Below are 72,089 nucleotides of genomic sequence, written 5' to 3' on the forward strand. Positions count from 1 at the left end.
AGGCCTTGCTGGGGGAATCCATGGATTCATCCTCTGGTTCAGAGCCGGTTATTTCACAAGTGATTATAAATCGATCTCGGGTATCTGCAACCGGTCTGTCCACTGATGGTAATGCTGCCCAAGCCTTGCATGAGGGAATCTGTGGATTCATCCTCTGGTTCTGAGCCAGTTATTTCACAAGTGATTATAAAACAATGTCCAGGTATCTGCAACCGGTCAGTCCAATGATGGTAAAGCTGCCCAGGACTTGCTGGGGGAATCAGTGTATTCATCCTCAGATTTAGAGCCGGTTATTTCACAAGCTATTATAAAACGATGTCCAGGTATCTGCATCCGGTCTGTCCACTGATGGGAAAGCTGCCCAGGCCTTGCTGGGGGAATCAGTGTATTCATCCTCAGGTTCTGAGCCGGTTATTTCACAAGTGATTATAAAACAATGTCCAGGTATCTGCAACTGGTCTGTCCGCTGATGGTAATGCTGTCCAGGACTTGCGTGAGGGAATCCATGGATTCATCCTCTGGTTCAGAGCCCGTTATTTCACAAGTGATTATAAATCGATGTCCTGGTATCTGCAACCGGTCTGTCCACTGATGGTAAAGCTGCCAAGGCCTTGCTGGGAGAATACGTGGATTCATCCTCTGGTTCAGAGCCGGTTATTTCACAAGTGATTATAAATCGATGTCCAGGTATCTGCAACCAGTCTGTCCACTGATGGTAAAGCTGCCCAGGCCTTGCTGGGGGAATCAGTGTATTCATCCTCAGGTTCAGAGCCGGTTATTTCACAAGTGATTATAAATCAATGTCCTGGTATCTGCAACTGGTCTGTCCGCTGATGGTAATGCTGTCCAGGACTTGCGTGAGGGAATCCGTGGATTCATCCTCTGGTTCAGAGCCCGTTATTTCACAAGTGATTATAAATCGATGTCCTTGTATCTGCAACCGGTCTGTCCACTGATTGTAATGCTGCCCAGGCCTTGCGTGAGGGAATCTGTGTATTAATCCTCCGCTTCTGAGCCAGTTATTTCATAAGTGATTATAAATCGATGTCCAGGTATCTGCAACCGGTCTGTCCACTGATGGTAATGCTGCCCAAGCCTTGCTGGGGGGAATCCGTGGATTCATCCTCTGACCCAGAGCCGGTTATTTCACAAGTGGTTATAAATCGATGTCCTGGTATCTGCAACCGGTCTGTCCGCTGATGGTAATGCTGCCCAAGCCTTGCATGAGGGAATCTGTGTATTCATCCTCTGGTTCTGAGCCAGTTATTTCACAAGTGATTATAAATCGATGTCAAGGTATCTGCAACTGGTCTGTCCACTGATGGTAAAGCTGCCCAGGCCTTGCTGGGGGAATCCATGGATTCATCCTCTGGTTCAGAGCCGGTTATTTCACAAGTGATTATAAATCGATCTCGGGTATCTGCAACCGGTCTGTCCACTGATGGTAATGCTGCCCAAGCCTTGCATGAGGGAATCTGTGGATTCATCCTCTGGTTCTGAGCCGGTTATTTCACAAGTGATTATAAAACAATGTCCAGGTATCTGCAACCGGTCAGTCCAATGATGGTAAAGCTGCCCAGGACTTGCTGGGGGAATCAGTGTATTCATCCTCAGATTTAGAGCCGGTTATTTCACAAGCTATTATAAAACGATGTCCAGGTATCTGCAACCAGTCTGTCCACTGACGGTAAAGCTGCCCAGGCCTTGCTGGGGGAATCAGTGTATTCATCCTCAGGTTCAGAGCCGGTTATTTCACAAGTGATTATAAATCAATGTCCTGGTATCTGCAACTGGTCTGTCCGCTGATGGTAATGCTGTCCAGGACTTGCGTGAGGGAATCCATGGATTCATCCTCTGGTTCAGAGCCCGTTATTTCACAAGTGATTATAAATCGATGTCCTGGTATCTGCAACCGGTCTGTCCACTGATTGTAATGCTGCCCAGGCCTTGCGTGAGGGAATCCGTGTAGTCATCCTCTGGTTCTGAGATGGTTATTTCACAAGTGATTATAAAACGATGTCCAGATATCTGCAACCGGTCTGTCCGCTGATGGTAAAGCTGCTGAGGCCTTGCTGGGAGAATCCGTGGATTCATCCTCTGGTTCAGAGCTGGTTATTTCACAAGTGGTTATAAATCGATGTCCAAGTATCTGCAACCAGTCTGTCCACTGATGGTAATGCTGCCCAAGCCTTGCATGAGGGAATCCGTGGATTCATCCTCTGGTTCTGAGCCGGTTATTTCCCAAGTGATTATAAAACGATGTCCAGGTATCTGCAACCGGTCTGTCCACTGATGGTAATGCTGCCCAAGCCTTGCATGAGGGAATCCGTGGATTCATCCTCTGGTTCTGAGCCGTTTATTTCACAAGTGATTATAAAACGATGTCCAGGTATCTGCATCCGGTCTGTCCACTGATGGTAAAGCTGCCCAGGCCTTGCTGGGGGAATCCGTGGATTCATCCTCTGGTTCAGAGCCGGTAATTTCACAAGTGATTATAAATCGATCTCCGGGTATCTGCAACCGGTCTGTCCACTGATGGTAATGCTGCCCAAGCCTTGCATGATGGAATCCGTGGATTCATCCTCTGGTTCTGAGTCAGTTATTTCACAAGTGATTATAAATCGATGTCAAGGTATCTGCAACTGGTCTGTCCACTGATGGTAAAGCTGCCCAGGCCTTGCTGGGGGAATCCGTGGATTCATCCTCTGGTTCAGAGCCGGTAATTTCACAAGTGATTATAAATCGATCTCCGGGTATCTGCAACCGGTCTGTCCACTGATGGTAATGCTGCCCAAGCCTTGCATGAGGGAATCCGTGGATTCATCCTCTGGTTCTGAGCCGGTTATTTCACAAGTGATTATAAAACGATGTCCAGGTATCTGCAACCGGTCAGTCCAATGATGGTAAAGCTGCCCAGGCCTTGCTGGGGGAATCAGTGTATTCATCCTCAGATTCAGAGACGGTTATTTCACAAGTGATTATAAATCAATGTCCTGGTATCTGCAACTGGTCTGTCCACTGATGGTAATGCTGTCCAGGACTTGCGTGAGGGAATCTGTGGATTCATCCTCTGGTTCAGAGCCGGTTATTTCACAAGTGATTATAAATCGATGTCCTGGTATCTGCAACCGGTCTGTCCACTGATTGTAATGCTGCTCAGGCCTTGCGTGAGGGAATCCGTGATTTAATCCTCTGCTTCTGAGCCAGTTATTTCACAAGTGATTATAAATCGATGTCCAGGTATCTGCAACCGGTCTGTCCACTGATGTTGAAGCTGCCGAGGCCTTGCTGGGAGTATCCGTGGATTCATCCTCTGGTTCAGAGCTGGTTATTTCACAAGTGATTATAAATCGATGTCCAGGTATCTGCAACCAGTCTGTCCACTGATGGTATAGCTGCCCAGGCCTTGCTGGGGAAATCCGTGGATTCATCCTCTGGTTCAGAGCCGGTTATTTCACAAGTGATTATAAATCAATGTCCTGGTATCTACAACCAGTCTGTCTACTGATGGTAAAGCTGCCCAGGCCTTGCTGGGGGAATCCATGGATTCATCACCTGGTTCTGAGCCAATTATTTCACAAGTGATTATAAATCGATGTCCGGGTATCTGCAACCGGTCTGTCCACTGATGGTAAAGCTGCCTAGGCCTTGCTGGGGAAATTCGTGGATTCATCCTCTGGTTCAGAGCCGGTTATTTCACAAGTGATTATAAATCGATCTAAAGGTATCTGCAACCGGTCTGTCCACTGATGGTAATGCTGCCCAAGCCTTGCATGAGGGAATCCGTGGATTCATCCTCTGGTTCTGAGCCGGTTATTTCACAAGTGATTATAAAACGATGTCCAGGTATCTGCAACCGGTCTGTCCACTGATGGTAAAGCTGCCCAGGCCTTGCTGGGGGAATCAGTGTATTCATACTCAGGTTCAGAGCCGGTTATTTCACAAGTGATTATAAATCGATGTCCTGGTATCTGCAACCGGTCTGTCCAGTGATGGTAATGCTGCCCAGGCCTTGTGTAAGGGAATCCATGCATTAATCCTCTGCTTCTGAGCCAGTTATTTCACAAGTGATTATAAATCGATGTCCAGGTATCTGCAACCGGTCTGTCAACTGATGGTAAAGCTTGCTGGGAGAATCTGTGGATTCATCCTCTGGTTCAGAGCCGGTTATTTCACAAGTGATTATAAATTGATGTCCAGGTATCTGCAACCAGTCTGTCCACTGATTGTAATGCTGCCCAAGCCTTGCATGAGGGAATCCGTGGATTCATCCTCTGGTTCAGAGCTGGTTATTTCACAAGTGATTATAAATCGATGTCCAGGTATCTGCAACCAGTCTGTCCACTGATGGTAATGCTGCCCAAGCCTTGCATGAGGGAATCCGTGGATTCATCCTCTGGTTCAGAGCCGGTTATTTCACAAGTGATTATAAATCGATGTCCAGGTATCTGCAACCAGTCTGTCCACTGATGGTAAAGCTGCCCAGGCCTTGCGTGGGAGAATCCATGGATTCATCCACTGGCTCCGAGCCGGTTATTTCACAAGTGATTATAATTCGATGTCCAGGTATCTGCAACCGGTCTGTCCAGTGATGGTAAAGCTGCCCAGGCCTTGCTGGGGGAATCAGTGTATTCATCCTCAGGTTCAGAGCCGGTTATTTCACAAGTGATTATAAATCAATGTCCTGGTATCTGCAACTGGTCTGTCCGCTGATGGTAATGCTGTCCAGGACTTGCGTGAGGGAATCCGTGGATTCATCCTCTGGTTCAGAGCCCGTTATTTCACAAGTGATTATAAAACGATGTCCAGGTATCTGCAACCGGTCTGTCCACTGATGGTAAAGCTGCCCAAGCCTTGCTGGGGGAATCCGTGGATTCATCCTCTGACCCAGAGCCGGTTATTTCACAAGTGGTTATAAATCGATGTCCTGGTATCTGCAACCAGTCTGTCCACTGATGGTAATGCTGCCCAAGCCTTGCATGAGGGAATCCGTGTATTCATCCTCTGGTTCTGAGCCAGTTATTTCACAAGTGATTATAAATCGATGTCAAGGTATCTGCAACCGGTCTGTCCACTGATAGTAAAGCTGCCCAGGCCTTGCTGGTGGAATCCGTGGATTCATCCTATGGTTCAGAGGTGGTTATTTCACAAGTGATTATAAATTGATCTACAGGTATCTGCAACCGGTCTGTCCACTGATGGTAATGCTGCCCAAGCCTTGCATGAGGGAATCCGTGGATTCATCCTCTGGTTCTGAGCCGGTTATTTCACAAGCGATTATAAAACGATGTCCAGGTATCTGCAACCGGTCTGTCCACTGATGGTAAAGCTGTCCAGGCCTTGCTGGGGGAATCCGTGGATTCATCCTCTGGTTCAGAGCCGGTTATTTCACAAGTGATTATATATCGATGTCCAGGTATCTGCAACCGGTCTGTCCACTGATGGTATAGCTGCCCAGGCCTTGCTCGGGAAATCCCTGGATTCATCCTCTGGTTCTGAGCCAGTTATTTCACAACTGATTATAAATCGATGTCCAGGTATCTGCAACCAGTCAGTCCACTGATGGTATAGCTGCACAGGCCTTGCTGGGGAAATCCGTGGATCAGAGCTGGTTATTTCACAAGTGATTATAAATCGATGTCCGGGTATCTGCAACCGGTCTGTCCACTGATGGTAAAGCTTCCTAGGCCTTGCTGGGGAAATTCGTGGATTCATCCTCTGGTTCAGAGCCGGTTATTTCACAAGTGATTATAAATCGATCTACAGGTATCTGCAACCGGTCTGTCCACTGATGGTAATGCTGCCCAAGCCTTGCATGAGGGAATCCGTGGATTCATCCTCTGGTTCTGAGCCGGTTATTTGACAAGTGATTATAAAACGATGTCCAGGTATCTGCAACCGGTCTGTCCACTGATGGTAAAGCTGCCGAGGCCTTGTTGGGAGAATCCGTGGATTCATCCTCTGGTTCAGAGCCGGTTATTTCACAAGTGATTATAAATCAATGTCCAGGTATCTGCAACCAGTCTGTCCACTGATGGTAATGCTGTCCAGGACTTGCGTGAGGGAATCCGAGGATTTATACTCTGGATCTGAGACAGTTATTTCACAAGTGATTATAAATCGATGTCCAGGTATCTGCAACCAGTCTGTCCACTGATGGTATAGCTGCCCAGGCCTTGCTGGGGAAATCTGTGGATTCCTCCTCTGGTTCTGAGCCAGTTATTTCACAAGTGATTATAAATCGATGTCCAGGTATCTACAGCCGGTCTGTCCACTGATGGTAAAGCTGCCCAGGCCTTGCGTGGGAGAATCCGTGGATTCATCCACTGGCTCAGAGCCGGTTATTTCACAAGTGAATAAAAATCGATGTCCAGGTATCTGCAACCGGTCTGTCCACAAATGGTAAAGCTGCACAGGCCTTGCTGGGGGAATCCGTGGATTCATCCTCTGGTTCAGAGCCGGTTATTTCACAAGTGATTATAAATCGATGTCCTGGTGTCTGCAACCCGTCTGTCCACTGATGGTAAAGCTTCCCTAGCCTTGCATGTGGGAATCGTGCATTCATCCTCGGAACAGAGCCTGTTATTTCACAAGTGATTATAAATCAATGTCCTGGTATCTGCAACTGGTCTATCCACTGATGGTAATGCTGTCCAGGACTTGTGTGAGGGAATCTGTGGACTCATCCTCTGGTTCAGAGCTGGTTATTCCACAAGTGATTATAAATCGATGTCCTGGTATCTGCAACCGGTCTGTCAACTGATGGTAATGCTGCCCAAGCCTTGCTGGGAGAATCCGTGGATTGATCCTCTGACCCAGAGCTGGTTATTTCACAAGTGGTATCAATCGATGTCCTGGTATCTGCAACCGGTCTGTCCACTGATCGTAATGCTGCCCAAGCCTTGCATGAGGGAATCCGTGTACTCATCCTCTGGTTCTGAGTCAGTTATTTCACAAGTGATTATAAATCGATGTCAAGGTATCTGCAACCGGTCTGTCCACTGATGGTAAAGATGCCCAGGCCTTGCTGGGGGATCAGTGGATTCATCCTCTGGTTCAGAGCCGGTTATTTAATAAATCGATCTCCGGGTATTTGCAACCGTTCTGTCCACCGATGGTAATGCTGCCCAAGCCTTGCATGAGGGAATCCGTGGATTCATCCTCTGGTTCTGAGCCCGTTATTTCACAAGTGATTATAAATCGATGTCCTGGTATCTGCAACCGGTCTGTCCATTGATGGTAAAGCTGCCTAGGCCTTGCTGGGGGAATCAGTGTATTCATCCTCAGGTTCAGAGCCCGTTATTTCACAAGTGATTATAAATCGATGTCCTGGTATCTGCAACCGGTCTGTCCACTGATGGTAATGCTGCCCAGGCCTTGCGTGAGCGTATCTGTGTATTAATCCTCTGCTTCTGAGCCAGTTATTTCACAAGTGATTATAAATCGATGTCCAGGTATCTGCAACCGGTCTGTCCACTGATGGTAAAGATGCCCAGGCCTTGCTGGGGGATCCGTGGATTCATCCTCTGGTTCAGAGCCGGTTATTTAATAAATCGATCTCCGGGTATTTGCAACCGTTCTGTCCATCGATGGTAATGCTGCCCAAACCTTGCATGAGGGAATCCGTGGATTTATCCTCTGGTTCTGAGCCCGTTATTTCACAAGCGATTATAAAACGATGTCCAGGTATCTGCAACCGATCTGTCCACTGATGGTAAAGCTGTCCAGGCCTTGCTGGGGGAATCAGTGTATTCTCCTAAGGTTCAGAGCCGGTTATTTCACAAGTGATTATAAATCAATGTCCTGGTATCTGCAACTGGTCTGTCCGATGATGGTAATGCTGTCCAGGACTTGCGTGAGGGAATCCGTGGATTCATCCTCTGGTTCAGAGCCCGTTATTTCACAAGTGATTATAAATCGATGTCCTGGTATCTGCAACCGGTCTGTCCACTGATTGTAATGCTGCCCAGGCCTTGCGTGAGGGTATCTGTGTATTAATCCTCTGCTTCTGAGCCAGTTATTTCACAAGTGATTATAAATCGATGTCCAGGTATCTGCAACCGGTCTGTCCACTGATGGTAAAGCTGGTGAGGCCTTGCTGGGAGAATCCATGGATTCATCCTCTGGTTCAGAGCTGTTTATTTCACAAGTGATTATAAATCGATGTCCAGGTATCTGCAACCAGTCTGTCCACTGATGATAATGCTGCCCAAGCCTTGCATGAGGGAATCCGTGGATTCATCCTCAGGTTCTGAGCCGGTTATTTCACAAGTGATTATAAAACGATGTCCAGGTATCTGCAACCGGTCTGTCCACTGATGGTAAAGCTGCCCAGGCCTTGCTGGGGGGAATCAGTGTATTCATCCTCATGTTCAAAGCCGGTTATTTCACAAGTGATTATAAATCGATGTCCGGGTATCTGCAACTAGTCTGTCCACTGATGGTAAAGCTGCCTAGGCCTTGCTGGTGAAATTCGTGGATTCATCCTCTGGTTCAGAGCCGGTTATTTCACAAGTGATTATAAATCGATGTCAAGGTATCTGCAACCGGTCTGTCCACTGATGGTAAAGATGCCCAGGCCTTGCTGGGGGATCCGTGGATTCATCCTCTGGTTCAGAGCCGGTTATTTAATAAATCGATCTCCGGGTATTTGCAACCGTTCTGTCCACCGATGGTAATGCTGCCCAAGCCTTGCATGAGGGAATCCCTGGATTCATCCTCTGGTTCTGAGCCCGTTATTTCACAAGTGATTATAAATCGATGCCCTGGTATCTGCAACCGGTCTGTTCACTGATTGTAATGCTGCCCAGGCCTTGCGTGAGGGTATCTGTGTATTAATCCTCTGCTTCTGAGCCAGTTATTTCACAAGTGATTATAAATCGATGTCCAGGTATCTGCAACCGGTCTGTCCACTGATGGTAAAGATGCCCAGGCCTTGCTGGGGGATCCGTGGATTCATCCTCTGGTTCAGAGCCGGTTATTTAATAAATCGATCTCCGGGTATTTGCAACGGTTCTGTCCATCGATGGTAATGCTGCCCAAGCCTTGCATGAGGGAATCCGTGGATTCATCCTCTGGTTCTGAGCCTGTTATTTCACAAGCGATTATAAAACGATGTCCAGGTATCTGCAACCGATCTGTCCACTGATGGTAAAGCTGCCCAGGCCTTGCTGGGGGAATCAGTGTATTCATCCTCAGGTTCAGAGCCGGTTATTTCACAAGTGATTATAAATCAATGTCCTGGTATCTGCAACTGGTCTGTCAGCTGATGGTAATGCTGTCCAGGACTTGCGTGAGGGAATCCGTGGATTCATCCTCTGGTTCAGAGCCCGTTATTTCACAAGTGATTATAAATCGATGTCCTGGTATCTGCAATCGGTCTGTCCACTGATTGTAATGCTGCCCAGGCCTTGCGTGAGGGTATCTGTGTATTAATCCTCTGCTTCTGAGCCAGTTATTTCACAAGTGATTATAAATCGATGTCCAGGTATCTGCAACCTGTCTGTCCACTGATGGTAAAGCTGCTGAGGCCTTGCTGGGAGAATCCGTGGATTCATCCTCTGGTTCAGAGCTGTTTATTTCACAAGTGATTATAAATCGATGTCCAGGTATCTGCAACCAGTCTGTCCACTGATGATAATGCTGCCCAAGCCTTGCATGAGGGAATCTGTGGATTCATCCTCTGGTTCTGAGCCGGTTATTTCACAAGTGATTATAAAACGATGTCCAGGTATCTGCAACCGGTCTGTCCACTGATGGTAAAGCTGCCCAGGCCTTGCTGGGGGAATCAGTGTATTCATCCTCAGGTTCAAAGCCGGTTATTTCACAAGTGATTATAAATCGATGTCCGGGTATCTGCAACTGGTCTGTCCACTGATGGTAAAGCTGCCTAGGCCTTGCTGGTGAAATCCGTGGATTCATCCTCTGGTTCAGAGCCGGTTATTTCACAAGTGATTATAAATCTATCTACAGGTATCTGCAACCGGTCTGTCTACTTATGGTAATGCTGCCCAGGCCTTGCATGAGGGAATCCGTGGATTCATCCTCTGGTTCTGAGCCGGTTATTTCACAAGTGATTATAAAACGATGTCCAGGTATCTGCATCCGGTCTGTCCACTGATGGGAAAGCTGCCCAGGCCTTGCTGGGGGTATCAGTGTATTCATCCTCAGGTTCAGAGCCGGTTATTTCACAAGTGATTATAAATCGATGTCCTGGTATCTGCCACCGGTCTGTCCACTGATGGTAATGCTGCCCAGGCCTTGTATGAGGGAATCTGTGTATTAATCATCTGCTTCTGAGCCAGTTATTTCACAAGTGATTATAAATGGATGTCCAGGTATCTGCAACCGGTCTGTCCACTGATGGTAAAGCTGCCAAGGCCTTGCTGGGAGAATACGTGGATTCATCCTCTGGTTCAGAGCCGGTTATTTCACAAGTGATTATAAATCGATGTCCAGGTATCTGCAACCAGTCTGTCCACTGATGGTAAAGCTGCCCAGGCCTTGCTGGGGGAATCAGTGTATTCATCCTCAGGTTCAGAGCCGGTTATTTCACAAGTGATTATAAATCAATGTCCTGGTATCTGCAACTGGTCTGTCCGCTGATGGTAATGCTGTCCAGGACTTGCGTGAGGGAATCCCTGGATTCATCCTCTGGTTCAGAGCCCGTTATTTCACAAGTGATTATAAATCGATGTCCTTGTATCTGCAACCGGTCTGTCCACTGATTGTAATGCTGCCCAGGCCTTGCGTGAGGGAATCTGTGTATTAATCCTCCGCTTCTGAGCCAGTTATTTCATAAGTGATTATAAATCGATGTCCAGGTATCTGCAACCGGTCTGTCCACTGATGGTAATGCTGCCCAAGCCTTGCTGGGGGGAATCCGTGGATTCATCCTCTGACCCAGAGCCGGTTATTTCACAAGTGGTTATAAATCGATGTCCTGGTATCTGCAACCGGTCTGTCCGCTGATGGTAATGCTGCCCAAGCCTTGCATGAGGGAATCTGTGTATTCATCCTCTGGTTCTGAGCCAGTTATTTCACAAGTGATTATAAATCGATGTCAAGGTATCTGCAACTGGTCTGTCCACTGATGGTAAAGCTGCCCAGGCCTTGCTGGGGGAATCCATGGATTCATCCTCTGGTTCAGAGCCGGTTATTTCACAAGTGATTATAAATCGATCTCGGGTATCTGCAACCGGTCTGTCCACTGATGGTAATGCTGCCCAAGCCTTGCATGAGGGAATCTGTGGATTCATCCTCTGGTTCTGAGCCGGTTATTTCACAAGTGATTATAAAACAATGTCCAGGTATCTGCAACCGGTCTGTCCACTGATGGTATAGCTGCCCAGGCCTTGCTGGGGAAATCCCTGGATTCATCCTCTGGTTCTGAGCCCGTTATTTCACAAGTGATTATAAATCGATGTCCTGGTATCTGCAACCGGTCTGTCCACTGATGGTAATGCTGCCCAGGCCTTGTATGAGGGAATCTGTGTATTAATCCTCAGCTTCTGAGCCAGTTATTTCACAAGTGATTATAAATCGATGTCCAGGTATCTGCAACCGGTTTGTCCACTGATGGTAAAGCTGCCGAGGCCTTGCTGGGAGAATCCGTGGATTCATCCTCTGGTTCAGAGCCGGTTATTTCACAAGTGATTATAAATCGATGTCCAGGTATCTGCAACCAGTCTGTCCACTGATGGTATAGCTGCCCAGGCCTTGCTGGGGAAATCCGTGGATTCATCCTCTGGTTCTGAGCCAGTTATTTCACAAGTGATTATAAATCGATGTCCAGGTATCTACAACCGCTCTGTCCACTGATGGTAAAGCTGCCCAGGCCTTGCATGCGAGAATCTGTGGATTCATCCACTGGCTCAGAGCCGGTTATTTCACAAGTGATTATAAATCGATGTCCAAGGTTCTGCAACCGGTCTGTCCACTGATGGTAAAGCTGCCCAGGCCTTGCTGGGGTAATCCGTGGATTCATCCTCTGGTTCAGAGCCGATTATTTCACAAGTGATTATAAATCGATGTCCTGGTGTCTGCAACCGGTCTGTCCACTGATGGTAAAGCTTCCCCAGCCTTGCGTGAGGGAATCCATGCATTCATCCTCTGGTACAGAGCCTGTTATTTCACAAGTGATTATAAATCAATGTCCTGGTATATGCAACTGGTCTGTCCACTGATGGTAATGCTGTCCAGGACTTGCGTGAGGGAATCTGTGGACTCATCCTCTGGTTCAGAGCTGGTTATTCCACAAGTGATTATAAATCGATCTACAGGTATCTGCAACCGGTCTGTCCACTGATGGTAATGCTGCCCAATCCTTGCATGAGGGAATACGTGGATTCTTCCTCTGGTTCTGAGCCGGTTATTTCACAAGTGATTATAAAACGATGTCCAGGTATCTGCAACCAGTCTGTCCACTGATGGTAAATCTGCCCAGGCCTTGCTGGGGGAATCAGTGTATTCATCCTCAGGTTCAGAGCCAGTTATTTCACAAGTGATTATAAATCGATGTCCTGCTTTCTGCAACCGGTCTGTCCACTGATGGTAATGCTGCCCAAGCCTTGCTGGGGGAATCCGTGGATTCATCCTCTGACCCAGAGCCGGTTATTTCACAAGTGGTTATAAATCGATGTCCTGGTATCTGCAACCAGTCTGTCCACTGATGGTAATGCTGCCCAAGCCTTGCATGAGGGAATCCGTGTATTCATCCTCTGGTTCTGAGCCAGTTATTTCACAAGTGATTATAAATCGATGTCAAGGTATCTGCAACCGGTCTGTCCACTGATAGTAAAGCTGCCCAGGCCTTGCTGGTGGAATCCGTGGATTCATCCTATGGTTCAGAGGTGGTTATTTCACAAGTGATTATAAATCGATCTACAGGTATCTGCAACCGGTCTGTCCACTGATGGTAATGCTGCCCAAGCCTTGCATGAGGGAATCCGTGGATTCATCCTCTGGTTCTGAGCCGGTTATTTCACAAGCGATTATAAAACGATGTCCAGGTATCTGCAACCGGTCTGTCCACTGATGGTAAAGCTGTCCAGGCCTTGCTGGGGGAATCCGTGGATTCATCCTCTGGTTCAGAGCCGGTTATTTCACAAGTGATTATATATCGATGTCCAGGTATCTGCAACCGGTCTGTCCACTGATGGTATAGCTGCCCAGGCCTTGCTGGGGAAATCCCTGGATTCATCCTCTGGTTCTGAGCCAGTTATTTCACAACTGATTATAAATTGATGTCCAGGTATCTGCAACCAGTCAGTCCACTGATGGTATAGCTGCCCAGGCCTTGCTGGGGAAATCCGTGGATCAGAGCTGGTTATTTCACAAGTGATTATAAATCGATGTCCATGTATCTGCAACCATTCTGTCCACTGATGGTAAAGCTGCCCAGGCCTTGCTGGGGGAATCCATGGATTCATCACCTGGTTCTGAGCCAATTATTTCACAAGTGATTATAAATCGATGTCCGGGTATCTGCAACCGGTCTGTCCACTGATGGTAAAGCTGCCTAGGCCTTGCATGAGGGAATCCGTGGATTCATCCTCTGGTTCTGAGCCGGTTATTTGACAAGTGATTATAAAACGATGTCCAGGTATCTGCAACCGGTCTGTCCACTGATGGTAAAGCTGCCGAGGCCTTGTTGGGAGAATCCGTGGATTCGTCCTCTGGTTCAGAGCCGGTTATTTCACAAGTGATTATAAATCAATGTCCAGGTATCTGCAACCAGTCTGTCCACTGATGGTAATGCTGTCCAGGACTTGCGTGAGGGAATCCGAGGATTTATACTCTGGATCTGAGACAGTTATTTCACAAGTGATTATAAATCGATGTCAAGGTATCTGCAACCAGTCAGTCCACTGATGGTATAGCAGCCCATGCCTTGCTGGGGAAATCCGTGGATTCATCCTCTGGTTCAGAGCCGATTATCTCACAAGTGATTATAAATCAATGTCCTGGTATCTACAACCATTCTGTCCACTGATGGTAAAGCTGCCCAGGCCTTGCTGGGGGAATCCATGGATTCATCACCTGGTTCTGAGCCAATTATTTCACAAGTGATTATAAATCGATGTCCGGGTATCTGCAACCGGTCTGTCCACTGATGGTAAAGCTGCCTAGGCCTTGCTGGGGAAATTCGTGGATTCATCCTCTGGTTCAGAGCCGGTTATTTCACAAGTGATTATAAATCGATCTACAGGTATCTGCAACCGGTCTGTCCACTGATGGTAATGCTGCCCAAGCCTTGCATGAGGGAATCCGTGGATTCATCCTCTGGTTCTGAGCCGGTTATTTGACAAGTGATTATAAAACGATGTCCAGGTATCTGCAACCGGTCTGTCCACTGATGGTAAAGCTGCCGAGGCCTTGCTGGGAGAATCCGTGGATTCATCCTCTGGTTCAGAGCCGGTTATTTCACAAGTGATTATAAATCAATGTCCAGGTATCTGCAACCAGTCTGTCCACTGATGGTATAGCTGCCCAGGCCTTACGTGGGAGAATCCGTGGATTCATCCACTGGCTCAGAGCCGGTTATTTCACAAGTGATTATAAATCAATGTCCAGGTATCTGCAACCAGTCCTCTGGTTCTGAGCCAGTTATTTCACAAGTGATTATAAATCGATGTCCAGGTATATACAACCGGTCTGTCCACTGATGATAAAGCTGCCCAGGCCTTACGTGGGAGAATCCGTGGATTCATCCACTGGCTCAGAGCCGGTTATTTCACAAGTGATTATAAATCGATGTCCAGGTATCTGCAACCAGTCTGTCCACTGATGGTATAGCTGCCCAGGCCTTGCTGGGGAAATCTGTGGATTCCTCCTCTGGTTCTGAGCCAGTTATTTCACAAGTGATTATAAATCGATGTCCAGGTATCTACAGCCGGTCTGTCCACTGATGGTAAAGCTGCCCAGGCCTTGCGTGGGAGAATCCGTGGATTCATCCACTGGCTCAGAGCCGGTTATTTCACAAGTGAATAAAAATCGATGTCCAGGTATCTGCAACCGGTCTGTCCACAAATGGTAAAGCTGCACAGGCCTTGCTGGGGGAATCCGTGGATTCATCCTCTGGTTCAGAGCCGGTTATTTCACAAGTGATTATAAATCGATGTCCTGGTGTCTGCAACCCGTCTGTCCACTGATGGTAAAGCTTCCCTAGCCTTGCATGGGGGAATCGTGCATTCATCCTCGGTACAGAGCCTGTTATTTCACAAGTGATTATAAATCAATGTCCTGGTATCTGCAACTGGTCTATCCACTGATGGTAATGCTGTCCAGGACTTGTGTGAGGGAATCTGTGGACTCATCCTCTGGTTCAGAGCTGGTTATTCCACAAGTGATTATAAATCGATGTCCTGGTATCTGCAACCGGTCTGTCAACTGATGGTAATGCTGCCCAAGCCTTGCTGGGAGAATCCGTGGATTGATCCTCTGACCCAGAGCTGGTTATTTCACAAGTGGTATCAATCGATGTCCTGGTATCTGCAACCGGTCTGTCCACTGATCGTAATGCTGCCCAAGCCTTGCATGAGGGAATCCGTGTACTCATCCTCTGGTTCTGAGCCAGTTATTTCACAAGTGATTATAAATCGATGTCAAGGTATCTGCAACCGGTCTGTCCACTGATGGTAAAGATGCCCAGGCCTTGCTGGGGGATCAGTGGATTCATCCTCTGGTTCAGAGCCGGTTATTTAATAAATCGATCTCCGGGTATTTGCAACCGTTCTGTCCACCGATGGTAATGCTGCCCAAGCCTTGCATGAGGGAATCCGTGGATTCATCCTCTGGTTCTGAGCCCGTTATTTCACAAGTGATTATAAATCGATGTCCTGGTATCTGCAACCGGTCTGTCCATTGATGGTAAAGCTGCCTAGGCCTTGCTGGGGGAATCAGTGTATTCATCCTCAGGTTCAGAGCCCGTTATTTCACAAGTGATTATAAATCGATGTCCTGGTATCTGCAACCGGTCTGTCCACTGATGGTAATGCTGCCCAGGCCTTGCGTGAGCGTATCTGTGTATTAATCCTCTGCTTCTGAGCCAGTTATTTCACAAGTGATTATAAATCGATGTCCAGGTATCTGCAACCGGTCTGTCCACTGATGGTAAAGATGCCCAGGCCTTGCTGGGGGATCCGTGGATTCATCCTCTGGTTCAGAGCCGGTTATTTAATAAATCGATCTCCGGGTATTTGCAACCGTTCTGTCCATCGATGGTAATGCTGCCCAAACCTTGCATGAGGGAATCCGTGGATTTATCCTCTGGTTCTGAGCCCGTTATTTCACAAGCGATTATAAAACGATGTCCAGGTATCTGCAACCGATCTGTCCACTGATGGTAAAGCTGTCCAGGCCTTGCTGGGGGAATCAGTGTATTCTCCTAAGGTTCAGAGCCGGTTATTTCACAAGTGATTATAAATCAATGTCCTGGTATCTGCAACTGGTCTGTCCGATGATGGTAATGCTGTCCAGGACTTGCGTGAGGGAATCCGTGGATTCATCCTCTGGTTCAGAGCCCGTTATTTCACAAGTGATTATAAATCGATGTCCTGGTATCTGCAACCGGTCTGTCCACTGATTGTAATGCTGCCCAGGCCTTGCGTGAGGGTATCTGTGTATTAATCCTCTGCTTCTGAGCCAGTTATTTCACAAGTGATTATAAATCGATGTCCAGGTATCTGCAACCGGTCTGTCCACTGATGGTAAAGCTGGTGAGGCCTTGCTGGGAGAATCCATGGATTCATCCTCTGGTTCAGAGCTGTTTATTTCACAAGTGATTATAAATCGATGTCCAGGTATCTGCAACCAGTCTGTCCACTGATGATAATGCTGCCCAAGCCTTGCATGAGGGAATCCGTGGATTCATCCTCAGGTTCTGAGCCGGTTATTTCACAAGTGATTATAAAACGATGTCCAGGTATCTGCAACCGGTCTGTCCACTGATGGTAAAGCTGCCCAGGCCTTGCTGGGGGGAATCAGTGTATTCATCCTCATGTTCAAAGCCGGTTATTTCACAAGTGATTATAAATCGATGTCCGGGTATCTGCAACTAGTCTGTCCACTGATGGTAAAGCTGCCTAGGCCTTGCTGGTGAAATTCGTGGATTCATCCTCTGGTTCAGAGCCGGTTATTTCACAAGTGATTATAAATCGATGTCAAGGTATCTGCAACCGGTCTGTCCACTGATGGTAAAGATGCCCAGGCCTTGCTGGGGGATCCGTGGATTCATCCTCTGGTTCAGAGCCGGTTATTTATTAAATCGATCTCCGGGTATTTGCAACCGTTCTGTCCACCGATGGTAATGCTGCCCAAGCCTTGCATGAGGGAATCCCTGGATTCATCCTCTGGTTCTGAGCCCGTTATTTCACAAGTGATTATAAATCGATGCCCTGGTATCTGCAACCGGTCTGTTCACTGATTGTAATGCTGCCCAGGCCTTGCGTGAGGGTATCTGTGTATTAATCCTCTGCTTCTGAGCCAGTTATTTCACAAGTGATTATAAATCGATGTCCAGGTATCTGCAACCGGTCTGTCCACTGATGGTAAAGATGCCCAGGCCTTGCTGGGGGATCCGTGGATTCATCCTCTGGTTCAGAGCCGGTTATTTAATAAATCGATCTCCGGGTATTTGCAACGGTTCTGTCCATCGATGGTAATGCTGCCCAAGCCTTGCATGAGGGAATCCGTGGATTCATCCTCTGGTTCTGAGCCTGTTATTTCACAAGCGATTATAAAACGATGTCCAGGTATCTGCAACTGGTCTGTCAGCTGATGGTAATGCTGTCCAGGACTTGCGTGAGGGAATCCGTGGATTCATCCTCTGGTTCAGAGCCCGTTATTTCACAAGTGATTATAAATCGATGTCCTGGTATCTGCAATCGGTCTGTCCACTGATTGTAATGCTGCCCAGGCCTTGCGTGAGGGTATCTGTGTATTAATCCTCTGCTTCTGAGCCAGTTATTTCACAAGTGATTATAAATCGATGTCCAGGTATCTGCAACCTGTCTGTCCACTGATGGTAAAGCTGCTGAGGCCTTGCTGGGAGAATCCGTGGATTCATCCTCTGGTTCAGAGCTGTTTATTTCACAAGTGATTATAAATCGATGTCCAGGTATCTGCAACCAGTCTGTCCACTGATGATAATGCTGCCCAAGCCTTGCATGAGGGAATCCGTGGATTCATCCTCTGGTTCTGAGCCGGTTATTTCACAAGTGATTATAAAACGATGTCCAGGTATCTGCAACCGGTCTGTCCACTGATGGTAAAGCTGCCCAGTACTTGCTGGGGGAATCAGTGTATTCATCCTCAGGTTCAAAGCCGGTTATTTCACAAGTGATTATAAATCGATGTCCGGGTATCTGCAACTGGTCTGTCCACTGATGGTAAAGCTGCCTAGGCCTTGCTGGTGAAATCCGTGGATTCATCCTCTGGTTCAGAGCCGGTTATTTCACAAGTGATTATAAATCTATCTACAGGTATCTGCAACCGGTCTGTCTACTTATGGTAATGCTGCCCAGGCCTTGCATGAGGGAATCCGTGGATTCATCCTCTGGTTCTGAGCCGGTTATTTCACAAGTGATTATAAAACGATGTCCAGGTATCTGCATCCGGTCTGTCCACTGATGGGAAAGCTGCCCAGGCCTTGCTGGGGGAATCAGTGTATTCATCCTCAGGTTCAGAGCCGGTTATTTCACAAGTGATTATAAATCGATGTCCTGGTATCTGCCACCGGTCTGTCCACTGATGGTAATGCTGCCCAGGCCTTGTATGAGGGAATCTGTGTATTAATCATCTGCTTCTGAGCCAGTTATTTCACAAGTGATTATAAATGGATGTCCAGGTATCTGCAACCGGTCTGTCCACTGATGGTAAAGCTGCCAAGGCCTTGCTGGGAGAATACGTGGATTCATCCTCTGGTTCAGAGCCGGTTATTTCACAAGTGATTATAAATCGATGTCCAGGTATCTGCAACCAGTCTGTCCACTGATGGTAAAGCTGCCCAGGCCTTGCTGGGGGAATCAGTGTATTCATCCTCAGGTTCAGAGCCGGTTATTTCACAAGTGATTATAAATCAATGTCCTGGTATCTGCAACTGGTCTGTCCGCTGATGGTAATGCTGTCCAGGACTTGCGTGAGGGAATCCCTGGATTCATCCTCTGGTTCAGAGCCCGTTATTTCACAAGTGATTATAAATCGATGTCCTTGTATCTGCAACCGGTCTGTCCACTGATTGTAATGCTGCCCAGGCCTTGCGTGAGGGAATCTGTGTATTAATCCTCCGCTTCTGAGCCAGTTATTTCATAAGTGATTATAAATCGATGTCCAGGTATCTGCAACCGGTCTGTCCACTGATGGTAATGCTGCCCAAGCCTTGCTGGGGGGAATCCGTGGATTCATCCTCTGACCCAGAGCCGGTTATTTCACAAGTGGTTATAAATCGATGTCCTGGTATCTGCAACCGGTCTGTCCGCTGATGGTAATGCTGCCCAAGCCTTGCATGAGGGAATCTGTGTATTCATCCTCTGGTTCTGAGCCAGTTATTTCACAAGTGATTATAAATCGATGTCAAGGTATCTGCAACTGGTCTGTCCACTGATGGTAAAGCTGCCCAGGCCTTGCTGGGGGAATCCATGGATTCATCCTCTGGTTCAGAGCCGGTTATTTCACAAGTGATTATAAATCGATCTCGGGTATCTGCAACCGGTCTGTCCACTGATGGTAATGCTGCCCAAGCCTTGCATGAGGGAATCTGTGGATTCATCCTCTGGTTCTGAGCCAGTTATTTCACAAGTGATTATAAAACAATGTCCAGGTATCTGCAACCGGTCAGTCCAATGATGGTAAAGCTGCCCAGGACTTGCTGGGGGAATCAGTGTATTCATCCTCAGATTTAGAGCCGGTTATTTCACAAGCTATTATAAAACGATGTCCAGGTATCTGCATCCGGTCTGTCCACTGATGGGAAAGCTGCCCAGGCCTTGCTGGGGGAATCAGTGTATTCATCCTCAGGTTCAGAGCCGGTTATTTCACAAGTGATTATAAATCGATGTCCTGGTATCTGCCACCGGTCTGTCCACTGATGGTAATGCTGCCCAGGCCTTGTATGAGGGAATCTGTGTATTAATCATCTGCTTCTGAGCCAGTTATTTCACAAGTGATTATAAAACAATGTCCAGGTATCTGCAACCGGTCAGTCCAATGATGGTAAAGCTGCCCAGGACTTGCTGGGGGAATCAGTGTATTCATCCTCAGATTTAGAGCCGGTTATTTCACAAGCTATTATAAAACGATGTCCAGGTATCTGCATCCGGTCTGTCCACTGATGGGAAAGCTGCCCAGGCCTTGCTGGGGGAATCAGTGTATTCATCCTCAGGTTCAGAGCCGGTTATTTCACAAGTGATTATAAAACGATGTCCAGGTATCTGCAACCAGTCTGTCCACTGACGGTAAAGCTGCCCAGGCCTTGCTGGGGGAATCAGTGTATTCATCCTCAGGTTCAGAGCCGGTTATTTCACAAGTGATTATAAATCAATGTCCTGGTATCTGCAACTGGTCTGTCCGCTGATGGTAATGCTGTCCAGGACTTGCGTGAGGGAATCCATGGATTCATCCTCTGGTTCAGAGCCCGTTATTTCACAAGTGATTATAAATCGATGTCCTGGTATCTGCAACCGGTCTGTCCACTGATTGTAATGCTGCCCAGGCCTTGCGTGAGGGAATCCGTGTAGTCATCCTCTGGTTCTGAGCCGGTTATTTCACAAGTGATTATAAAACGATGTCCAGATATCTGCAACCGGTCTGTCCGCTGATGGTAAAGCTGCTGAGGCCTTGCTGGGAGAATCCGTGGATTCATCCTCTGGTTCAGAGCTGGTTATTTCACAAGTGGTTATAAATCGATGTCCAGGTATCTGCAACCAGTCTGTCCACTGATGGTAATGCTGCCCAAGCCTTGCATGAGGGAATCCGTGGATTCATCCTCTGGTTCTGAGCCGGTTATTTCCCAAGTGATTATAAAACGATGTCCAGGTATCTGCAACCGGTCTGTCCACTGATGGTAAAGCTGCCCAGGCCTTGCTGGGGGAATCAGTGCATTCATCCTCTGGTTCAGAGCCAGTTATTTCACAAGTGATTATAAATCGATGTCCAGGTATCTGCAACCGGTCTGTCCACTGATGGTAAAGCTGCCCAGGCCTTTCTGGGGGAATCTGTGGATTCATCCGCTGGTTCAGAGCCGGTTATTTCACAAGTGATTATAAATCGATGTCAAGGTATCTGCAACTGGTCTGTCCACTGATGGTAAAGCTGCCCAGGCCTTGCTGGGGGAATCCGTGGATTCATCCTCTGGTTCAGAGCCGGTAATTTCACAAGTGATTATAAATCGATCTCCGGGTATCTGCAACCGGTCTGTCCACTGATGGTAATGCTGCCCAAGCCTTGCATGATGGAATCCGTGGATTCATCCTCTGGTTCTGAGTCAGTTATTTCACAAGTGATTATAAATCGATGTCAAGGTATCTGCAACTGGTCTGTCCACTGATGGTAAAGCTGCCCAGGCCTTGCTGGGGGAATCCGTGGATTCATCCTCTGGTTCAGAGCCGGTAATTTCACAAGTGATTATAAATCGATCTCCGGGTATCTGCAACCGGTCTGTCCACTGATGGTAATGCTGCTCAAGCCTTGCATGAGGGAATCCGTGGATTCATCCTCTGGTTCTGAGCCGGTTATTTCACAAGTGATTATAAAACGATGTCCAGGTATCTGCAACCGGTCAGTCCAATGATGGTAAAGCTGCCCAGGCCTTGCTGGGGGAATCAGTGTATTCATCCTCAGATTCAGAGACGGTTATTTCACAAGTGATTATAAATCAATGTCCTGGTATCTGCAACTGGTCTGTCCACTGATGGTAATGCTGTCCAGGACTTGCGTGAGGGAATCTGTGGATTCATCCTCTGGTTCAGAGCCGGTTATTTCACAAGTGATTATAAATCGATGTCCTGGTATCTGCAACCGGTCTGTCCACTGATTGTAATGCTGCTCAGGCCTTGCGTGAGGGAATCCGTGATTTAATCCTCTGCTTCTGAGCCAGTTATTTCACAAGTGATTATAAATCGATGTCCAGGTATCTGCAACCGGTCTGTCCACTGATGGTGAAGCTGCCGAGGCCTTGCTGGGAGTATCCGTGGATTCATCCTCTGGTTCAGAGCTGGTTATTTCACAAGTGATTATAAATCGATGTCCAGGTATCTGCAACCAGTCTGTCCACTGATGGTATAGCTGCCCAGGCCTTGCTGGGGAAATCCGTGGATTCATCCTCTGGTTCAGAGCCGGTTATTTCACAAGTGATTATAAATCAATGTCCTGGTATCTACAACCAGTCTGTCTACTGATGGTAAAGCTGCCCAGGCCTTGCTGGGGGAATCCATGGATTCATCACCTGGTTCTGAGCCAATTATTTCACAAGTGATTATAAATCGATGTCCGGGTATCTGCAACCGGTCTGTCCACTGATGGTAAAGCTGCCTAGGCCTTGCTGGGGAAATTCGTGGATTCATCCTCTGGTTCAGAGCCGGTTATTTCACAAGTGATTATAAATCGATCTAAAGGTATCTGCAACCGGTCTGTCCACTGATGGTAATGCTGCCCAAGCCTTGCATGAGGGAATCCGTGGATTCATCCTCTGGTTCTGAGCCGGTTATTTCACAAGTGATTATAAAACGATGTCCAGGTATCTGCAACCGGTCTGTCCACTGATGGTAAAGCTGCCCAGGCCTTGCTGGGGGAATCAGTGTATTCATACTCAGGTTCAGAGCCGGTTATTTCACAAGTGATTATAAATCGATGTCCTGGTATCTGCAACCGGTCTGTCCAGTGATGGTAATGCTGCCCAGGCCTTGTGTGAGGGAATCCATGCATTAATCCTCTGCTTCTGAGCCAGTTATTTCACAAGTGATTATAAATCGATGTCCAGGTATCTGCAACCGGTCTGTCAACTGATGGTAAAGCTTGCTGGGAGAATCTGTGGATTCATCCTCTGGTTCAGAGCCGGTTATTTCACAAGTGATTATAAATTGATGTCCAGGTATCTGCAACCAGTCTGTCCACTGATTGTAATGCTGCCCAAGCCTTGCATGAGGGAATCCGTGGATTCATCCTCTGGTTCAGAGCTGGTTATTTCACAAGTGATTATAAATCGATGTCCAGGTATCTGCAACCAGTCTGTCCACTGATGGTAATGCTGCCCAAGCCTTGCATGAGGGAATCCGTGGATTCATCCTCTGGTTCAGAGCCGGTTATTTCACAAGTGATTATAAATCGATGTCCAGGTATCTGCAACCAGTCTGTCCACTGATGGTAAAGCTGCCCAGGCCTTGCGTGGGAGAATCCATGGATTCATCCACTGGCTCCGAGACGGTTATTTCACAAGTGATTATAATTCGATGTCCAGGTATCTGCAACCGGTCTGTCCAGTGATGGTAAAGCTGCCCAGGCCTTGCAGGGGGAATCAGTGTATTCATCCTCAGGTTCAGAGCCGGTTATTTCACAAGTGATTATAAATCAATGTCCTGGTATCTGCAACTGGTCTGTCCGCTGATGGTAATGCTGTCCAGGACTTGCGTGAGGGAATCCGTGGATTCATCCTCTGGTTCAGAGCCCGTTATTTCACAAGTGATTATAAATCGATGTCCTTGTATCTGCAACCGGTCTGTCCACTGATTGTAATGCTGCCCAGGCCTTGCGTGAGGGAATCTGTGTATTAATCCTCCGCTTCTGAGCCAGTTATTTCACAAGTGATTATAAATCGATGTCCAGGTATCTGCAACCAGTCTGTCCACTGATGGTAAAGCTGCCCAGGCCTTGCTGGGGGAATCAGTGTATTCATCCTCAGGTTCAAAGCCGGTTATTTCACAAGTGATTATAAATCGATGTTCGGGTATCTGCAACCGGTCTGTCCACTGATGGTAAAGCTGCCTAGGCCTTGCTGGGGAAATTCGTGGATTCATCCTCTGGTTCAGAGCCGGTTATTTCACAAGTGATTATAAATCGATCTACAGGTATCTGCAACCGGTCTGTCCACTGATGGTAATGCTGCCCAAGCCTTGCATGAGGGAATCCGTGGATTCATCCTCTGGTTCTGAGCCGGTTATTTCACAAGTGATTATAAAACGATGTCCAGGTATCTGCATCCGGTCTGTCCACTGATGGGAAAGCTGCCCAGGCCTTGCTGGGGGAATCAGTGTATTCATCCTCAGGTTCAGAGCCGGTTATTCCACAAGTGATTATAAATCGATGTCCTGGTATCTGCCACTGGTCTGTCCACTGATGGTAATGCTGCCCAGGCCTTGTATGAGGGAATCTGTGTATTAATCCTCTGCTTCTGAGCCAGTTATTTCACAAGTGATTATAAATGGATGTCCAGGTATCTGCAACCGGTCTGTCCACTGATGGTAAAGCTGCCGAGGCCTTGCTGGGAGAATCCGTGGATTCATCCTCTGGTTCAGAGCCGGTTATTTCACAAGTGATTATAAATCGATGTCCATGTATCTGCAACCAGTCTGTCCACTTATGGTATAGCTGCCCAGGCCTTGCTGGGAAAATCTGTGGATTCATCCTCTGGTTCTGAGCCAGTTATTTCACAAGTGATTATAAATCGATGTCCAGGTATCTACAACCGGTCTGTCCACTGATGGTAAAGCTGCCCAGGCCTTGTGTGGGAGAATCCGTGGATTCATCCACTGGCTCCGAGCCGGTTATTTCACAAGTGATTATAATTCGATGTCCAGGTATCTGCAACCGGTCTGTCCACTGATGGTAAAGCTGCCCAGGCCTTGCTGGGGGAATCAGTGTATTCATCCTCAGGTTCAGAGCCGGTTATTTCACAAGTGATTATAAATCAATGTCCTGGTATCTGCAACTGGTCTGTCCGCTGATGGTAATGCTGTCCAGGACTTGCGTGAGGGAATCCGTGGATTCATCCTCTGGTTCAGAGCCCGTTATTTCACAAGTGATTATAAATCGATGTCCTTGTATCTGCAACCGGTCTGTCCACTGATTGTAATGCTGCCCAGGCCTTGCGTGAGGGAATCTGTGTATTAATCCTCCGCTTCTGAGCCAGTTATTTCACAAGTGATTATAAATCGATGTCCAGGTATCTGCAACCGGTCTGTCCAATGATGGTAAAGCTGCTGAGGCCTTGCTGGGAGAATCCGTGGATTCATCCTCTGGTTCAGAGCTGGTTATTTCACAAGTGATTATAAATCGAGGTCAAGGTATCTGCAACTGGTCTGTCCACTGATGGTAAAGCTGCCCAGGCCTTGCTGGGGGAATCCGTGGATTCATCCTCTGGTTCAGAGCCGGTAATTTCACAAGTGATTATAAATCGATCTCCGGGTATCTGCAACCGGTCTGTCCACTGATGGTAATGCTGCCCAAGCCTTGCATGAGGGAATCCGTGGATTCATGCTCTGGTTCTGAGCCGGTTATTTCACAAGTGATTATAAAACGATGTCCAGGTATCTGCAACCGGTCAGTCCAATGATGGTAAAGCTGCCCAGGCCTTGCTGGGGGAATCAGTGCATTTATCCTCAGATTCAGAGACGGTTATTTCACAAGTGATTATAAATCAATGTCCTGGTATCTGCAACTGGTCTGTCCACTGATGGTAATGCTGTCCAGGACTTGCGTGAGGGAATCCGTGGATTCATCCTCTGGTTCAGAGCCGGTTATTTCACAAGTGATTATAAATCGATGTCCTGGTATCTGCAACCGGTCTGTCCACTGATTGTAATGCTGCTCAGGCCTTGCGTGAGGGAATCCGTGATTTAATCCTCTGCTTCTGAGCCAGTTATTTCACAAGTGATTATAAATCGATGTCCAGGTATCTGCAACCGGTCTGTCCACTGATGGTGAAGCTGCCGAGGCCTTGCTGGGAGTATCCGTGGATTCATCCTCTGGTTCAGAGCTGGTTATTTCACAAGTGATTATAAATCGATGTCCAGGTATCTGCAACCAGTCTGTCCACTGATGGTATAGCTGCCCAGGCCTTGATGGGGAAATCCGTGGATTCATCCTCTGGTTCAGAGCCGGTTATTTCACAAGTGATTATAAATCAATGTCCTGGTATCTACAACCAGTCTGTCTACTGATGGTAAAGCTGCCCAGGCCTTGCTGGGGGAATCCATGGATTCATCACCTGGTTCTGAGCCAATTATTTCACAAGTGATTATAAATCGATGTCCGGGTATCTGCAACCGGTCTGTCCACTGATGGTAAAGCTGCCTAGGCCTTGCTGGGGAAATTCGTGGATTCATCCTCTGGTTCAGAGCCGGTTATTTCACAAGTGATTATAAATCGATCTAAAGGTATCTGCAACCGGTCTGTCCACTGATGGTAATGCTGCCCAAGCCTTGCATGAGGGAATCCGTGGATTCATCCTCTGGTTCTGAGCCGGTTATTTCACAAGTGATTATAAAACGATGTCCAGGTATCTGCAACCGGTCTGTCCACTGATGGTAAAGCTGCCCAGGCCTTGCTGGGGGAATCAGTGTATTCATACTCAGGTTCAGAGCCGGTTATTTCACAAGTGATTATAAATCGATGTCCTGGTATCTGCAACCGGTCTGTCCAGTGATGGTAATGCTGCCCAGGCCTTGTGTGAGGGAATCCATGCATTAATCCTCTGCTTCTGAGCCAGTTATTTCACAAGTGATTATAAATCGATGTCCAGGTATCTGCAACCGGTCTGTCAACTGATGGTAAAGCTTGCTGGCAGAATCTGTGGATTCATCCTCTGGTTCAGAGCCGGTTATTTCACAAGTGATTATAAATTGATGTCCAGGTATCTGCAACCAGTCTGTCCACTGATTGTAATGCTGCCCAAGCCTTGCATGAGGGAATCCGTGGATTCATCCTCTGGTTCAGAGCTGGTTATTTCACAAGTGATTATAAATCGATGTCCAGGTATCTGCAACCAGTCTGTCCACTGATGGTAATGCTGCCCAAGCCTTGCATGAGGGAATCCGTGGATTCATCCTCTGGTTCAGAGCCGGTTATTTCACAAGTGATTATAAATCGATGTCCAGGTATCTGCAACCAGTCTGTCCACTGATGGTAAAGCTGCCCAGGCCTTGCGTGGGAGAATCCATGGATTCATCCACTGGCTCCGAGCCGGTTATTTCACAAGTGATTATAATTCGATGTCCAGGTATCTGCAACCGGTCTGTCCAGTGATGGTAAAGCTGCCCAGGCCTTGCTGGGGGAATCAGTGTATTCATCCTCAGGTTCAGAGCCGGTTATTTCACAAGTCATTATAAATCAATGTCCTGGTATCTGCAACTGGTCTGTCCGCTGATGGTAATGCTGTCCAGGACTTGCGTGAGGGAATCCGTGGATTCATCCTCTGGTTCAGAGCCCGTTATTTCACAAGTGATTATAAATCGATGTCCTTGTATCTGCAACCGGTCTGTCCTCTGATTGTAATGCTGCCCAGGCCTTGCGTGAGGGAATCTGTGTATTAATCCTCCGCTTCTGAGCCAGTTATTTCACAAGTGATTATAAATCGATGTCCAGGTATCTGCAACCAGTCTGTCCACTGATGGTAAAGCTGCCCAGGCCTTGCTGGGGGAATCAGTGTATTCATCCTCAGGTTCAAAGCCGGTTATTTCACAAGTGATTATAAATCGATGTTCGGGTATCTGCAACCGGTCTGTCCACTGATGGTAAAGCTGCCTAGGCCTTGCTGGGGAAATTCGTGGATTCATCCTCTGGTTCAGAGCCGGTTATTTCACAAGTGATTATAAATCGATCTACAGGTATCTGCAACCGGTCTGTCCACTGATGGTAATGCTGCCCAAGCCTTGCATGAGGGAATCCGTGGATTCATCCTCTGGTTCTGAGCCGGTTATTTCACAAGTGATTATAAAACGATGTCCAGGTATCTGCATCCGGTCTGTCCACTGATGGGAAAGCTGCCCAGGCCTTGCTGGGGGAATCAGTGTATTCATCCTCAGGTTCAGAGCCGGTTATTCCACAAGTGATTATAAATCGATGTCCTGGTATCTGCCACTGGTCTGTCCACTGATGGTAATGCTGCCCAGGCCTTGTATGAGGGAATCTGTGTATTAATCCTCTGCTTCTGAGCCAGTTATTTCACAAGTGATTATAAATGGATGTCCAGGTATCTGCAACCGGTCTGTCCACTGATGGTAAAGCTGCCGAGGCCTTGCTGGGAGAATCCGTGGATTCATCCTCTGGTTCAGAGCCGGTTATTTCACAAGTGATTATAAATCGATGTCCATGTATCTGCAACCAGTCTGTCCACTGATTCTATAGCTGCCCAGGCCTTGCTGGGAAAATCTGTGGATTCATCCTCTGGTTCTGAGCCAGTTATTTCACAAGTGATTATAAATCGATGTCCAGGTATCTACAACCGGTCTGTCCACTGATGGTAAAGCTGCCCAGGCCTTGTGTGGGAGAATCCGTGGATTCATCCACTGGCTCCGAGCCGGTTATTTCACAAGTGATTATAATTCGATGTCCAGGTATCTGCAACCGGTCTGTCCACTGATGGTAAAGCTGCCCAGGCCTTGCTGGGGGAATCAGTGTATTCATCCTCAGGTTCAGAGCCGGTTATTTCACAAGGGATTATAAATCAATGTCCTGGTATCTGCAACTGGTCTGTCCGCTGATGGTAATGCTGTCCAGGACTTGCGTGAGGGAATCCGTGGATTCATCCTCTGGTTCAGAGCCCGTTATTTCACAAGTGATTATAAATCGATGTCCTTGTATCTGCAACCGGTCTGTCCACTGATTGTAATGCTGCCCAGGCCTTGCGTGAGGGAATCTGTGTATTAATCCTCTGCTTCTGAGCCAGTTATTTCACAAGTGATTATAAATGGATGTCCAGGTATCTGCAACCGGTCTGTCCACTGATGGTAAAGCTGCCGAGGCCTTGCTGGGAGAATCCGTGGATTCATCCTCTGGTTCAGAGCCGGTTTTTTCACAAGTGATTATAAATCGATGTCCAGTTATCTGCAACCAGTCTGTCCACTGATGGTATAGCTGCCCAGGCCTTGCTGGGGAAATCCGTGGATTCATCCTCTAGTTCTGAGCCAGTTATTTCACAAGTGATTATAAATCGATGTCCTGGTGTCTGCAACCGGTCTGTCCACTGATGGTAAATCTTCCCCAGCCTTGCGTGGGGGAATCCGTTCATTCATCCTCTGGTTCAGAGCCTGTTATTTCACAAGTGATTATAAAACGATGTCCAGGTATCTGCAACCGGTCAGTCCAATGATGGTAAAGCTGCCCAGGACTTGCTGGGGGAATCCGTGGATTCATCCTCTGGTTCAGAGCAGGTTATTTCACAAGTGATTATAAATCGATGTCCAGGTATCTGCAACCAGTCTGTCCATTGATGGTAAAGCTGCCCAGGCCTTGCTGGGGGAATCAGTGTATTCATCCTCAGGTTCAGAGCCGGTTATTTCACAAGTGATTATAAATCGATGTCCTGGTATCTGCAACCGGTCTGTCCACTGATGGTAATGCTGCCCAGGCCTTGCATGGGAGAATCCGTGGATTCATCCACTGGCTCAGAGCCGGTTATTTCACAAGTGATTATAAATCGATGTCCTGGTATCTGCAACCGGTCTGTCCACTGATGGTAAAGCTGCCCAGGCCTTGCTGGGGGAATCTGTGGATTCATCCTCTGGCTCAGAGCCGGTTATTTCACAAGTGATTATAAATCGATGTCCCGGTGTCTGCAACCGGTCTGTCCACTGATGGTAAAGCTTCCCCAGCCTTGCGTGGGGGAATCCGTGCATTCATCCTCTGTTTCAGAGCCTGTTATTTCACAAGTAATTATAAATCAATGTCCTGCTATCTGCAACTGGTCTGTCCACTGATGGTAATGCTGCCCAAGCCTTGCATGAGGGAATCTGTGTATTCATCCTCTGGTTCTGAGCCAGTTATTTCACAAGTGATTATAAATCGATGTCAAGGTATCTGCAACCGGTCTGTCCACTGATGGTAAAGCTGCCCAGGCCTTGCTGGGGGAATCCGTGGATTCATCCTCTGGTTCAGAGCCGGTTATTTCACAAGTGATTATGAATCAATCTACAGGTATCGGCAACCGGTCTGTCCACTGATGTTAATGCTGCCAAGCCTTGCATGAGGGAATCCGTGGATTCATCCTCTGGTTCTGAGCCGGTTATTTCACAAGTGATTATAAAACGATGTCCAGGTATCTGCAACCGGTCTGTCCATTGATGGTAAAGCTGCCCAGGCCTTGCTGGGGGAATCAGTGTATTCATCCTCAGGTTCAGAGCCCGTTATTTCACAAGTGATTATAAATCGATGTCCTGGTATCTGCAACCGGTCTGTCCACTGATGGTAATGCTGCCCAGGCCTTGTATGAGGGAATCTGTGTATTAATCCTCTGCTTCTGAGCCAGTTATTTCACAAGTGATTATAAATCGATGTCCAGGTATCTGCAACCGGTTTGTCCACTGATGGTAAAGCTGCCGAGGCCTTGCTGGGAGAATCCGTGGATTCATCCTCTGGTTCAGAGCCGGTTATTTCACAAGTGATTATAAATCGATGTCCAGGTATCTGCAACCAGTCTGTCCACTGATGGTATAGCTGCCCAGGCCTTGCTGGGGAAATCCGTGGATTCATCCTCTGGTTCTGAGCCAGTTATTTCACAAGTGATTATAAATCGATGTCCAGGTATCTACAACCAGTCAGTCCACTGATGGTATAGCTGCCCAGGCCTTGCTGGGGAAATCCGTGGATCAGAGCTGGTTATTTCACAAGTGATTATAAATCGATGTCCAGGTATCTCCAACCATTCTGTCCACTGATGGTAAAGCTGCCCAGGCCTTGCTGGGGGAATCCATGGATTCATCACCTGGTTCTGAGCCAATTATTTCACAAGTGATTATAAATCGATGTCCGGGTATCTGCAACCGGTCTGTCCACTGATGGTAATGCTGCCCAGGCCTTGCTGGGGGAATCCATGGATTCATCACCTGGTTCTGAGCCAATTATTTCACAAGTGATTATAAATCGATGTCCGGGTATCTGCAACCGGTCTGTCCACTGATGGTAAAGCTGCCTAGGCCTTGCTGGGGAAATTCGTGGATTCATCCTCTGGTTCAGAGCCGGTTATTTCACAAGTGATTATAAATCGATCTACAGGTATCTGCAACCGGTCTGTCCACTGATGGTAATGCTGCCCAAGCCTTGCATGAGGGAATCCGTGGATTCATCCTCTGGTTCTGAGCCGGTTATTTGACAAGTGATTATAAAACGATGTCCAGGTATCTGCAACCGGTCTGTCCACTGATGGTAAATCTGCCGAGGCCTTGCTGGGAGAATCCGTGGATTCATCCTCTGGTTCAGAGCCGGTTATTTCACAAGTGATTATAAATCAATGTCCAGGTATCTGCAACCAGTCTGTCCACTGATGGTAATGCTGTCCAGGACTTGCGTGAGGGAATCCGAGGATTTATACTCTGGATCTGAGACAGTTATTTCACAAGTGATTATAAATCGATGTCAAGGTATCTGCAACCAGTCAGTCCACTGATGGTATAGCAGCCCAGGCCTTGCTGGGGAAATCCGTGGATTCATCCTCTGGTTCAGAGCCGATTATCTCACAAGTGATTATAAATCAATGTCCTGGTATCTACAACCATTCTGTCCACTGATGGTAAAGCTGCCCAGGCCTTGCTGGGGGAATCCATGGATTCATCACCTGGTTCTGAGCCAATTATTTCACAAGTGATTATAAGTCGATGTCCGGGTATCTGCAACCGGTCTGTCCACTGATGGTAAAGCTGCCTAGGCCTTGCTGGGGAAATTCGTGGATTCATCCTCTGGTTCAGAGCCGGTTATTTCACAAGTGATTATAAATCGATCTACAGGTATCTGCAACCGGTCTGTCCACTGATGGTAATGCTGCCCAAGCCTTGCATGAGGGAATCCGTGGATTCATCCTCTGGTTCTGAGCCGGTTATTTGACAAGTGATTATAAAACGATGTCCAGGTATCTGCAACCGGTCTGTCCACTGATGGTAAAGCTGCCGAGGCCTTGCTGGGAGAATCCGTGGATTCATCCTCTGGTTCAGAGCCGGTTATTTCACAAGTGATTATAAATCAATGTCCAGGTATCTGCAACCAGTCTGTCCACTGATGGTATAGCTGCCCAGGCCTTGCTGGGGAAATCTGTGGATTCATCCTCTGGTTCTGAGCCAGTTATTTCACAAGTGATTATAAATCGATGTCCAGGTATATACAACCGGTCTGTCCACTGATGATAAAGCTGCCCAGGCCTTACGTGGGAGAATCCGTGGATTCATCCACTGGCTCAGAGCCGGTTATTTCACAAGTGATTATAAATCGATGTCCAGGTATCTGCAACCAGTCCTCTGGTTCTGAGCCAGTTATTTCACAAGTGATTATAAATCGATGTCCAGGTATATACAACCGGTCTGTCCACTGATGATAAAGCTGCCCAGGCCTTACGTGGGAGAATCCGTGGATTCATCCACTGGCTCAGAGCCGGTTATTTCACAAGTGATTATAAATCGATGTCCAGGTATCTGCAACCAGTCTGTCCACTGATGGTATAGCTGCCCAGGCCTTGCTGGGGAAATCTGTGGATTCATCCTCTGGTTCTGAGCCAGTTATTTCACAAGTGATTATAAATCGATGTCCAGGTATCTACAGCCGGTCTGTCCACTGATGATAAAGCTGCCCAGGCCTTGCGTGGGAGAATCCGTGGATTCATCCACTGGCTCAGAGCCGGTTATTTCACAAGTGAATAAAAATCGATGTCCAGGTATCTGCAACCGGTCTGTCCACAAATGGTAAAGCTGCACAGGCCTTGCTGGGGGAATCCGTGGATTCATCCTCTGGTTCAGAGCCGGTTATTTCACAAGTGATTATAAATCGATGTGCTGGTGTCTGCAACCCGTCTGTCCACTGATGGTAAAGCTTCCCTAGCCTTGCATGGGGGAATCGTGCATTCATCCTCGGTACAGAGCCTGTTATTTCACAAGTGATTATAAATCAATGTCCTGGTATCTGCAACTGGTCTGTCCACTGATGGTAATGCTGTCCAGGACTTGCGTGAGGGAATCTGTGGACTCATCCTCTGGTTCAGAGCTGGTTATTCCACAAGTGATTATAAATCGATGTCCTGGTATCTGCAACCGGTCTGTCAACTGATGGTAATGCTGCCCAAGCCTTGCTGGGAGAATCCGTGGATTGAACCTCTGACCCAGAGCTGGTTATTTCACAAGTGGTTATCAATCGATGTCCTGGTATCTGCAACCGGTCTGTCCACTGATCGTAATGCTGCCCAAGCCTTGCATGAGGGAATCCGTGTACTCATCCTCTGGTTCTGAGCCAGTTATTTCACAAGTGATTATAAATCGATGTCAAGGTATCTGCAACCGGTCTGTCCACTGATGGTAAAGATGCCCAGGCCTTGCTGGGGGATCAGTGGATTCATCCTCTGGTTCAGAGCCGGTTATTTAATAAATCGATCTCCGGGTATTTGCAACCGTTCTGTCCACCGATGGTAATGCTGCCCAAGCCTTGCATGAGGGAATCCGTGGATTCATCCTCTGGTTCTGAGCCCGTTATTTCACAAGTGATTATAAATCGATGTCCTGGTATCTGCAACCGGTCTGTTCACTGATTGTAATGCTGCCCAGGCCTTGGGTGAGCGTATCTGTGTATTAATCCTCTGCTTCTGAGCCAGTTATTTCACAAGTGATTATAAATCGATGTCCAGGTATCTGCAACCGGTCTGTCCACTGATGGTAAAGATGCCCAGGCCTTGCTGAGGGATCCGTGGATTCATCCTCTGGTTCAGAGCCGGTTATTTAATAAATCGATCTCCGGGTATTTGCAACCGTTCTGTCCATCGATGGTAATGCTGCCCAAGCCTTGCATGAGGGAATCCGTGGATTCATCCTCTGGTTCTGAGCCCGTTATTTCACAAGCGATTATAAAACGATGTCCAGGTATCTGCAACCGATCTGTCCACTGATGGTAAAGCTGTCCAGGCCTTGCTGGGGGAATCAGTGTATTCTCCTAAGGTTCAGAGCCGGTTATTTCACAAGTGATTATAAATCAATGTCCTGGTATCTGCAACCGGTCTGTCCACTGATGGTATAGCTGCCCAGGCCTTGCTGGGGAAATCCCTGGATTCATCCTCTGGTTCTGAGCCAGTTATTTCACAACTGATTATAAATCGATGTCCAGGTATCTGCAACCAGTCAGTCCACTGATGGTAATGCTGTCCAGGACTTGCGTGAGGGAATCTGTGGACTCATCCTCTGGTTCAGAGCTGGTTATTCCACAAGTGATTATAAATCGATCTGCAGGTATCTGCAACCGGTCTGTCCACTGATGGTAATGCTGCCCAATCCTTGCATGAGGGAATACGTGGATTCTTCCTCTGGTTCTGAGCCGGTTATTTCACAAGTGATTATAAAACGATGTCCAGGTATCTGCAACCAGTCTGTCCACTGATGGTAAATCTGCCCAGGCCTTGCTGGGGGAATCAGTGTATTCATCCTCAGGTTCAGAGCCAGTTATTTCACAAGTGATTATAAATCGATGTCCTGCTATCTGCAACCGGTCTGTCCACTGATGGTAATGCTGCCCAAGCCTTGCTGGGGGAATCCGTGGATTCATCCTCTGACCCAGAGCCGGTTATTTCACAAGTGGTTATAAATCGATGTCCTGGTATCTGCAACCAGTCTGTCCACTGATGGTAATGCTGCCCAAGCCTTGCATGAGGGAATCCGTGTATTCATCCTCTAGTTCTGAGCCAGTTATTTCACAAGTGATTATAAATCGATGTCAAGGTATCTGCAACCAGTCTGTCCACTGATAGTAAAGCTGCCCAGGCCGTGCTGGTGGAATCCGTGGATTCATCCTATGGTTCAGAGGTGGTTATTTCACAAGTGATTATAAATCGATCTACAGGTATCTGCAACCGGTCTGTCCACTGATGGTAATGCTGCCCAAGCCTTGCATGAGGGAATCCGTGGATTCATCCTCTGGTTCTGAGCCGGTTATTTCACAAGCGATTATAAAACGATGTCCAGGTATCTGCAACCGGTCTGTCCACTGATGGTAAAGCTGTCCAGGCCTTGCTGGGGGAATCCGTGGATTCATCCTCTGGTTCAGAGCCGGTTATTTCACAAGTGATTATATATCGATGTCCAGGTATCTGCAACCGGTCTGTCCACTGATGGTATAGCTGCCCAGGCCTTGCTGGGGAAATCCCTGGATTCATCCTCTGGTTCTGAGCCAGTTATTTCACAACTGATTATAAATCGATGTCCAGGTATCTGCAACCAGTCAGTCCACTGATGGTATAGCTGCCCAGGCCTTGCTGGGGAAATCCGTGGATCAGAGCTGGTTATTTCACAAGTGATTATAAATCGATGTCCAGGTATCTGCAACCATTCTGTCCACTGATGGTAAAGCTGCCCAGGCCTTGCTGGGGGAATCCATGGATTCATCACCTGGTTCTGAGCCAATTATTTCACAAGTGATTATAAATCGATGTCCGGGTATCTGCAACCGGTCTGTCCACTGATGGTAAAGCTGCCTAGGCCTTGCTGGGGAAATTCGTGGATTCATCCTCTGGTTCAGAGCCGGTTATTTCACAAGTGATTATAAATCGATCTACAGGTATCTGCAACCGGTCTGTCCACTGATGGTAATGCTGCCCAAGCCTTGCATGAGGGAATCCGTGGATTCATCCTCTGGTTCTGAGCCGGTTATTTGACAAGTGATTATAAAACGATGTCCAGGTATCTGCAACCGGTCTGTCCACTGATGGTAAAGCTGCCGAGGCCTTGCTGGGAGAATCCGTGGATTCATCCTCTGGTTCAGAGCCGGTTATTTCACAAGTGATTATAAATCAATGTCCAGGTATCTGCAACCAGTCTGTCCACTGATGGTAATGCTGTCCAGGACTTGCGTGAGGCAATCCGAGGATTTATACTCTGGATCTGAGACAGTTATTTCACAAGTGATTATAAATTGATGTCAAGGTATCTGCAACCAGTCAGTCCACTGATGGTATAGCAGCCCAGGCCTTGCTGGGGAAATCCGTGGATTCATCCTCTGGTTCAGAGCCGATTATCTCACAAGTGATTATAAATCAATGTCCTGGTATCTACAACCATTCTGTCCACTGATGGTAAAGCTGCCCAGGCCTTGCTGGGGGAATCCATGGATTCATCACCTGGTTCTGAGCCAATTATTTCACAAGTGATTATAAATCGATGTCCGGGTATCTGCAACCGGTCTGTCCACTGATGGTAAAGCTGCCTAGGCCTTGCTGGGGAAATTCGTGGATTCATCCTCTGGTTCAGAGCCGGTTATTTCACAAGTGATTATAAATCGATCTACAGGTATCTGCAACCGGTCTGTCCACTGATGGTTATGCTGCCCAAGCCTTGCATGAGGGAATCCGTGGATTCATCCTCTGGTTCTGAGCCGGTTATTTGACAAGTGATTATAAAACGATGTCCAGGTATCTGCAACCGGTCTGTCCACTGATGGTAAAGCTGCCGAGGCCTTGCTGGGAGAATCCGTGGATTCATCCTCTGGTTCAGAGCCGGTTATTTCACAAGTGATTATAAATCAATGTCCAGGTATCTGCAACCAGTCTGTCCACTGATGGTATAGCTGCCCAGGCCTTGCTGGGGAAATCTGTGGATTCATCCTCTGGTTCTGAGCCAGTTATTTCACAAGTGATTATAAATCGATGTCCAGGTATATACAACCGGTCTGTCCACTGATGATAAAGCTGCCCAGGCCTTACGTGGGAGAATCCGTGGATTCATCCACTGGCTCAGAGCCGGTTATTTCACAAGTGATTATAAATCGATGTCCAGGTATCTGCAACCAGTCCTCTGGTTCTGAGCCAGTTATTTCACAAGTGATTATAAATCGATGTCCAGGTATATACAACCGGTCTGTCCACTGATGATAAAGCTGCCCAGGCCTTACGTGGGAGAATCCGTGGATTCATCCACTGGCTCAGAGCCGGTTATTTCACAAGTGATTATAAATCGATGTCCAGGTATCTGCAACCAGTCTGTCCACTGATGGTATAGCTGCCCAGGCCTTGCTGGGGAAATCTGTGGATTCATCCTCTGGTTCTGAGCCAGTTATTTCACAAGTGATTATAAATCGATGTCCAGGTATCTACAGCCGGTCTGTCCACTGATGATAAAGCTGCCCAGGCCTTGCGTGGGAGAATCCGTGGATTCATCCACTGGCTCAGAGCCGGTTATTTCACAAGTGAATAAAAATCGATGTCCAGGTATCTGCAACCGGTCTGTCCACAAATGGTAAAGCTGCACAGGCCTTGCTGGGGGAATCCGTGGATTCATCCTCTGGTTCAGAGCCGGTTATTTCACAAGTGATTATAAATCGATGTCCTGGTGTCTGCAACCCGTCTGTCCACTGATGGTAAAGCTTCCCTAGCCTTGCATGGGGGAATCGTGCATTCATCCTCGGTACAGAGCCTGTTATTTCACAAGTGATTATAAATCAATGTCCTGGTATCTGCAACTGGTCTGTCCACTGATGGTAATGCTGTCCAGGACTTGCGTGAGGGAATCTGTGGACTCATCCTCTGGTTCAGAGCTGGTTATTCCACAAGTGATTATAAATCAATGTCCTGGTATCTGCAACCGGTCTGTCAACTGATGGTAATGCTGCCCAAGCCTTGCTGGGAGAATCCGTGGATTGAACCTCTGACCCAGAGCTGGTTATTTCACAAGTGGTTATCAATCGATGTCCTGGTATCTGCAACCGGTCTGTCCACTGATCGTAATGCTGCCCAAGCCTTGCATGAGGGAATCCGTGTACTCATCCTCTGGTTCTGAGCCAGTTATTTCACAAGTGATTATAAATCGATGTCAAGGTATCTGCAACCGGTCTGTCCACTGATGGTAAAGATGCCCAGGCCTTGCTGGGGGATCAGTGGATTCATCCTCTGGTTCAGAGCCGGTTATTTAATAAATCGATCTCCGGGTATTTGCAACCGTTCTGTCCACCGATGGTAATGCTGCCCAAGCATTGCATGAGGGAATCCGTGGATTCATCCTCTGGTTCTGAGCCCGTTATTTCACAAGTGATTATAAATCGATGTCCTGGTATCTGCAACCGGTCTGTTCACTGATTGTAATGCTGCCCAGGCCTTGCGTGAGCGTATCTGTGTATTAATCCTCTGCTTCTGAGCCAGATATTTCACAAGTGATTATAAATCGATGTCCAGGTATCTGCAACCGGTCTGTCCACTGATGGTAAAGATGCCCAGGCCTTGCTGGGGGATCCGTGGATTCATCCTCTGGTTCAGAGCCGGTTATTTAATAAATCGATCTCCGGGTATTTGCAACCATTCTGGTAATGCTGCCCAAGCCTTGCATGAGGGAATCCGTGGATTCATCCTCTGGTTCTGAGCCCGTTATTTCACAAGCGATTATAAAACGATGTCCAGGTATCTGCAACCGATCTGTCCACTGATGGTAAAGCTGTCCAGGCCTTGCTGGGGGAATCAGTGTATTCTCCTCAGGTTCAGAGCCGGTTATTTCACAAGTGATTATAAATCAATGTCCTGGTATCTGCAACTGGTGTGTCCGATGATGGTAATGCTGTCCAGGACTTGCGTGAGGGAATCCGTGGATTCATCCTCTGGTTCAGAGCCCGTTATTTCACAAGTGATTATAAATCGATGTCCTGGTATCTGCAACCGGTCTGTCCACTGATTGTAATGCTGCCCAGGCCTTGCGTGAGGGTATCTGTGTATTAATCCTCTGCTTCTGAGCCAGTTATTTCACAAGTGATTATAAATTGATGTCCAGGTATCTGCAACCGGTCTGTCCACTGATGGTAAAGCTGCTGAGGCCTTGCTGGGAGAATCCGTGGATTCATCCTCTGGTTCAGAGCTGTTTATTTCACAAGTGATTATAAATCGATGTCCAGGTATCTGCAACCAGTCTGTCCACTGATGATAATGCTGCCCAAGCCTTGCATGAGGGAATCCGTGGATTCATCCTCAGGTTCTGAGCCGGTTATTTCACAAGTGATTATAAAACGATGTCCAGGTATCTGCAACCGGTCTGTCCACTGATGGTAAAGCTGCCCAGGCCTTGCTGGGGGGAATCAGTGTATTCATCCTCAGGTTCAAAGCCGGTTATTTCACAAGTGATTATAAATCGATGTCCGGGTATCTGCAACTGGTCTGTCCACTGATGGTAAAGCTGCCTAGGCCTTGCTGGTGAAATTCGTGGATTCATCCTCTGGTTCAGAGCCGGTTATTTCACAAGTGATTATAAATCGATGTCAAGGTATCTGCAACCGGTCTGTCCACTGATGGTAAAGATGCCCAGGCCTTGCTGGGGGATCCGTGGATTCATCCTCTGGTTCAGAGCCGGTTATTTAATAAATCGATCTCCGGGTATTTGCAACCGTTCTGTCAACCGATGGTAATGCTGCCCAAGCCTTGCATGAGGGAATCCCTGGATTCATCCTCTGGTTCTGAGCCCGTTATTTCACAAGTGATTATAAATCGATGTCCTGGTATCTGCAACCGGTCTGTTCACTGATTGTAATGCTGCCCAGGCCTTGCGTGAGGGTATCTGTGTATTAATCCTCTGCTTCTGAGCCAGTTATTTCACAAGTGATTATAAATCGATGTCCAGGTATCTGCAACCGGTCTGTCCACTGATGGTAAAGATGCCCAGGCCTTGCTGGGGGATCCGTGGATTCATCCTCTGGTTCAGAGCCGGTTATTTAATAAACCGATCTCCGGGTATTTGCAACCGTTCTGTCCATCGATGGTAATGCTGCCCAAGCCTTGCATGAGGGAATCCGTGGATTCATCCTCTGGTTCTGAGCCTGTTATTTCACAAGCGATTATAAAACGATGTCCAGGTATCTGCAACCGATCTGTCCACTGATGGTAAAGCTGATCAGGCCTTGCTGGGGGAATCAGTGTATTCATCCTCAGGTTCAGAGCCGGTTATTTCACAAGTGATTATAAATCAATGTCCTGGTATCTGCAACTGGTCTGCCCACTGATGGTAATGCTGTCCAGGACTTGCGTGAGGGAATCCGTGGATTCATCCTCTGGTTCAGAGCCCGTTATTTCACAAGTGATTATAAATCGATGTCCTGGTATCTGCAATCGGTCTGTCCACTGATTGTAATGCTGCCCAGGCCTTGCGTGAGGGTATCTGTTTATTAATCCTCTGCTTCTGAGCCAGTTATTTCACAAGTGATTATAAATCGATGTCCAGGTATCTGCAACCTGTCTGTCCACTGATGGTAAAGCTGCTGAGGCCTTGCTGGGAGAATCCGTGGATTCATCCTCTGGTTCAGAGCTGTTTATTTCACAAGTGATTATAAATCGATGTCCAGGTATCTGCAACCAGTCTGTCCACTGATGATAATGCTGCCCAAGCCTTGCATGAGGGAATCCGTGGATTCATCCTCTGGTTCTGAGCCGGTTATTTCACAAGTGATTATAAAACGATGTCCAGGTATCTGCAACCGGTCTGTCCACTGATGGTAAAGCTGCCCAGGCCTTGCTGGGGGAATCAGTGTATTCATCCTCAGGTTCAAAGCCGGTTATTTCACAAGTGATTATAAATCGATGTCCGGGTATCTGCAACTGGTCTGTCCACTGATGGTAAAGCTGCCTAGGCCTTGCTGGTGAAATCCGTGGATTCATCCTCTGGTTCAGAGCCGGTTATTTCACAAGTGATTATAAATCTATCTACAGGTATCTGCAACCGGTCTGTCCACTTATGGTAATGCTGCCCAAGCCTTGCATGAGGGAATCCGTGGATTCATCCTCTGGTTCTGAGCCGGTTATTTCACAAGTGATTATAAAACGATGTCCAGGTATCTGCATCCGGTCTGTCCACTGATGGGAAAGCTGCCCAGGCCTTGCTGGGGGAATCAGTGTATTCATCCTCAGGTTCAGAGCCGGTTATTTCACAAGTGATTATAAATCGATGTCCTGGTATCTGCCACCGGTCTGTCCACTGATGGTAATGCTGCCCAGGCCTTGTATGAGGGAATCTGTGTATTAATCATCTGCTTCTGAGCCAGTTATTTCACAAGTGATTATAAATGGATGTCCAGGTATCTGCAACCGGTCTGTCCACTGATGGTAAAGCTGCCAAGGCCTTGCTGGGAGAATCCGTGGATTCATCCTCTGGTTCAGAGCCGGTTATTTCACAAGTGATTATAAATCGATGTCCAGGTATCTGCAACCAGTCTGTCCACTGATGGTAAAGCTGCCCAGGCCTTGCTGGGGGAATCAGTGTATTCATCCTCAGGTTCAGAGCCGGTTATTTCACAAGTGATTATAAATCGATGTCCAGGTATCTGCAACCAGTCTGTCCACTGATGGTAAAGCTGCCCAGGCCTTGCTGGGGGAATCAGTGTATTCATCCTCAGGTTCAGAGCCCGTTATTTCACAAGTGATTATAAATCGATGTCCTTGTATCTGCAACCGGTCTGTCCACTGATTGTAATGCTGCCCAGGCCTTGCGTGAGGGAATCTGTGTATTAATCCTCCGCTTCTGAGCCAGTTATTTCATAAGTGATTATAAATCGATGTCCAGGTATCTGCAACCAGTCTGTCCACTGATGGTAAAGCTGCCCAGGCCTTGCTGGGGGAATCAGTGTATTCATCCTCAGGTTCAGAGCCCGTTATTTCACAAGTGATTATAAATCGATGTCCTTGTATCTGCAACCGGTCTGTCCACTGATTGTAATGCTGCCCAGGCCTTGCGTGAGGGAATCTGTGTATTAATCCTCCGCTTCTGAGCCAGTTATTTCATAAGTGATTATAAATCGATGTCCAGGTATCTGCAACCAGTCTGTCCACTGATGGTATAGCTGCCCAGGCCTTACGTGGGAGAATCCGTGGATTCATCCACTGGCTCAGAGCCGGTTATTTCACAAGTGATTATAAATCAATGTCCAGGTATCTGCAACCAGTCCTCTGGTTCTGAGCCAGTTATTTCACAAGTGATTATAAATCGATGTCCAGGTATATACAACCGGTCTGTCCACTGATGATAAAGCTGCCCAGGCCTTACGTGGGAGAATCCGTGGATTCATCCACTGGCTCAGAGCCGGTTATTTCACAAGTGATTATAAATCGATGTCCAGGTATCTGCAACCAGTCTGTCCACTGATGGTATAGCTGCCCAGGCCTTGCTGGGGAAATCTGTGGATTCCTCCTCTGGTTCTGAGCCAGTTATTTCACAAGTGATTATAAATCGATGTCCAGGTATCTACAGCCGGTCTGTCCACTGATGGTAAAGCTGCCCAGGCCTTGCGTGGGAGAATCCGTGGATTCATCCACTGGCTCAGAGCCGGTTATTTCACAAGTGAATAAAAATCGATGTCCAGGTATCTGCAACCGGTCTGTCCACAAATGGTAAAGCTGCACAGGCCTTGCTGGGGGAATCCGTGGATTCATCCTCTGGTTCAGAGCCGGTTATTTCACAAGTGATTATAAATCGATGTCCTGGTGTCTGCAACCCGTCTGTCCACTGATGGTAAAGCTTCCCTAGCCTTGCATGGGGGAATCGTGCATTCATCCTCGGTACAGAGCCTGTTATTTCACAAGTGATTATAAATCAATGTCCTGGTATCTGCAACTGGTCTATCCACTGATGGTAATGCTGTCCAGGACTTGTGTGAGGGAATCTGTGGACTCATCCTCTGGTTCAGAGCTGGTTATTCCACAAGTGATTATAAATCGATGTCCTGGTATCTGCAACCGGTCTGTCAACTGATGGTAATGCTGCCCAAGCCTTGCTGGGAGAATCCGTGGATTGATCCTCTGACCCAGAGCTGGTTATTTCACAAGTGGTATCAATCGATGTCCTGGTATCTGCAACCGGTCTGTCCACTGATCGTAATGCTGCCCAAGCCTTGCATGAGGGAATCCGTGTACTCATCCTCTGGTTCTGAGCCAGTTATTTCACAAGTGATTATAAATCGATGTCAAGGTATCTGCAACCGGTCTGTCCACTGATGGTAAAGATGCCCAGGCCTTGCTGGGGGATCAGTGGATTCATCCTCTGGTTCAGAGCCGGTTATTTAATAAATCGATCTCCGGGTATTTGCAACCGTTCTGTCCACCGATGGTAATGCTGCCCAAGCCTTGCATGAGGGAATCCGTGGATTCATCCTCTGGTTCTGAGCCCGTTATTTCACAAGTGATTATAAATCGATGTCCTGGTATCTGCAACCGGTCTGTCCATTGATGGTAAAGCTGCCTAGGCCTTGCTGGGGGAATCAGTGTATTCATCCTCAGGTTCAGAGCCCGTTATTTCACAAGTGATTATAAATCGATGTCCTGGTATCTGCAACCGGTCTGTCCACTGATGGTAATGCTGCCCAGGCCTTGCGTGAGCGTATCTGTGTATTAATCCTCTGCTTCTGAGCCAGTTATTTCACAAGTGATTATAAATCGATGTCCAGGTATCTGCAACCGGTCTGTCCACTGATGGTAAAGATGCCCAGGCCTTGCTGGGGGATCCGTGGATTCATCCTCTGGTTCAGAGCCGGTTATTTAATAAATCGATCTCCGGGTATTTGCAACCGTTCTGTCCATCGATGGTAATGCTGCCCAAACCTTGCATGAGGGAATCCGTGGATTTATCCTCTGGTTCTGAGCCCGTTATTTCACAAGCGATTATAAAACGATGTCCAGGTATCTGCAACCGATCTGTCCACTGATGGTAAAGCTGTCCAGGCCTTGCTGGGGGAATCAGTGTATTCTCCTAAGGTTCAGAGCCGGTTATTTCACAAGTGATTATAAATCAATGTCCTGGTATCTGCAACTGGTCTGTCCGATGATGGTAATGCTGTCCAGGACTTGCGTGAGGGAATCCGTGGATTCATCCTCTGGTTCAGAGCCCGTTATTTCACAAGTGATTATAAATCGATGTCCTGGTATCTGCAACCGGTCTGTCCACTGATTGTAATGCTGCCCAGGCCTTGCGTGAGGGTATCTGTGTATTAATCCTCTGCTTCTGAGCCAGTTATTTCACAAGTGATTATAAATCGATGTCCAGGTATCTGCAACCGGTCTGTCCACTGATGGTAAAGCTGGTGAGGCCTTGCTGGGAGAATCCATGGATTCATCCTCTGGTTCAGAGCTGTTTATTTCACAAGTGATTATAAATCGATGTCCAGGTATCTGCAACCAGTCTGTCCACTGATGATAATGCTGCCCAAGCCTTGCATGAGGGAATCCGTGGATTCATCCTCAGGTTCTGAGCCGGTTATTTCACAAGTGATTATAAAACGATGTCCAGGTATCTGCAACCGGTCTGTCCACTGATGGTAAAGCTGCCCAGGCCTTGCTGGGGGGAATCAGTGTATTCATCCTCATGTTCAAAGCCGGTTATTTCACAAGTGATTATAAATCGATGTCCGGGTATCTGCAACTAGTCTGTCCACTGATGGTAAAGCTGCCTAGGCCTTGCTGGTGAAATTCGTGGATTCATCCTCTGGTTCAGAGCCGGTTATTTCACAAGTGATTATAAATCGATGTCAAGGTATCTGCAACCGGTCTGTCCACTGATGGTAAAGATGCCCAGGCCTTGCTGGGGGATCCGTGGATTCATCCTCTGGTTCAGAGCCGGTTATTTATTAAATCGATCTCCGGGTATTTGCAACCGTTCTGTCCACCGATGGTAATGCTGCCCAAGCCTTGCATGAGGGAATCCCTGGATTCATCCTCTGGTTCTGAGCCCGTTATTTCACAAGTGATTATAAATCGATGCCCTGGTATCTGCAACCGGTCTGTTCACTGATTGTAATGCTGCCCAGGCCTTGCGTGAGGGTATCTGTGTATTAATCCTCTGCTTCTGAGCCAGTTATTTCACAAGTGATTATAAATCGATGTCCAGGTATCTGCAACCGGTCTGTCCACTGATGGTAAAGATGCCCAGGCCTTGCTGGGGGATCCGTGGATTCATCCTCTGGTTCAGAGCCGGTTATTTAATAAATCGATCTCCGGGTATTTGCAACGGTTCTGTCCATCGATGGTAATGCTGCCCAAGCCTTGCATGAGGGAATCCGTGGATTCATCCTCTGGTTCTGAGCCTGTTATTTCACAAGCGATTATAAAACGATGTCCAGGTATCTGCAACCGATCTGTCCACTGATGGTAAAGCTGCCCAGGCCTTGCTGGGGGAATCAGTGTATTCATCCTCAGGTTCAGAGCCGGTTATTTCACAAGTGATTATAAATCAATGTCCTGGTATCTGCAACTGGTCTGTCAGCTGATGGTAATGCTGTCCAGGACTTGCGTGAGGGAATCCGTGGATTCATCCTCTGGTTCAGAGCCCGTTATTTCACAAGTGATTATAAATCGATGTCCTGGTATCTGCAATCGGTCTGTCCACTGATTGTAATGCTGCCCAGGCCTTGCGTGAGGGTATCTGTGTATTAATCCTCTGCTTCTGAGCCAGTTATTTCACAAGTGATTATAAATCGATGTCCAGGTATCTGCAACCTGTCTGTCCACTGATGGTAAAGCTGCTGAGGCCTTGCTGGGAGAATCCGTGGATTCATCCTCTGGTTCAGAGCTGTTTATTTCACAAGTGATTATAAATCGATGTCCAGGTATCTGCAACCAGTCTGTCCACTGATGATAATGCTGCCCAAGCCTTGCATGAGGGAATCCGTGGATTCATCCTCTGGTTCTGAGCCGGTTATTTCACAAGTGATTATAAAACGATGTCCAGGTATCTGCAACCGGTCTGTCCACTGATGGTAAAGCTGCCCAGGCCTTGCTGGGGGAATCAGTGTATTCATCCTCAGGTTCAAAGCCGGTTATTTCACAAGTGATTATAAATCGATGTCCGGGTATCTGCAACTGGTCTGTCCACTGATGGTAAAGCTGCCTAGGCCTTGCTGGTGAAATCCGTGGATTCATCCTCTGGTTCAGAGCCGGTTATTTCACAAGTGATTATAAATCTATCTACAGGTATCTGCAACCGGTCTGTCTACTTATGGTAATGCTGCCCAGGCCTTGCATGAGGGAATCCGTGGATTCATCCTCTGGTTCTGAGCCGGTTATTTCACAAGTGATTATAAAACGATGTCCAGGTATCTGCATCCGGTCTGTCCACTGATGGGAAAGCTGCCCAGGCCTTGCTGGGGGAATCAGTGTATTCATCCTCAGGTTCAGAGCCGGTTATTTCACAAGTGATTATAAATCGATGTCCTGGTATCTGCCACCGGTCTGTCCACTGATGGTAATGCTGCCCAGGCCTTGTATGAGGGAATCTGTGTATTAATCATCTGCTTCTGAGCCAGTTATTTCACAAGTGATTATAAATGGATGTCCAGGTATCTGCAACCGGTCTGTCCACTGATGGTAAAGCTGCCAAGGCCTTGCTGGGGGAATACGTGGATTCATCCTCTGGTTCAGAGCCGGTTATTTCACAAGTGATTATAAATCGATGTCCAGGTATCTGCAACCAGTCTGTCCACTGATGGTAAAGCTGCCCAGGCCTTGCTGGGGGAATCAGTGTATTCATCCTCAGGTTCAGAGCCGGTTATTTCACAAGTGATTATAAATCAATGTCCTGGTATCTGCAACTGGTCTGTCCGCTGATGGTAATGCTGTCCAGGACTTGCGTGAGGGAATCCCTGGATTCATCCTCTGGTTCAGAGCCCGTTATTTCACAAGTGATTATAAATCGATGTCCTTGTATCTGCAACCGGTCTGTCCACTGATTGTAATGCTGTCCACTGATGGTAAAGCTGCCCAGGCCTTGCTGGGGGAATCCATGGATTCATCCTCTGGTTCAGAGCCGGTTATTTCACAAGTGATTATAAATCGATCTCGGGTATCTGCAACCGGTCTGTCCACTGATGGTAATGCTGCCCAAGCCTTGCATGAGGGAATCTGTGGATTCATCCTCTGGTTCTGAGCCAGTTATTTCACAAGTGATTATAAAACAATGTCCAGGTATCTGCAACCGGTCAGTCCAATGATGGTAAAGCTGCCCAGGACTTGCTGGGGGAATCAGTGTATTCATCCTCAGATTTAGAGCCGGTTATTTCACAAGCTATTATAAAACGATGTCCAGGTATCTGCATCCGGTCTGTCCACTGATGGGAAAGCTGCCCAGGCCTTGTATGAGGGAATCTGTGTATTAATCATCTGCTTCTGAGCCAGTTATTTCACAAGTGATTATAAATGGATGTCCAGGTATCTGCAACCGGTCTGTCCACTGATGGTAAAGCTGCCAAGGCCTTGCTGGGAGAATACGTGGATTCATCCTCTGGTTCAGAGCCGGTTATTTCACAAGTGATTATAAATCGATGTCCAGGTATCTGCCCACTGATGGTAAAGCTGCCCAGGCCTTGCTGGGGGAATCAGTGTATTCATCCTCAGGTTCAGAGCCGGTTATTTCACAAGTGATTATAAATCAATGTCCTGGTATCTGCAACTGGTCTGTCCGCTGATGGTAATGCTGTCCAGGACTTGCGTGAGGGAATCCGTGGATTCATCCTCTGGTTCAGAGCCCGTTATTTCACAAGTGATTATAAATCGATGTCCTTGTATCTGCAACCGGTCTGTCCACTGATGGTAATGCTGCCCAAGCCTTGCGTGAGGGAATCTGTGTATTAATCCTCCGCTTCTGAGCCAGTTATTTCATAAGTGATTATAAATCGATGTCCAGGTATCTGCAACCGGTCTGTCCACTGATGGTAATGCTGCCCAAGCCTTGCTGGGGGGAATCCGTGGATTCATCCTCTGACCCAGAGCCGGTTATTTCACAAGTGGTTATAAATCGATGTCCTGGTATCTGCAACCGGTCTGTCCGCTGATGGTAATGCTGCCCAAGCCTTGCATGAGGGAATCTGTGTATTCATCCTCTGGTTCTGAGCCAGTTATTTCACAAGTGATTATAAATCGATGTCAAGGTATCTGCAACTGGTCTGTCCACTGATGGTAAAGCTGCCCAGGCCTTGCTGGGGGAATCCATGGATTCATCCTCTGGTTCAGAGCCGGTTATTTCACAAGTGATTATAAATCGATCTCGGGTATCTGCAACCGGTCTGTCCACTGATGGTAATGCTGCCCAAGCCTTGCATGAGGGAATCTGTGGATTCATCCTCTGGTTCTGAGCCGGTTATTTCACAAGTGATTATAAAACAATGTCCAGGTATCTGCAACCGGTCAGTCCAATGATGGTAAAGCTGCCCAGGACTTGCTGGGGGAATCAGTGTATTCATCCTCAGATTTAGAGCCGGTTATTTCACAAGCTATTATAAAACGATGTCCAGGTATCTGCAACCAGTCTGTCCACTGACGGTAAAGCTGCCCAGGCCTTGCTGGGGGAATCAGTGTATTCATCCTCAGGTTCAGAGCCGGTTATTTCACAAGTGATTATAAATCAATGTCCTGGTATCTGCAACTGGTCTGTCCGCTGATGGTAATGCTGTCCAGGACTTGCGTGAGGGAATCCATGGATTCATCCTCTGGTTCAGAGCCCGTTATTTCACAAGTGATTATAAATCGATGTCCTGGTATCTGCAACCGGTCTGTCCACTGATTGTAATGCTGCCCAGGCCTTGCGTGAGGGAATCCGTGTAGTCATCCTCTGGTTCTGAGCCGGTTATTTCACAAGTGATTATAAAACGATGTCCAGATATCTGCAACCGGTCTGTCCGCTGATGGTAAAGCTGCTGAGGCCTTGCTGGGAGAATCCGTGGATTCATCCTCTGGTTCAGAGCTGGTTATTTCACAAGTGGTTATAAATCGATGTCCAGGTATCTGCAACCAGTCTGTCCACTGATGGTAATGCTGCCCAAGCCTTGCTGGGGGGAATCCGTGGATTCATCCTCTGACCCAGAGCCGGTTATTTCACAAGTGGTTATAAATCGATGTCCTGGTATCTGCAACCGGTCTGTCCGCTGATGGTAATGCTGCCCAAGCCTTGCATGAGGGAATCTGTGTATTCATCCTCTGGTTCTGAGCCAGTTATTTCACAAGTGATTATAAATCGATGTCAAGGTATCTGCAACTGGTCTGTCCACTGATGGTAAAGCTGCCCAGGCCTTGCTGGGGGAATCCATGGATTCATCCTCTGGTTCAGAGCCGGTTATTTCACAAGTGATTATAAATCGATCTCGGGTATCTGCAACCGGTCTGTCCACTGATGGTAATGCTGCCCAAGCCTTGCATGAGGGAATCTGTGGATTCATCCTCTGGTTCTGAGCCGGTTATTTCACAAGTGATTATAAAACAATGTCCAGGTATCTGCAACCGGTCAGTCCAATGATGGTAAAGCTGCCCAGGACTTGCTGGGGGAATCAGTGTATTCATCCTCAGATTTAGAGCCGGTTATTTCACAAGCTATTATAAAACGATGTCCAGGTATCTGCAACCAGTCTGTCCACTGACGGTAAAGCTGCCCAGGCCTTGCTGGGGGAATCAGTGTATTCATCCTCAGGTTCAGAGCCGGTTATTTCACAAGTGATTATAAATCAATGTCCTGGTATCTGCAACTGGTCTGTCCGCTGATGGTAATGCTGTCCAGGACTTGCGTGAGGGAATCCATGGATTCATCCTCTGGTTCAGAGCCCGTTATTTCACAAGTGATTATAAATCGATGTCCTGGTATCTGCAACCGGTCTGTCCACTGATTGTAATGCTGCCCAGGCCTTGCGTGAGGGAATCCGTGTAGTCATCCTCTGGTTCTGAGCCGGTTATTTCACAAGTGATTATAAAACGATGTCCAGATATCTGCAACCGGTCTGTCCGCTGATGGTAAAGCTGCTGAGGCCTTGCTGGGAGAATCCGTGGATTCATCCTCTGGTTCAGAGCTGGTTATTTCACAAGTGGTTATAAATCGATGTCCAGGTATCTGCAACCAGTCTGTCCACTGATGGTAATGCTGCCCAAGCCTTGCATGAGGGAATCCGTGGATTCATCCTCTGGTTCTGAGCCGGTTATTTCCCAAGTGATTATAAAACGATGTCCAGGTATCTGCAACCGGTCTGTCCACTGATGGTAAAGCTGCCCAGGCCTTGCTGGGGGAATCAGTGCATTCATCCTCTGGTTCAGAGCCAGTTATTTCACAAGTGATTATAAATCGATGTCCAGGTATCTGCAACCGGTCTGTCCACTGATGGTAAAGCTGCCCAGGCCTTTCTGGGGGAATCTGTGGATTCATCCGCTGGTTCAGAGCCGGTTATTTCACAAGTGATTATAAATCGATGTCAAGGTATCTGCAACTGGTCTGTCCACTGATGGTAAAGCTGCCCAGGCCTTGCTGGGGGAATCCGTGGATTCATCCTCTGGTTCAGAGCCGGTAATTTCACAAGTGATTATAAATCGATCTCCGGGTATCTGCAACCGGTCTGTCCACTGATGGTAATGCTGCCCAAGCCTTGCATGATGGAATCCGTGGATTCATCCTCTGGTTCTGAGTCAGTTATTTCACAAGTGATTATAAATCGATGTCAAGGTATCTGCAACTGGTCTGTCCACTGATGGTAAAGCTGCCCAGGCCTTGCTGGGGGAATCCGTGGATTCATCCTCTGGTTCAGAGCCGGTAATTTCACAAGTGATTATAAATCGATCTCCGGGTATCTGCAACCGGTCTGTCCACTGATGGTAATGCTGCCCAAGCCTTGCATGAGGGAATCCGTGGATTCATCCTCTGGTTCTGAGCCGGTTATTTCACAAGTGATTATAAAACGATGTCCAGGTATCTGCAACCGGTCAGTCCAATGATGGTAAAGCTGCCCAGGCCTTGCTGGGGGAATCAGTGTATTCATCCTCAGATTCAGAGACGGTTATTTCACAAGTGATTATAAATCAATGTCCTGGTATCTGCAACTGGTCTGTCCACTGATGGTAATGCTGTCCAGGACTTGCGTGAGGGAATCTGTGGATTCATCCTCTGGTTCAGAGCCGGTTATTTCACAAGTGATTATAAATCGATGTCCTGGTATCTGCAACCGGTCTGTCCACTGATTGTAATGCTGCTCAGGCCTTGCGTGAGGGAATCCGTGATTTAATCCTCTGCTTCTGAGCCAGTTATTTCACAAGTGATTATAAATCGATGTCCAGGTATCTGCAACCGGTCTGTCCACTGATGGTGAAGCTGCCGAGGCCTTGCTGGGAGTATCCGTGGATTCATCCTCTGGTTCAGAGCTGGTTATTTCACAAGTGATTATAAATCGATGTCCAGGTATCTGCAACCAGTCTGTCCACTGATGGTATAGCTGCCCAGGCCTTGCTGGGGAAATCCGTGGATTCATCCTCTGGTTCAGAGCCGGTTATTTCACAAGTGATTATAAATCAATGACCTGGTATCTACAACCAGTCTGTCTACGGATGGTAAAGCTGCCCAGGCCTTGCTGGGGGAATCCATGGATTCATCACCTGGTTCTGAGCCAATTATTTCACAAGTGATTATAAATCGATGTCCGGGTATCTGCAACCGGTCTGTCCACTGATGGTAAAGCTGCCTAGGCCTTGCTGGGGAAATTCGTGGATTCATCCTCTGGTTCAGAGCCGGTTATTTCACAAGTGATTATAAATCGATGTCCTGGTATCTGCAACCGGTCTGTCCAGTGATGGTAATGCTGCCCAGGCCTTGTGTGAGGGAATCCATGCATTAATCCTCTGCTTCTGAGCCAGTTATTTCACAAGTGATTATAAATCGATGTCCAGGTATCTGCAACCGGTCTGTCAACTGATGGTAAAGCTTGCTGGGAGAATCTGTGGATTCATCCTCTGGTTCAGAGCCGGTTATTTCACAAGTGATTATAAATTGATGTCCAGGTATCTGCAACCAGTCTGTCCACTGATTGTAATGCTGCCCAAGCCTTGCATGAGGGAATCCGTGGATTCATCCTCTGGTTCAGAGCTGGTTATTTCACAAGTGATTATAAATCGATGTCCAGGTATCTGCAACCAGTCTGTCCACTGATGGTAATGCTGCCCAAGCCTTGCATGAGGGAATCCGTGGATTCATCCTCTGGTTCAGAGCCGGTTATTTCACAAGTGATTATAAATCGATGTCCAGGTATCTGCAACCAGTCTGTCCACTGATGGTAAAGCTGCCCAGGCCTTGCGTGGGAGAATCCATGGATTCATCCACTGGCTCCGAGCCGGTTATTTCACAAGTGATTATAATTCGATGTCCAGGTATCTGCAACCGGTCTGTCCAGTGATGGTAAAGCTGCCCAGGCCTTTCTGGGGGAATCAGTGTATTCATCCTCAGGTTCAGAGCCGGTTATTTCACAAGTGATTATAAATCAATGTCCTGGTATCTGCAACTGGTCTGTCCGCTGATCGTAATGCTGTCCAGGACTTGCGTGAGGGAATCCGTGGATTCATCCTCTGGTTCAGAGCCCGTTATTTCACAAGTGATTATAAATCGATGTCCTTGTATCTGCAACCGGTCTGTCCACTGATTGTAATGCTGCCCAGGCCTTGCGTGAGGAAATCTGTGTATTAATCCTCCGCTTCTGAGCCAGTTATTTCACAAGTGATTATAAATCGATGTCCAGGTATCTGCAACCAGTCTGTCCACTGATGGTAAAGCTGCCCAGGCCTTGCTGGGGGAATCAGTGTATTCATCCTCAGGTTCAAAGCCGGTTATTTCACAAGTGATTATAAATCGATGTTCGGGTATCTGCAACCGGTCTGTCCACTGATGGTAAAGCTGCCTAGGCCTTGCTGGGGAAATTCGTGGATTCATCCTCTGGTTCAGAGCCGGTTATTTCACAAGTGATTATAAATCGATCTACAGGTATCTGCAACCGGTCTGTCCACTGATGGTAATGCTGCCCAAGCCTTGCATGAGGGAATCCGTGGATTCATCCTCTGGTTCTGAGCCGGTTATTTCACAAGTGATTATAAAACGATGTCCAGGTATCTGCATCCGGTCTGTCCACTGATGGGAAAGCTGCCCAGGCCTTGCTGGGGGAATCAGTGTATTCATCCTCAGGTTCAGAGCCGGTTATTCCACAAGTGATTATAAATCGATGTCCTGGTATCTGCCACTGGTCTGTCCACTGATGGTAATGCTGCCCAGGCCTTGTATGAGGGAATCTGTGTATTAATCCTCTGCTTCTGAGCCAGTTATTTCACAAGTGATTATAAATGGATGTCCAGGTATCTGCAACCGGTCTGTCCACTGATGGTAAAGCTGCCGAGGCCTTGCTGGGAGAATCCGTGGATTCATCCTCTGGTTCAGAGCCGGTTATTTCACAAGTGATTATAAATCGATGTCCATGTATCTGCAACCAGTCTGTCCACTGATGGTATAGCTGCCCAGGCCTTGCTGGGAAAATCCGTGGATTCATCCTCTGGTTCTGAGCCAGTTATTTCACAAGTGATTATAAATCGATGTCCAGGTATCTACAACCGGTCTGTCCACTGATGGTAAAGCTGCCCAGGCCTTGTGTGGGAGAATCCGTGGATTCATCCACTGGCTCCGAGCCGGTTATTTCACAAGTGATTATAATTCGATGTCCAGGTATCTGCAACCGGTCTGTCCACTGATGGTAAAGCTGCCCAGGCCTTGCTGGGGGAATCAGTGTATTCATCCTCAGGTTCAGAGCCGGTTATTTCACAAGTGATTATAAATCAATGTCCTGGTATCTGCAACTGGTCTGTCCGCTGATGGTAATGCTGTCCAGGACTTGCGTGAGGGAATCCGTGGATTCATCCTCTGGTTCAGAGCCCGTTATTTCACAAGTGATTATAAATCGATGTCCTTGTATCTGCAACCGGTCTGTCCACTGATTGTAATGCTGCCCAGGCCTTGCGTGAGGGAATCTGTGTATTAATCCTCCGCTTCTGAGCCAGTTATTTCACAAGTGATTATAAATCGATGTCCAGGTATCTGCAACCGGTCTGTCCAATGATGGTAAAGCTGCTGAGGCCTTGCTGGGAGAATCCGTGGATTCATCCTCTGGTTCAGAGCTGGTTATTTCACAAGTGATTATAAATCGAGGTCAAGGTATCTGCAACTGGTCTGTCCACTGATGGTAAAGCTGCCCAGGCCTTGCTGGGGGAATCCGTGGATTCATCCTCTGGTTCAGAGCCGGTAATTTCACAAGTGATTATAAATCGATCTCCGGGTATCTGCAACCGGTCTGTCCACTGATGGTAATGCTGCCCAAGCCTTGCATGAGGGAATCCGTGGATTCATCCTCTGGTTCTGAGCCGGTTATTTCACAAGTGATTATAAAACGATGTCCAGGTATCTGCAACCGGTCAGTCCAATGATGGTAAAGCTGCCCAGGCCTTGCTGGGGGAATCAGTGCATTTATCCTCAGATTCAGAGACGGTTATTTCACAAGTGATTATAAATCAATGTCCTGGTATCTGCAACTGGTCTGTCCACTGATGGTAATGCTGTCCAGGACTTGCGTGAGGGAATCCGTGGATTCATCCTCTGGTTCAGAGCCGGTTATTTCACAAGTGATTATAAATCGATGTCCTGGTATCTGCAACCGGTCTGTCCACTGATTGTAATGCTGCTCAGGCCTTGCGTGAGGGAATCCGTGATTTAATCCTCTGCTTCTGAGCCAGTTATTTCACAAGTGATTATAAATCGATGTCCAGGTATCTGCAACCGGTCTGTCCACTGATGGTGAAGCTGCCGAGGCCTTGCTGGGAGTATCCGTGGATTCATCCTCTGGTTCAGAGCTGGTTATTTCACAAGTGATTATAAATCGATGTCCAGGTATCTGCAACCAGTCTGTCCACTGATGGTATAGCTGCCCAGGCCTTGATGGGGAAATCCGTGGATTCATCCTCTGGTTCAGAGCCGGTTATTTCACAAGTGATTATAAATCAATGTCCTGGTATCTACAACCAGTCTGTCTACTGATGGTAAAGCTGCCCAGGCCTTGCTGGGGGAATCCATGGATTCATCACCTGGTTCTGAGCCAATTATTTCACAAGTGATTATAAATCGATGTCCGGGTATCTGCAACCGGTCTGTCCACTGATGGTAAAGCTGCCTAGGCCTTGCTGGGGAAATTCGTGGATTCATCCTCTGGTTCAGAGCCGGTTATTTCACAAGTGATTATAAATCGATCTAAAGGTATCTGCAACCGGTCTGTCCACTGATGGTAATGCTGCCCAAGCCTTGCATGAGGGAATCCGTGGATTCATCCTCTGGTTCTGAGCCGGTTATTTCACAAGTGATTATAAAACGATGTCCAGGTATCTGCAACCGGTCTGTCCACTGATGGTAAAGCTGCCCAGGCCTTGCTGGGGGAATCAGTGTATTCATACTCAGGTTCAGAGCCGGTTATTTCACAAGTGATTATAAATCGATGTCCTGGTATCTGCAACCGGTCTGTCCAGTGATGGTAATGCTGCCCAGGCCTTGTGTGAGGGAATCCATGCATTAATCCTCTGCTTCTGAGCCAGTTATTTCACAAGTGATTATAAATCGATGTCCAGGTATCTGCAACCGGTCTGTCAACTGATGGTAAAGCTTGCTGGCAGAATCTGTGGATTCATCCTCTGGTTCAGAGCCGGTTATTTCACAAGTGATTATAAATTGATGTCCAGGTATCTGCAACCAGTCTGTCCACTGATTGTAATGCTGCCCAAGCCTTGCATGAGGGAATCCGTGGATTCATCCTCTGGTTCAGAGCTGGTTATTTCACAAGTGATTATAAATCGATGTCCAGGTATCTGCAACCAGTCTGTCCACTGATGGTAATGCTGCCCAAGCCTTGCTGGGGAAATCCGTGGATTCATCCTCTAGTTCTGAGCCAGTTATTTCACAAGTGATTATAAATCGATGTCCTGGTGTCTGCAACCGGTCTGTCCACTGATGGTAAATCTTCCCCAGCCTTGCGTGGGGGAATCCGTTCATTCATCCTCTGGTTCAGAGCCTGTTATTTCACAAGTGATTATAAAACGATGTCCAGGTATCTGCAACCGGTCAGTCCAATGATGGTAAAGCTGCCCAGGCCTTGCTGGGGGAATCAGTGTATTCATCCTCAGGTTCAGAGCCGGTTATTTCACAAGTGATTATAAATCAATGTCCTGGTATCTGCAACTGGTCTGTCAGCTGATGGTAATGCTGTCCAGGACTTGCGTGAGGGAATCCGTGGATTCATCCTCTGGTTCAGAGCCCGTTATTTCACAAGTGATTATAAATCGATGTCCTTGTATCTGCAACCGGTCTGTCCTCTGATTGTAATGCTGCCCAGGCCTTGCGTGAGGGAATCTGTGTATTAATCCTCCGCTTCTGAGCCAGTTATTTCACAAGTGATTATAAATCGATGTCCAGGTATCTGCAACCAGTCTGTCCACTGATGGTAAAGCTGCCCAGGCCTTGCTGGGGGAATCAGTGTATTCATCCTCAGGTTCAAAGCCGGTTATTTCACAAGTGATTATAAATCGATGTTCGGGTATCTGCAACCGGTCTGTCCACTGATGGTAAAGCTGCCTAGGCCTTGCTGGGGAAATTCGTGGATTCATCCTCTGGTTCAGAGCCGGTTATTTCACAAGTGATTATAAATCGATCTACAGGTATCTGCAACCGGTCTGTCCACTGATGGTAATGCTGCCCAAGCCTTGCATGAGGGAATCCGTGGATTCATCCTCTGGTTCTGAGCCGGTTATTTCACAAGTGATTATAAAACGATGTCCAGGTATCTGCATCCGGTCTGTCCACTGATGGGAAAGCTGCCCAGGCCTTGCTGGGGGAATCAGTGTATTCATCCTCAGGTTCAGAGCCGGTTATTCCACAAGTGATTATAAATCGATGTCCTGGTATCTGCCACTGGTCTGTCCACTGATGGTAATGCTGCCCAGGCCTTGTATGAGGGAATCTGTGTATTAATCCTCTGCTTCTGAGCCAGTTATTTCACAAGTGATTATAAATGGATGTCCAGGTATCTGCAACCGGTCTGTCCACTGATGGTAAAGCTGCCGAGGCCTTGCTGGGAGAATCCGTGGATTCATCCTCTGGTTCAGAGCCGGTTATTTCACAAGTGATTATAAATCGATGTCCATGTATCTGCAACCAGTCTGTCCACTGATGGTATAGCTGCCCAGGCCTTGCTGGGAAAATCTGTGGATTCATCCTCTGGTTCTGAGCCAGTTATTTCACAAGTGATTATAAATCGATGTCCAGGTATCTACAACCGGTCTGTCCACTGATGGTAAAGCTGCCCAGGCCTTGTGTGGGAGAATCCGTGGATTCATCCACTGGCTCCGAGCCGGTTATTTCACAAGTGATTATAATTCGATGTCCAGGTATCTGCAACCGGTCTGTCCACTGATGGTAAAGCTGCCCAGGCCTTGCTGGGGGAATCAGTGTATTCATCCTCAGGTTCAGAGCCGGTTATTTCACAAGTGATTATAAATCAATGTCCTGGTATCTGCAACTGGTCTGTCCGCTGATGGTAATGCTGTCCAGGACTTGCGTGAGGGAATCCGTGGATTCATCCTCTGGTTCAGAGCCCGTTATTTCACAAGTGATTATAAATCGATGTCCTTGTATCTGCAACCGGTCTGTCCACTGATTGTAATGCTGCCCAGGCCTTGCGTGAGGGAATCTGTGTATTAATCCTCTGCTTCTGAGCCAGTTATTTCACAAGTGATTATAAATGGATGTCCAGGTATCTGCAACCGGTCTGTCCACTGATGGTAAAGCTGCCGAGGCCTTGCTGGGAGAATCCGTGGATTCATCCTCTGGTTCAGAGCCGGTTTTTTCACAAGTGATTATAAATCGATGTCCAGTTATCTGCAACCAGTCTGTCCACTGATGGTATAGCTGCCCAGGCCTTGCTGGGGAAATCCGTGGATTCATCCTCTAGTTCTGAGCCAGTTATTTCACAAGTGATTATAAATCGATGTCCTGGTGTCTGCAACCGGTCTGTCCACTGATGGTAAATCTTCCCCAGCCTTGCGTGGGGGAATCCGTTCATTCATCCTCTGGTTCAGAGCCTGTTATTTCACAAGTGATTATAAAACGATGTCCAGGTATCTGCAACCGGTCAGTCCAATGATGGTAAAGCTGCCCAGGACTTGCTGGGGGAATCCGTGGATTCATCCTCTGGTTCAGAGCAGGTTATTTCACAAGTGATTATAAATCGATGTCCAGGTATCTGCAACCAGTCTGTCCATTGATGGTAAAGCTGCCCAGGCCTTGCTGGGGGAATCAGTGTATTCATCCTCAGGTTCAGAGCCGGTTATTTCACAAGTGATTATAAATCGATGTCCTGGTATCTGCAACCGGTCTGTCCACTGATGGTAATGCTGCCCAGGCCTTGCATGGGAGAATCCGTGGATTCATCCACTGGTTCAGAGCAGGTTATTTCACAAGTGATTATAAATCGATGTCCTGGTATCTGCAACCGGTCTGTCCACTGATGGTAATGCTGCCCAGGCCTTGCATGGGAGAATCCGTGGATTCATCCTCTGGTTCAGAGCAGGTTATTTCACAAGTGATTATAAATCGATGTCCAGGTATCTGCAACCAGTCTGTCCATTGATGGTAAAGCTGCCCAGGCCTTGCTGGGGGAATCAGTGTATTCATCCTCAGGTTCAGAGCCGGTTATTTCACAAGTGATTATAAATCGATGTCCAGGTATCTGCAACCAGTCTGTCCATTGATGGTAAAGCTGCCCAGGCCTTGCTGGGGGAATCTGTGGATTCATCCTCTGGCTCAGAGCCGGTTATTTCACAAGTGATTATAAATCGATGTCCCGGTGTCTGCAACCGGTCTGTCCACTGATGGTAAAGCTTCCCCAGCCTTGCGTGGGGGAATCCGTGCATTCATCCTCTGTTTCAGAGCCTGTTATTTCACAAGTAATTATAAATCAATGTCCTGCTATCTGCAACTGGTCTGTCCACTGATGGTAATGCTGCCCAAGCCTTGCATGAGGGAATCTGTGTATTCATCCTCTGGTTCTGAGCCAGTTATTTCACAAGTGATTATAAATCGATGTCAAGGTATCTGCAACCGGTCTGTCCACTGATGGTAAAGCTGCCCAGGCCTTGCTGGGGGAATCCGTGGATTCATCCTCTGGTTCAGAGCCGGTTATTTCACAAGTGATTATAAATCAATCTACAGGTATCGGCAACCGGTCTGTCCACTGATGTTAATGCTGCCCAAGCCTTGCATGAGGGAATCCGTGGATTCATCCTCTGGTTCTGAGCCGGTTATTTCACAAGTGATTATAAAACGATGTCCAGGTATCTGCAACCGGTCTGTCCATTGATGGTAAAGCTGCCCAGGCCTTGCTGGGGGAATCAGTGTATTCATCCTCAGGTTCAGAGCCCGTTATTTCACAAGTGATTATAAATCGATGTCCTGGTATCTGCAACCGGTCTGTCCACTGATGGTAATGCTGCCCAGGCCTTGTATGAGGGAATCTGTGTATTAATCCTCTGCTTCTGAGCCAGTTATTTCACAAGTGATTATAAATCGATGTCCAGGTATCTGCAACCGGTTTGTCCACTGATGGTAAAGCTGCCGAGGCCTTGCTGGGAGAATCCGTGGATTCATCCTCTGGTTCAGAGCCGGTTATTTCACAAGTGATTATAAATCGATGTCCAGGTATCTGCAACCAGTCTGTCCACTGATGGTATAGCTGCCCAGGCCTTGCTGGGGAAATCCGTGGATTCATCCTCTGGTTCTGAGCCAGTTATTTCACAAGTGATTATAAATCGATGTCCAGGTATCTACAACCGCTCTGTCCACTGATGGTAAAGCTGCCCAGGCCTTGCATGGGAGAATCTGTGGATTCATCCACTGGCTCAGAGCCGGTTATTTCACAAGTTGTTAGGGAGAATTCTCTGTTTAGGCTGAATTTCCCTACCTAGTGAGTCCCCCAGCAGCTTTGCTGGATTTCTGGGGTTTAATTTTTTTCTCCTGCCAAGAGTGAGACTCTTTTACCCTCACTCTTGGACATGTTGAAGTGTGTTTTCTTGGTTAAACCTTGTGTTGAATGGGCTATGGGGTCTTTTACTCCATAGGGCCTCATGTATTTTTGTGATGTGGGTTACACAGCACCCTCTGTGCCGTGACCCAGGGGTGTCCTAGGGACTCCCCAACATAGACTCCATACCCTGGGACTGACTACTGTCTCCCAGGGCATGTAAAGTCACCAAAGACTTTGCTAGTCTTGAATCCTGAACAGAACCAGTACAAACCATCATATTGTGGACGTACTGGCTGGGGCAATTCGATTGCCCCAGGGTCTGTTAGTCGAGGGGGCACGTCTCCGTCCCCCCTGATCGAGTTTTGGCTGGTGGCAGTGGAAACTACGTTTTATATTCGACCGCGAATATTTTCCTATGGGATTTCCCATTGTTTTAGGCTAACACATTTAATTATTTATTTACGGTAGCCTTAAACATACCGCCGGTTTATATATTTATTTTTATAACTCCGGTTGGGACTTTTTGCCAAAACTTGATTCTAAAATGGCGTTGGTGTTCGCCTCTGTAACTCTGACCCAAAGTGGAGCCCTTTGTTCCACTTTTGGCGGGCTTCTCCACAGAAGCCCTCCAAAGTGGTGCCACTCTGTCTGGGGTACTTAGGAGGGGTGGAGGGGGATTTAGGCACCCTGGACTGAGTTACCTTGGTAACTCAAGTCGCACTCCGTCCTGATTGGCCCAAGTGGTGAGCCGCCCGGCTCACCACTTAGCATGTTTGAGTGACAGCTAGGCTGGGTGAATGGGGGTTTGCTGCATAAAAGCAGGGCTTTGGGGACTGGGACTTCAGAAGTCGCCACAGGACCAAGAATCCGACGAGGGAAGGGCTGAGCCGACCTGCTTCGACGACACCACCCGGTGGAGCCCTGCTGAACCGTCTCACCACTTTTCCCGACGACCGAGGAGAACTCTTAACGGAGTGGCTCCTTCCCTTGACTGGTGGGGACAACCAGTTTTCGCCTTCTTTTCGCTTCTCGAGGTATCTCGTGGCCGCCTTGCCAGTGCCAAGCACCCCGGCAACCGGAACCCCACCACTTTTACCCCAACCACGAAAGTCGGTACGACCCTTTAACCGGAGGACTCCGCGGCTGGTTTCTTCCCGGGCAGTGCAACGACCCTCTTCTTCTGCTCTTCAGCGAGAACTTCTTCTCCCCTGACCGACGTCGAGCCCTGCTGCCACTGCCTGGAACAACTGCCACCGCTGGAGGATCCTTTCCGCTTAAGGTACCGTGTTCCGCCTGGCTTCCCTTGCTACCGACTGTACGGGGTAGATTTAGCCCCCGGCTTTCGAACCTGGGAGAGCCTGGGACACCCTGGCTAAACTTCCTAAGCCACTCTAACCTCTTTCTAACTCTTTGCAAGACTTTGAATCCCTAATAACGGTGTGATCTTGGGCACATTTTCGCTCCGGCTACTCTAAGAGTGGGCCCTGCCTAGTGACTTTTGCTCACCTGTGACTTTGTGCTTCTTTGAGCCTATTGCAAGTGTTCTGGACCTTAGAGTGGTGTGTTTAACCCATTTCTGCTTTTTCTCTCCCTTTCTTGGAAACTACTAGAGTGTCATCTAACGTTAAGCACTCACCTCTGTTTTAATTAAGTGGTGTTAGCCTAGAGTTGTCTAGATAGGAGAAAGGATTGAATCTACTTTCGTTATAACTGTGTTTGAAGTGTTTACTATATTCTGCTAGAGTGTTTTTAACTTATGTGTATTTTAAATAAATAACTATATACTTTTGAAACCAAGCTCTGGTCAGTGTTTGCTTGTGCTATTGTATGTGGGTACATATTGTGTATACTTGGCATACTGCCTAACTCTTCTTGAGAGAAGTCTGACTGCTCAGCCACAGCTACCAGGTAAATCTGGGTGGTACAGACTGCTACCAAAGGGGTTTACTGCTCTACCTGTAGTCTTAAATCTTTTGCAGTGTTCCCCAAGGGAACTGCACAGGTTTCTGCCTAACACTGGTGTACAGCGGTGGGATTTGTATTGAGTATACATTTTATTGTGCTTTAGATACCTTAGTGCAACTAACCACAAAGCTTAGCACTGAAAAAGTAAAACCTCTAACATGTCAGTTATAGAAAGCTATAGTCAAGAGTCCCTTGCAGCCAAAACTGCTGATTGTTTAAGAGTGCTCTGTAAACATAAGGATCTCCTGACTAAGGGCAAGAAAATGGAGCTGATTGAAAGACTGTTAGCTAACCAAAGTCTGGGTGATGGTTCAGAGGAACCTACCACTCCAGCAACTGTAGATGACAGTGTTGAAATTAACATGGAGCAAAATGTTGATGATTCTGAGGAAGAGTCAGAAGAGGAGGGTGAGGCTGTTGTAACTGTCCCCCCTAGGCCTCTGCCTGCTCTACCTGCTGTGCCTACTGGACCTTTACCAGGTCCCACATTTAGTCCTCAGTACTTTGAACTGGAGAAAATGAAGCTAGAATTGGAGTATAAGAAACTTAATGCTCAAACTGACAAAGAACTAAGGCTAAGGGAAATGGAGCTCAAGTATGACTTAGAAATGAAGAAATTATCTGTTGAGAATGTTTCTCTCTCTGGCTCCTCTAGAAGTTCCAGTCCTAAAAGACCCCGGATGCCTAAAGAATTGGTTGGTATGTATGAGCCCAAGTTGGATGTGTTGGATTGGTTGTCTCTGTTTGAATATAATCATGGGCTCCAGAACATCACAGGAAATGACTTACTCACCTGGTTGTTCTCTAGGCTTCCCCCTGTTGCAACTGATGTGGTAATGGAGATGGGGGAGGAGGATAGGAAGGACTATGAATGTGTGAAACTAGCTTTGATAGCTAGGTTTGGGAAGACCCCTTCCCAGTATCTTAAGAGGTTTAGGAACCTCAAAAAGCATGATGGTACCCCTTGGGCTACCTGGGTGAGTGAATGTTTGAAAAACTTAGAGGGATGGATTAAGGGTTACAAGGTGAACACTTATGAAGGTATGAAGAATTTGTTTATGTTGGAGACTATTTATGATGCCTGCTCTCCTGAGCTCAGACAACACTTGGCTGATTCCAGGGAATTGGATTCCCGGAAACTAGCTAAGGCTGCTGACTTGTGGGTTGCCAACAGGGCCACTCACAAGGATTCTGGGGTAACTCAGAAGAAGGATGGGGAAAAACAGTCTAAGAAGGACTCCAAAGAGAATTCTAATACTACAAATTCCAAAGAGGGCCCCAAACAAAACTATAAGGGTAAGCCACAAGGGAAACCAAATCAGGCTAGTGTACCTTCTGGTCCCAGACCAGAAGGAGGTCAGAACAAGCCTCCATTCCAGCGAGCCTTTGGCTCATGCTTTGTTTGTAAGGCTACTGACCATGTGAAAGGAGATCCCAGATGTAAGGGTAAACCTTCAGGGGTCCAGCTTGCCTCCTTAGCCTTCGCTCCAGAAGAGGAAGTACATATGGCAAGTGGAAACTTTCTATTACTAGCTGATGAACCCACTGGAGTCTCAGCTAGTGTTTCTTTAGTCTCTCTGGGGTTGTGGGAGCAACAGAATTTAGATGTCTATAACTCTATCCCAGATAATACTAAAGAGTATTATAAGGACAGTGTCCAGGTGAATGGTCAGGAGACTCCTGCCATTAGGGACACTGGAGCCAGCATAACTGTGGTGGATGAATCGTTTTTCAAGGCAGAGGATGTTGCTAAGGCACCCAAATGCCTCACCAAGTTAGCTGGTGGGCCTGTGCAGATGTGTCCCCAGTTACCAGTTCTCATCCAATGTAATGATATGGCTGTAAAAATACCTGTCAGTGTACAATGTGAAGTGCCAGGTAGGGTTCTGTTGGGTAATGACCTCAAAGCTCTTGGAGTTGTATCTCATACCCCCAGACCTCCTAGCAAAAGGTTCCAGGAACTCACAAAACCTGCAAGGGAGAAAACCCTGAGAGGGTTATCTCAGGAGATGATGACAGAAATCACTCCTCTACCACTGGAGCAACTTACTGCAGTAACTACCAGATCAGGAGCAAAGGGGCAACCCAAGACTCCTAGGAAAAAGCCAGCAGCAAGCACTCCAGTGCTTCCAACAAGGACTTCCCCTAGGTTGTCCCAAGTTACACCTGTAACTCCACCTCCAGCTGAGGCTGAGAGGGAGGTACAACCCTGTGTGGTTGAGCTAGACTCTGAGGAAGAGCTAGAAGGAGGCCCCAACCTTATTGGAGATTTGGACCCTGAGGACCATCCTGAGCTGCAGTCTTTACTGGCAGAAGGTGGGCCTAGCAGGGCAGCTTTTCGTAAGGGACAAAGAGAATGTCCAACTCTGGAGGGTCTCCGCCACCAGGCAGCTTCTCAAGCTGATGGGCAAGAGCCTGGGAAGTATAGGTTGCACTGGGAAGATGGCCTCTTCTACAGTGAACCCACTGAGTCTGAACCTGGAGACTACAAACGCCTTGTAGTCCCACAAGAAAACAGACAACAGTTCTTACAACTAGCCCATGAGATACCTTTGGCTGGCCACTTGAGTTTCAAGAAGACCAAGGAAAGGCTCTCACTCTACTTTTATTGGCCAAAGATGGGGGCCGAAGTAGATAGATATTGTAAGAGCTGCCATACCTGCCAGACTTCTGGTAAGGTTGGTTCCAAGAATGTGGCACCTTTAGTGCCTCTCCCAGTTGTGGGAGTCCCATTTGAGAGGGTAGGGATTGACATTGTTGGTCCCCTTGATCCTCCAACCTCCTCAGGCAACAGGTTTATCCTTGTTGTAGTAGACCATGCTACTAGGTACCCTGAGGCCATTCCTATGAGGACTGTTACAGCTCCGGCTGTGGCTAAGGCCCTCCTTGGTATTTTTACCAGGGTTGGGTTTCCTAAGGAGGTAATCTCTGACAGGGGGTCAAACTTTATGTCCCACTACATGAAGGCCATGTGGAAAACCTGTGGAGTTACCTACAAGTTCTCAACCGCCTACCACCCTCAGACAAACGGGTTGGTTGAAAGGTTTAACAGAACCATGAAGAGCATGATAGGTGCTTTGGAAGAACCCCTTAAGAAAAAGTGGGACCTTCTACTGCCATGCCTTCTCTTTGCTTATAGAGAAGTCCCTCAGGAGGGAGTAGGTTATTCTCCCTTTGAGCTTCTCTATGGCCATCCAGTCAGAGGTCCATTGGCCCTGATTAAGGAAGGGTTGGAAGGTGCTCCTCCCCTCAAGCCAGTCAGAGTGACTGACTATGTGATAGGTCTCCGGAGGAGAATGTCACACATGATGGCAGAAGCAAGTGACAACTTGAAAGCTGGTCAAGCCCTGGTCAAACATTGGCACGACCAGAAGGCTAACATGGTTGAGTTTACTCAAGACCAGCTAGTTCTAGTTATGCTCCCAACAAGGCAGAGGGCCTTGCAAGACAAATGGATGGGACCCTTCAAGGTTGTGGGAAAACTTGGAGAGGTCAACTATCTGGTGGATCTGGGCAGACCCAGGGAAGCTCCTAGAGTCTTCCACACCAACCGACTAAAAGCCTACATCTCCAGACCTGATGTAGGAGCCTTGCTTCTAGCTTCAGCTACCGAGGAGGAAGAGAGTGAATCTCTCCCTGATCTCCTCAGAGGTGTACCTTTAGATGAAAAAGTTGAAGGAGTTAATCTCTCTTCAGACCTGACACCTGAGCAACAAGAGGAGTGCAAATCTATGTTAAATCAGTTTGCCTCCCTGTTCTCACTGTCACCAGGCTTGACCCCTTGGGGCCAGCATGAGATACTCACTGGTGACTGTCTGCCAGTCAAAAGCAGAGGATACAGAATGTCAGAACATATCAGAGCCCACATCAAAGGAGAGGTCAAGAAGATGCTTGATCTCGGGGTAATAGAGCCCTCTACTAGTCCATGGTCTAGCCCAGTTGTGTTAGTACCAAACGCAGGATCCAAAGACTTGAGATTCTGTGTGGACTATAGAGCTCTAAATGCAGTCACCAAGACTGATGCCCACCCTTTGCCCAGGACAAATGAGTTGGTGGATAAACTTGGTGCAGCCAAGTACCTCAGCACATTTGACCTGACGTCAGGCTATTGGCAAATAGCCCTGACAGACCATGCCAAGGAGAAAACTGCATTTTCGACCCCAGTTGGCTTGTACCAGTTTAAGGTCATGCCTTTTGGACTAAAAAATGCACCTGCCACATTCCAAAGGATGGTGAACCAAGTTCTGGCTGGGATGGAAGATTTCTGCATGGCATACTTGGATGACATTGCAGTCTTCAGCCACTCCTGGGAAGAACATGTGAACCACCTAGGACATGTGTTGCAGGCTCTGGAACAGGCCCATTTGACAATCAAAGCCAGTAAGTGCCAGATTGGTCAAAGTAAAGTGGTCTACCTTGGACATGAGGTAGGAGGTGGAGAAATAAGGCCTTTGCCCAGCAAGATTGAAGCTGTGCAAAATTGGACAACACCAACTACTCAAACCCAAGTGAGAGCTTTTCTAGGCCTCACTGGGTATTACAGGAATTTCATTGAGAACTATGGGACCATAGCTTCTCCACTGAATGTAATCTCCTCTCCCAAATTCCCTAAAAAGGTAAAATGGAATGAGGAGTGCAATCAGGCCTTTGAAAAACTGAAGAGAGCTCTTTGCCAAGCTCCAGTGTTGAGAGCTCCTGACTACCACCAACCTTTCATTGTACAAACTGATGCTTCCAATGTAGGTATAGGTGCAGTTCTAAGCCAACTGGATGAGAAGGGTAGGGAGCACCCCATTTGCTTCATCAGTAGGAAACTGAAGGATCCTGAGACAAGGTGGGCAACTATCGAAAGAGAATGCTTTGCTATTGTGTGGGCACTGAAGAAGTTTAGGCCATACTTGTATGGTTCTACTTTTGTTATTCAGACTGACCACCAACCCTTGAGATGGTTAATGCAAATGAAAGGGGAAAATCCAAAACTATTGAGATGGTCAATCTGCCTGCAAGGGTTTGATTTCACCATTGAGCACAGGTCAGGGTGTCACCATCAAAATGCTGATGGACTCTCTAGGATGTATATCATCGACTAGAGGTATGAGGTTCATCCAGGAGTGGATTAAATCCTCCTGTCCCTTAGTCTGGGGGGGGCGAGTGTTAGGGAGAATTCTCTGTTTAGGCTGAATTTCCCTACCTAGTGAGTCCCCCAGCAGCTTTGCTGGATTTCTGGGGTTTAATTTTTTTCTCCTGCCAAGAGTGAGACTCTTTTACCCTCACTCTTGGACATGTTGAAGTGTGTTTTCTTGGTTAAACCTTGTGTTGAATGGGCTATGGGGTCTTTTACTCCATAGGGCCTCATGTATTTTTGTGATGTGGGTTACACAGCACCCTCTGTGCCGTGACCCAGGGGTGTCCTAGGGACTCCCCAACATAGACTCCATACCCTGGGACTGACTACTGTCTCCCAGGGCATGTAAAGTCACCAAAGACTTTGCTAGTCTTGAATCCTGAACAGAACCAGTACAAACCATCATATTGTGGACGTACTGGCTGGGGCAATTCGATTGCCCCAGGGTCTGTTAGTCGAGGGGGCACGTCTCCGTCCCCCCTGATCGAGTTTTGGCTGGTGGCAGTGGAAACTACGTTTTATATTCGACCGCGAATATTTTCCTATGGGATTTCCCATTGTTTTAGGCTAACACATTTAATTATTTATTTACGGTAGCCTTAAACATACCGCCGGTTTATATATTTATTTTTATAACTCCGGTTGGGACTTTTTGCCAAAACTTGATTCTAAAATGGCGTTGGTGTTCGCCTCTGTAACTCTGACCCAAAGTGGAGCCCTTTGTTCCACTTTTGGCGGGCTTCTCCACAGAAGCCCTCCAAAGTGGTGCCACTCTGTCTGGGGTACTTAGGAGGGGTGGAGGGGGATTTAGGCACCCTGGACTGAGTTACCTTGGTAACTCAAGTCGCACTCCGTCCTGATTGGCCCAAGTGGTGAGCCGCCCGGCTCACCACTTAGCATGTTTGAGTGACAGCTAGGCTGGGTGAATGGGGGTTTGCTGCATAAAAGCAGGGCTTTGGGGACTGGGACTTCAGAAGTCGCCACAGGACCAAGAATCCGACGAGGGAAGGGCTGAGCCGACCTGCTTCGACGACACCACCCGGTGGAGCCCTGCTGAACCGTCTCACCACTTTTCCCGACGACCGAGGAGAACTCTTAACGGAGTGGCTCCTTCCCTTGACTGGTGGGGACAACCAGTTTTCGCCTTCTTTTCGCTTCTCGAGGTATCTCGTGGCCGCCTTGCCAGTGCCAAGCACCCCGGCAACCGGAACCCCACCACTTTTACCCCAACCACGAAAGTCGGTACGACCCTTTAACCGGAGGACTCCGCGGCTGGTTTCTTCCCGGGCAGTGCAACGACCCTCTTCTTCTGCTCTTCAGCGAGAACTTCTTCTCCCCTGACCGACGTCGAGCCCTGCTGCCACTGCCTGGAACAACTGCCACCGCTGGAGGATCCTTTCCGCTTAAGGTACCGTGTTCCGCCTGGCTTCCCTTGCTACCGACTGTACGGGGTAGATTTAGCCCCCGGCTTTCGAACCTGGGAGAGCCTGGGACACCCTGGCTAAACTTCCTAAGCCACTCTAACCTCTTTCTAACTCTTTGCAAGACTTTGAATCCCTAATAACGGTGTGATCTTGGGCACATTTTCGCTCCGGCTACTCTAAGAGTGGGCCCTGCCTAGTGACTTTTGCTCACCTGTGACTTTGTGCTTCTTTGAGCCTATTGCAAGTGTTCTGGACCTTAGAGTGGTGTGTTTAACCCATTTCTGCTTTTTCTCTCCCTTTCTTGGAAACTACTAGAGTGTCATCTAACGTTAAGCACTCACCTCTGTTTTAATTAAGTGGTGTTAGCCTAGAGTTGTCTAGATAGGAGAAAGGATTGAATCTACTTTCGTTATAACTGTGTTTGAAGTGTTTACTATATTCTGCTAGAGTGTTTTTAACTTATGTGTATTTTAAATAAATAACTATATACTTTTGAAACCAAGCTCTGGTCAGTGTTTGCTTGTGCTATTGTATGTGGGTACATATTGTGTATACTTGGCATACTGCCTAACTCTTCTTGAGAGAAGTCTGACTGCTCAGCCACAGCTACCAGGTAAATCTGGGTGGTACAGACTGCTACCAAAGGGGTTTACTGCTCTACCTGTAGTCTTAAATCTTTTGCAGTGTTCCCCAAGGGAACTGCACAGGTTTCTGCCTAACACAAGTGATTATAAATCGATGTCCTGGTGTCTGCAACCGGTCTGTCCACTGATGGTAATGCTGTCCAGGACTTGCGTGAGGGAATCTGTGGACTCATCCTCTGGTTCAGAGCTGGTTATTCCACAAGTGATTATAAATCGATCTACAGGTATCTGCAACCGGTCTGTCCACTGATGGTAATGCTGCCCAATCCTTGCATGAGGGAATACGTGGATTCTTCCTCTGGTTCTGAGCCGGTTATTTCACAAGTGATTATAAAACGATGTCCAGGTATCTGCAACCAGTCTGTCCACTGATGGTAAATCTGCCCAGGCCTTGCTGGGGGAATCAGTGTATTCATCCTCAGGTTCCGAGCCAGTTATTTCACAAGTGATTATAAATCGATGTCCTGCTATCTGCAACTGGTCTGTCCACTGATGGTAATGCTGCCCAAGCCTTGCTGGGGGAATCCGTGGATTCATCCTCTGACCCAGAGCCGGTTATTTCACAAGTGGTTATAAATCGATGTCCTGGTATCTGCAACCAGTCTGTCCACTGATGGTAATGCTGCCCAAGCCTTGCATGAGGGAATCTGTGTATTCATCCTCTGGTTCTGAGCCAGTTATTTCACAAGTGATTATAAATCGATGTCAAGGTATCTGCAACCGGTCTGTCCACTGATAGTAAAGCTGCCCAGGCCTTGCTGGTGGAATCCGTGGATTCATCCTATGGTTCAGAGGTGGTTATTTCACAAGTGATTATAAATCGATCTACAGGTATCTGCAACCGGTCTGTCCACTGATGGTAATGCTGCCCAAGCCTTGCATGAGGGAATCCGTGGATTCATCCTCTGGTTCTGAGCCGGTTATTTCACAAGCGATTATAAAACGATGTCCAGGTATCTGCAACCGGTCTGTCCACTGATGGTAAAGCTGTCCAGGCCTTGCTGGGGGAATCCGTGGATTCATCCTCTGGTTCAGAGCCGGTTATTTCACAAGTGATTATATATCGATGTCCAGGTATCTGCAACCGGTCTGTCCACTGATGGTATAGCTGCCCAGGCCTTGCTGGGGAAATCCCTGGATTCATCCTCTGGTTCTGAGCCAGTTATTTCACAACTGATTATAAATCGATGTCCAGGTATCTGCAACCAGTCAGTCCACTGATGGTAATGCTGTCCAGGACTTGCGTGAGGGAATCTGTGGACTCATCCTCTGGTTCAGAGCTGGTTATTCCACAAGTGATTATAAATCGATCTACAGGTATCTGCAACCGGTCTGTCCACTGATGGTAATGCTGCCCAATCCTTGCATGAGGGAATACGTGGATTCTTCCTCTGGTTCTGAGCCGGTTATTTCACAAGTGATTATAAAACGATGTCCAGGTATCTGCAACCAGTCTGTCCACTGATGGTAAATCTGCCCAGGCCTTGCTGGGGGAATCAGTGTATTCATCCTCAGGTTCAGAGCCAGTTATTTCACAAGTGATTATAAATCGATGTCCTGCTATCTGCAACCGGTCTGTCCACTGATGGTAATGCTGCCCAAGCCTTGCTGGGGGAATCCGTGGATTCATCCTCTGACCCAGAGCCGGTTATTTCACAAGTGGTTATAAATCGATGTCCTGGTATCTGCAACCAGTCTGTCCACTGATGGTAATGCTGCCCAAGCTTTGCATGAGGGAATCCGTGTATTCATCCTCTGGTTCTGAGCCAGTTATTTCACAAGTGATTATAAATCGATGTTAAGGTATCTGCAACCGGTCTGTCCACTGATAGTAAAGCTGCCCAGGCCTTGCTGGTGGAATCCGTGGATTCATCCTATGGTTCAGAGGTGGTTATTTCACAAGTGATTATAAATCGATCTACAGGTATCTGCAACCGGTCTGTCCACTGATGGTAATGCTGCCCAAGCCTTGCATGAGGGAATCCGTGGATTCATCCTCTGGTTCTGAGCCGGTTATTTCACAAGCGATTATAAAACGATGTCCAGGTATCTGCAACCGGTCTGTCCACTGATGGTATAGCTGCCCAGGCCTTGCTGGGGAAATCCCTGGATTCATCCTCTGGTTCTGAGCCAGTTATTTCACAACTGATTATAAATCGATGTCCAGGTATCTGCAACCAGTCAGTCCACTGATGGTATAGCTGCCCAGGCCTTGCTGGGGAAATCCGTGGATCAGAGCTGGTTATTTCACAAGTGATTATAAATCGATGTCCAGGTATCTGCAACCATTCTGTCCACTGATGGTAAAGCTGCCCAGGCCTTGCTGGGGGAATCCATGGATTCATCACCTGGTTCTGAGCCAATTATTTCACAAGTGATTATAAATCGATGTCCGGGTATCTGCAACCGGTCTGTCCACTGATGGTAAAGCTGCCCAGGCCTTGCTGGGGGAATCCATGGATTCATCACCTGGTTCTGAGCCAATTATTTCACAAGTGATTATAAATCGATGTCCGGGTATCTGCAACCGGTCTGTCCACTGATGGTAAAGCTGCCTAGGCCTTGCTGGGGAAATTCGTGGATTCATCCTCTGGTTCAGAGCCGGTTATTTCACAAGTGATTATAAATCGATCTACAGGTATCTGCAACCGGTCTGTCCACTGATGGTAATGCTGCCCAAGCCTTGCATGAGGGAATCCGTGGATTCATCCTCTGGTTCTGAGCCGGTTATTTGACAAGTGATTATAAAACGATGTCCAGGTATCTGCAACCGGTCTGTCCACTGATGGTAAATCTGCCGAGGCCTTGCTGGGAGAATCCGTGGATTCATCCTCTGGTTCAGAGCCGGTTATTTCACAAGTGATTATAAATCAATGTCCAGGTATCTGCAACCAGTCTGTCCACTGATGGTAATGCTGTCCAGGACTTGCGTGAGGG

The sequence above is a fragment of the Ambystoma mexicanum genome, chromosome 2q, assembly GCF_040938575.1.
Source record: "Ambystoma mexicanum isolate Mex_15411 chromosome 2q, UKY_AmexF1_1, whole genome shotgun sequence".
Classification (NCBI taxonomy): Eukaryota; Metazoa; Chordata; class Amphibia; order Caudata; family Ambystomatidae; genus Ambystoma; species Ambystoma mexicanum.